Raw genomic sequence first — 57441 nt, 5'->3', positions numbered from 1 at the left:
CTGCCTGCATGCAAGAATTCATCACATCATAAGAAATAGAACACACAAAGATTAGGCACTTTAGATGGAAAAAACACAGTTACAAAACACTGATTATCTCAGGACTAGTTCTCTTAACACAACATTGCAAGGCAATGGCTCATGTAAACAATGATAATTACTTCCTCTTGCCTTTTGAATAGTCAATTGCAATAAAAGCGATACTTTACTGCTCATAAACCAGTACGTGTTTATCTGTTTGCAAGCTATAAAGCATCCAAATGGCAGAAAATAGTCAATATCTAAAAAGGAATGTGTTGTTTCCATTTTTTGTATTAATCATCAATAATGTGGCTTATGGTAGTATTAAATTTAAGAACAGCCATTTCTTACATCCAACCCCTGCTCAAGCAGGGCCACCCAGAGCTGTTTGCCCAGGACCACATCCAGCTACTGCCCAAGATAGATGAAGAATGGCTGCTTTAACCCATATAAACATTGGAGAGAGCCCATAATTTGGCACATTTCACCTCAGTTTGTTCTCTGTTCCCTTCTGTGTCTTCCCTTGTCAAGCTGCTCTCCTCTTGGATGGGGCTGGCTCCAGGTGACGTGTGGCCACTTCCCCTGGGGGAAAGAGGAGAAAGAAACAGGTCAGCGTGATGTGGAGGCGGCAGAGCTGAAGGCTTTGCCTACTGTGTGCATGACTTACAAGGAACAGAAGGCCTTCGATTTTGCCTCTGTAAAGTCGGAGCAGGTTGTGCCCGGTTCCTGCTATCAAGGCTTGTGCAGGAAGGCCTGCAGGCATTTAGGAGGCTCTGAGGCCGGTGATGGGGAGACACTGTCACTCTCGACGTTAATTTTGCAAACCCTGGTGTCAAACAAACGTAGCCACCTGATGCTTCAGGGCTTTACCTTGGCCTTACGCATGCGATGCATGGCCAGGCCCGGTGAGCAGGTCTCTGAAGTGATCCCTGCTGCCCACATGGGACAGCAATGTACTGCTGGCACCAGCTGGTCACCAGCCCCCTGCAATACTGAGAAAATGAATTAAAACTGCTGAAAATGGTTCAGAAGATGCTTTATAAGCCCCACAATGCTTTATAAGCCCCATAAGGGCCCTTCCTTTCCACCAGGTGAGTTATTCGCTGGTGGAAGGACTCCCCTGGAGAAGATGAGGGCGTCAGGCCTCACCCCAGCATCCCTCCATGGAAAACCTAGGGAAACCAGACACAGGGCTCCATAATTTGGTGTCCCTTGTGTTGTCTCCTTTCCCCTTTCCCATACAGTGCCATTTCTGCTGGAGGTATTACACTGGGGGGGTGACTGCAGGTAAAACACCACCTGCGTGGACAAACAGGGGCGATCGGGCAATGAGTGAGAGCCCTGTGGAAACTGCCACCACACCACTTAAAGTCATCAAAAGACTAAGAACATGATAAATTTGAAGCGAACGAGCACTCATGTTGTCCTTGCAGGCTTTGCTGAGCTGGCAGGAGCATAGGGCCCTTTCTGCCCCGTGACAGCTGTGGTGTCTCCACAGCATTCCCAACCCTTGTCCTCCAGGAAGGAGGCAACGTGAAAGTCATTCCCAGGCCTCAGAGGATGGGAGCGCAGTACTAAAGCCCAAACTAAAGCATACTGAAGCCAAGAGATATCTACTGATCAATACAGATGCCGGGCCAGGCCTTTAGCAAATAACTAATTACTTCTCGAGTTGGGAATAGCTGAGTGGGGACTCGTACACACACTCCAGTTAATAATTTATTCACACAAATAATCCTCCATCTTGCAGGCAGTCTTACTGAAAGCAAGGATTACAATGCAATTAAGGACTGCAGGATGAAGTTCTGAGATAAGGTACGGAATAAACAACGTAAGATAGCACAGCCATTAATTACTGTTTAGAAATAGTCAGATAATGAAGTCAGGGCGGCCATGAGTCACGATGTTTCACTGCTTTGCGAGTTTAGGAGCAAAACTGCTCTTGGTGCAAAGCCATGGTTTTAATTTTCAAGATTGGTATTGTCACAAAAGCTGTGGCTGTGGTTGTAACCTGTCTGTGACTGGGCAAAAAAAAGGGTGACAGCCTCATGAAGCCCCAAGGTGTAAGGTTTTTGCAGGAGCTCAGTGTTACTCTGTGGAAGTCATTCTCACTGCTTTCTTCTCCGTCAGTGCCTAATTTGTCTTTCTATTTTTAACATGATTTTTTTTTTTTTTGGTTAAGCTTTCCAAGAAACTGGAAGTTTACGTGACTAGGCTGTATGTTTACATTCATCTGTCTTGTCCCTTCCTGCTTCCCAGCGCACTTGGAATCCACCCACTGGTTTCAGACAATATTGACAGAGGGAAAAGGGCCTTGGGGATCTGCACTGGGAGCCTTGAAGAAGACACTGTGTTAAAGGATTCAGGCAGCATGAACAGACCATGCCTGCCCTACCAGGCCTCATACTTAGGGCTTGAGCAGCCTGTAGGTTTGCACGAGCAGCTGCTCCAAGGGAACCTGCTGGAGGCCCTGTGTTGGACTACGCTGTGCACTGGTGGGTGTTCAGACAGAGGTAACAGTCTAGCCTGTCAGGAGAAGATGTATGGGTTCACTTGGTACACAAAGCGAAGGACACCACGGCATGGGAGGGTGGCAGACCACGGATGGGATCGGCACAGCATGCTGTAGGAAAATCCATCCAGAGTCTGTCTGATGTTGTGTGGAACCAGGGTTCCCAGCATCTCAGGGCAGGGGGTGAAAGATTTACTCACCACCTGCTTTTATTCTGTCGTATTGAAACAGCTATTTCATTACATCATTTGTTGTTGGGTGTTTCCTACTGAGATCTGGAAAGAGCCCTGCACTGTCTCTCCCTCTCAGCCCTCGCAGTGCAGAACAGGATCTCGATGTCCTAGGACACGAGGTGCACAGCCAGGACAGGAGGGACAGCTCACGTGTCACTGCTGAAGGCAAGCCTGCAGCATGAAATTAATCTTTAAAACACACAAGTGGGAAAGAGATGCTGACAGTCAGCCTTTGTTAGCTCCATTGTCTGTAATATTTCATTTTAAAACACTTTTTTAAAAATTGTGCTTTAACTTGGTTAGTAAATATAAAACATCTCTGAGCAGTGCAGACAACTTGTGCAATTGCATGACTTGGAAAAAAAAAAAAAAAAGATATATTTGCTTTGTTTCTGTAATATTTTCCAAAATGCTTGCCTTACTGAAACGAAAAGCATTTTCTGAATACTCATTTTTTGGAAAAAAAAAAAAAAAAAAAAAAAAGTCTGCTGTGTATTTGATACAGTTATTTCACAAAACAAATCATAACCCTTTGTTTAGATTAGAAAATATTAAATGCCTGGAGCATGTTGCAAAACAAAGTAAACAAAAATAAACAGGAAATATGCAGCTGAGTAGCCACAACATGTTAAGGTCAGTTCCCCTTGTTTTGGCTCTCTACTGTATCCTTTCCCATTGTGCATTTTTTCCAGGATTTCTTTTTTTTTTTCTCTCTCTCTTCTTCTGATGCTTTTCCTCCCCTGCTTTAATTGAATCATTCATTCCCTTCTGCCTGTTAGAGAGCCTGAAGAAATAAACTTTTATTTCAGCTGGGCAGCTGGAGGTGATGATCCCTATGCACAAGTCACAAATTGTGTGTAATTTACTGGCTTTTCAATTACTTTAATTCAGCCTGACCCTTCGCTTGGTTCGGGATCGTTTGCAAAAGATCTGTGAGATAAAGGAATTAGAAAGCTAACATAACAATTCATTGAGGCAAGGCAGTTTAAGAATCATCCCGCCCTGTTCACAACCTTTGCAGTAGTTCAGTCCCTGGGTGGAAATGATGGGATTTTGGAAGCACCTTTCAATGCCCATGCCCTAAAAGTGCTACACTCCTCCTTTCAATGTGGGTCTAAGAACCTCGGCAGATTTTGACCACATGCATGCAGTACAAGACCTGGCCCACAAAGAGGAATCCACTGAAAGATCACATTTGCTTTTGTTGTTTGACTCTTGACATTCTTTAATCTAAATAATTCCACTGTAAATAGGTGAACGTTTAGTGTTCACAAAGTCTTTTGAGTGTCATATGATCCCTTAATGCAGTTTATGGTCTCAGTCCTCAAGATACTAAGACACTGGCTTGTTTTAATAATGTTTAAAGCTGGTTTGATGTTTAGTGGGTATAATTACTTGTGGAGCAACACTTAGAAGGGAAAGAACAGAGATAATTATAGCTGCTTCTCATCCTGGAAGAGAGCAAGGAAACAATATGAGGTTGCCATTAACAGTAAAATTGATCTTATGTGTGACCAGGAACTTGCTTTTACTCCTCACGCTAACACACTTACAAATGTGAAGGCTTAAAAATGTGAAAGCTTTTGTACAACAATGCAAACTGGCTGTAAGTCAACATCAGCAGACTTCCAAGGTCCTCTAGAGTAATTCCTGCAGCTTACGTGTTCAACTGACTGAAGGTTGCATCTCAAAACAGTGCCTTGGGACTGAGGCTGTTTCCTCCAGTGGTGCCCAGTGGGAACATGCTTCGTGCATTTTGTAGGGCATCAGCTTGGGTTCAGGATGGCCAAACTCAGCCTGGGACTGCAGCGCAGCTCTTCCTCGCTGGGATCCTTCCCCATGGGCAGTTTTAGCCATTATTCCTCTCAACTCCCCCTGGCAAGGTCAGGTCCTGAGAGGAAGGGCTGAGAGAGCACGGAGGGCTGCTCCTTCAGCAGCTATTTTTCAGTGCCAGGTAGTTTCCCTGGGGCGTGAGCTGAGCTTCATGGCTGCAATCTCACTGCCATCACCAAAGCAGAGCCTTGCGCATTTTAGTTAATCGGTCCTCTGTCTGCACACCTTGGCCTCTTGTGGTCTCACCACTGAGAGCAGCCAGGGAGATTTCCAGCCCTTGTCCGTGATTCTCAGAAAAGGGTGTTCACACCCAACCAACAAGCTCGCTCTTGAGATCTCACTGCCTCACACCAGCTGCAGCCTGGATTTCACAGCTTTTGTTTTACTCTTCCTGGTACTCTTTTGTTTGGCAAGAAAACCAGCCCATATCCCAACAGGTTTAGTACTGTTTAAAGGACTACCTATCCTTTATGTGCCTGGGGTGACCCCCAGTATCTGCTGCTGCTACACAAAGGCTATGCATTGTTGAGCTGTGCAGCATGTCACTTTTATCACCGATCTTACATCTTCATTGTGGTTGCTCTTTAAAAGCTTTCACAAAGATGTGAATGGCGAGCTTGGGAGCAGCTTTACGGGAGCACCCACACTGGGGAGAACTGTCAGACACAGCTGGAGCAACAGCCCACTTGCAAGTCAGTCTGGGTTTGCAAAACAAGGGATGTTGTCATCTTTACAGCTACATACATTCAGATGTATCTGCAGAAGTTGGGAGGTGGGAGTCGCTATTGCTTTCCAGCGAGTGTAGTAAGAGTGAGAATTGCTCCAAAGACTTTCTTGGTTTGTATCTTGTCGGCTTTGAAAGTCTTAATTCTGGACATTTTTAATGCTGTGCTTTTATAGAATGTCCTGCCAATGACTGAAACCTAAACATGTATTTCTGTCATGGATGGAGGGGGAACAAAAGCAGCAGAGGACAGGAAAAGCTAACGTTTGCCCCTGTTGAATTTGGGGTCCCCCCTTTACTTTCTTCATATAAGTACCTTCATTAAAGGCATAATCGAAGAAACATTCAGTCTGGAAGTAGAGCTCCAACAGACAACATGAAGTGGCACATTTCTGCCCCTGTTGTCCCCCTTGCCATTCACAGGGGCACTGGGAGCACCAGTATCCTTCACCCCCGAGGAGCACGGGGCTCCGGCACACCACTGCCCAGCATTATCGCTAGCCCTGACCTGCAGAGTCCAAAGGAAACACTTGCATCACTGCTATTGTTACCTGGCAAAGCATAAAATTCAGTCACACATTTCATGTAAAACGCAAACACGACCTTTGAGAGCGGATTTTGAACCACAACAGAGTCATACGTGCCTGCTGTCACAGGAAACCACTCTCTCCTTGCATTAGGGCAGGTGTTCCTCCCTGTTCTTGAGATAACACCAAAACAAGACAACTAGATAACTCATTATATATGCATTTTTATACACAAAAAGTATCATATTAGTAATCACTTTTGGCCAGTTTAGATGTAGCGCTTTGATGGTGTGATACTTCAGTTCTTCGTTTAAACGCTTCACCATAAAACTTACATGTTTTGAATGAACTATCAAAAAGCTTAGATCAAGAAGCAAATCATACTTAGGCACCTTGAAGACTAGATTACAATGTCTTATTTTCAATCAAAATCTCATTTCTGCAACCTTGTATTAGCATGCGGGTTCTGAGGGGATCATTTTCTGTTGTATAATCTGACTCCAGTTGTAGACAACGTTACATGAAAATGAACATCATTTGCAAATGACTGAATCTTCTGCAGGAGAAAGCGGGATATCTGTAACTATTCTTTTTCATGTCAGGAATTTGATAATCATTAACAGTAATCACCTAAGGGTGCTGTTATTAAATGTGCTCCTGCACATCTACAGCAGCGTTCCTCCACTCCCTCCACACCTCCAAACCTTCTAGGTTTCCCTATTGCAGCCATTTAAAAGAAGTTTTAATTTTATTTTTTTATTATTTTCTTTCTTAATTCTTATCACCCACTTCTCTGATGTGTTTCTATGTCCCCCAGCTGCTAACTTGTCCACAGAGCAAACGATATTACACAGTATTATAGCATATATTAGATAGAAAATGCCACTGTACAACAGACACTTTTCTGTTAATCCTTCCTCATCATTCTCCACGAGACTAGGAGGCTTTTGCCGTGCTGACAGCAGTTCTACTGTCTTTAATTTTTTATGCTTGCTTCATACCTTCCAGTCTCGTAGTATCACTTATCTGCAGTGTCTGTAAGTTGTCCAAATTCCACGCGATAATGATACAGCAATATTCTCAGTGCCAGAGAAAAAGTCAGAAGAGCATTTTCAAGAATAAGTGATTCTCCAAAAGGATAAAAAAAAATAGCATCCTTTCTAACTGGGTACTGCATGCCTAATGCTGTGCATCAATTTGCATAATTTTACAAGCTTTTTTTATTCACAATAACCCATCAGAGCCAGGACAACTGCAGAAAATCAAGTAGAGCATGATAAGGACTGCAACTCATCAAAATACACACAGCTTTCATCAGCTGCAAGCACTGGTGGCAGTGGAATTGCTAATGCAAACTGTGAAGAGAGGAGGGAGCACGTAGAAAGATTGCGAACGTCGAATCATAACTGCTTAGAGTGTGAAATTAAGCTGGATTTGTAGGTTGAATCTTTAATTCTAGCAAATGAAGAAAATATTACATGGGCTACAGAAGTGGACAGAAGACCTCCGAGGCATTTCCCTAGTGCCTTTCAGTATAGGTTTGATAGTCACAGGAACAAAGACAGCAGCTTGCCAGACAGTGGTGGCTAAGTTCTCCAAGTAACTCTTTAATTACTATAGCGGAAAGAGGGAGATGAGCTCTTCATTGCTCACACACGTTAATAGACAGCTTGTGTTTGCACACTTGAAGCAGATTCTGGAGCTATGTCTTTCTGGATCTCCTTGGGACTTTTTGCAAACAGCAACTCAATTCATCTAAGGCTGTATGATATTAAACCGTTTCCTTTGTTTTAATTTTATCACTATGCCAATAAGAAAAGCAGGCTACCAATCTTTTTTTTTTTTTTTTTGGACATATGCTTAAGAAAAGTTCTATAAACTCATCTATGTGCTCTAATTACAGTTCAGTTTTATATTATCATAAGGAACAGCTGAGGCTTGCCTGCTGTGACATGGCAGGCACGTATGACCTTATCTGATCCAACCATATTGCAGCAGCTCCTCAAGAAGGGACAAAAAAAAAAAAAAAAAAAAAAAGTAAGTATGCAGGCAAACTTAATTAATTTTATTTATTTGTTTTTCAGGTTAAGCCTAGACATAGCAATATTGCCCATCCCACCCTCTCCCTACTTGCTCTAATTTACACTGAGCACAAGCTTGTTATTCTTAATTAGTTGGTTTGGTAAGGCTAAGAAGTAGTGCACTGGTATTATTTATAGGAATAAAGTTACTGAAAATTATACATCAGTGAAAGGCTTCAGAACAAGGCAAGATAGGGATCGCACAAGCTGAGGCAAAGAGAGTAGATGACCTCAAACCTACTGATGCAATCCTGGTAACATTAATTGTTCAGAGAGCTGAATCATAAAGTGAAAAAAATGTCTTCCCTTTGAAAAGCCTTATCGATTACAGAATAGTGAACATCATCTTGGATTTTGACAAACTCAAGTCACCATTAGAAAGAAAAGTAGTCCTTGAAAGTCGCCTGACAAATCCTGCTGTTTGGAATCAGCCGATCCTCTTAATGCACCAAAGAAATTCCTATTAGCATTCTTTCCAAATGAATAAGTATAAATTATTGAAGATAACTGAAGAAATAAAAAATGGTTTGGTTGAAAGAATGTAAGCTTCTAACTGAAACCAACCACGTAAGTTTACAAGGAGAGAAAAAAAAATAATTCTCTAAGCATTTAAACTGAGCGGATTGTATTAGTTTCTCATAACTTATCGAATAAAGAGGGAGATGTAGAATCTTTAATAAAATGAATACGTTTTTCTTGAATACATTTGAGGCTAAAATTGCAATTTTTGGCCATATTAAACTATTGTAGGAAATGCAATAATAGTTTTGACTGGATACAGGTGGTTTTTTTTTTGAGTACATACTAGAGCTGAAAGGGACCAAATGTTGCACTTCTAGTTATAACAAACTTTTAATGGTACGAATTTTTAGCATGATGCTGGCACCATATCAAAGGCCTACTTTTGAAAAATGTAACTCACCAAAGCATGCTTGAAAGTATTCAATTCTCTCCCCGCTTCAAAACAAATTACTTGAACTAATAAATCTTAAAAATGGGCAAGAAAAACAAAACAAAACAAAACAAAACAAAAACCTACACCAAGAAGGTAATTACTTTTCTAAATAGTATTTTCTCTATAGTTTCTTTCTTCAGCCCAATGTTGATTACAGCTATAGAAGTGATGGTTCCTAATTTTACTTAATTACAAAGGGTTTGTAACTACACTAGTTCATATTCACATTTAGCAATAACCTCGCTTTCCAACAAACACTTCACCAACCCTCTATCCTCCTCACCCAGATGAATTCCTGCTCTCCCTTTGGCTTTGGCACAAACTGCTTTCAGCCATCATTTCCATTTACTGCTAACCTCCCCCTGCGTTTTCTCATTTAAGCAAGGTACTCCGATTTTGCAATAGTCACATGAAGACCTCCACAACTTGGAAATATTACACACTTTACTGGTAACATCTGATATTAATGTTCATTGTCCCTACAACATCTAGGTGTACGCCACAAATTGGTCAGAAACATGTCTGGATTTGCAGGGAATGAATGAGTGGAAAAGACCCATCTATTTATTTAAAGAGCTGCTAGAAGGGCAGCACGAGCAGCATACCTATTACGGTGCTAGCTCCTACCACAAGACAAAGGATAAGTGGTTTCACGGTATACTCAAACTGCAGCTTCTTTGTCAACTGACACAAGTTGTATAAAGCAGAAGCAAGTTCCCTCACAAACTATTTATGCAAGTTTATTATTGCAGGAGTGACAGGGCTGGCCATACTGTCACAGGTCCATAGCTCTGCTCCGAAACTGATTGTAAGCTCCCTCAAAAAAGCAGAAGAAATTCTTTTCTCATTGCTTTAGTGAGTAAATTCCAATAGAACACTCCTTTTGTCGGAAAATAAGGAGGTCTCAGGTAGGCCATGAGGTGATAGTGCAGAACACAACTCTGCCTTTTAGGGCAGCAAAGCCCCGTGGGTTCATTTTCCTCATGCAGGCATCTCAGCCGCCCTGAACCAGGCACAAGAAACACGCTTAAGCTCTGCCTGCGGTCCCAAAATTCCAGCATGGGCACTCCCGCACCATTTCGCTTTTCCACTGTTGCTGCAGGGGCATGTTTTTAGCTGTGGCATGACAGCCCCTTTGCTTGTACAATGGGGGAAATTTGTCGTGGGTGGAGGACAAAGCAGCGCTTGCAGGACTGTGGGGGCACCATGGGTGGGCAGGGGGACACGAGCACTGCTGCCCCATGTTTCTGTGGTGACGGAGGCTGCAGCCATGCTTAGAGGAGCATCCACAAAGACCAAGGCTCTCCTCAGCAAATGATTGCTGTGTGGTGCTTGTGCTCCAAAACCTGCCATCGTGGCTTGCCTAAGCGATCAAATTCCCATAGCAGCTACAGGGAAATGGGGCTCCCCATCCCTTGCACAGCTTTCATGCCGACAGGCTGGCTACCAGAAAGGGTTGTTAGGCATTGGAACAGGCTGCCCAGGGAAGTGGTGGAGTCACCATCCCTGGAAGTCTTTAAAAGACGTTTAGATGTAGAGCTTAGGGATATGGTTTAGTGGGGACTGTTAGCGTTAGGTCAGAGGTTGGACTTGATGATCTTGAGGTCTCTTCCAACCTAGAAATTCTGTGAAATTCTGTAACCCTGCCTAAAGGGGACCAAGAGGGGCGGGCAGCAAGATGGAAGCCAGCCCGGCCTCGCCTCGCCTCAGCGCCAGAGCCACTTCCCGCCCTCGGTCCCCTCAGGGCAACGGACGGTAGACCTGGCCACCCACAGGTAGACTTGGCCACCGTCGGGTAGACCTGGCCACCCTGACCGACCACGGCCCTCAGATAGGCCACGCCCCCTTCACGTTGACCACGCCCTCCTGGTGTGGCCACGCCCCCTCCGCGCTCCATCGAAGCGCAGCCTCCTATTGGCCGCCGCGAGCGGAGTGGGCGGAGCCGAAGCCCCCGGCGAGTGACGCACCGCCGCGGTGACGTCACAAGGGCCCGCCCCTCATTCCCCGGCCCGCTTCGGCCGGGGGCAGCTGGGAGCCGGTGCCCGCCGCGCCGCGCCCCCCCCCCCTGCCCCCTCCCTTCTCCCCCCCACCCGCTCTGTCAGGCGGCCCCGGGCGGTGGCGGCGGCGCCTCCGGGCGGCGGGAGGAGGGGCAGGGAGCGCGGGCGGCGCCGCACAAAGGCACCGGAGAGCCGGGAGCGGAACCCGGGGCAGGTCAGTCCGCTACGGGACGGGACCGGGAGGGAACCGGCACCGGGAGCGCTTGGGGCGGGCGCTGGCGGTGCCCGGCCGGGGGCGGAGGCGCCGCGCCCTGCGCGCCCCCTGCCCACCGCAACCGCCCCTGCCCTCAGGCCAGGCCACGCCCCCCTCGCGCAAACCACGCCCCCCTCCGCCGAAGCCACGCCCCCTCCGTAGAGCTTTCGAGGAAACCCCGCCGCCCTCCCCTCGCGGGCTCTCATTGGCTGCCTCCGGAGAGGGGCGGGGCGAGGCGGCCCCACGTGACTGCCCCTCCCCGAGGCCCCGCCCCTCCCTCCCCGGCCCGCTTCGGCCGGGGGCGGCTGGAACCGGTCGGTGCCCCCCCCCCCCCTCTCCCCCGCCCGGGCTTGGCGCGAGAGCGGCCGTTGGCGGCCGTTGGCGCTGAGGTGATTTGGGGAGGGGGGAGAGGGGCAGCGCCCTCAGAGCTGGTTCCTAACGCACAGCGTCTGCTCCAGCCTCTGGGTAACTATAGGGAGCAGTAAAATTGTGTTTTTCTATTTTTTTATTTTTATTTTGATATTTAGTGGTTTTTTATTAATATGCAACCGCGTGGTTGAGCTCCTGTCAGTCCCGTGTTTGTGATGAAATGTTTCGCTGAAGAAATAAATCCAGCGGAGGGTGTTTTGGTGTTCTCGCCAAGGCACCCCAACCCTTTTCCTGTCATTTTCAACAACTTTGTGTGAAAAGCTGTGCAGCTGAGGCAACGCAGGCGCTTCTCCGTGCTGCCTGCACAGGAATCGGAGAAATGCTGCAAACCTTCAACTTTTTGTTGCTTAAAGCAAAGCAGATGGTTTTGGTCACCCAGCATGCCAGTGAGGGATCTTTGCGTTCAATTCCCAGGGCTGGCTTGGCCTTGTAAGCAGCTGCCTAAGTAGAGGCTGAAATTAGCGTCTTGAAGATATTTCAGTATTGCTGTAAACAGAAGTGACGCTGTCTGGTTTTGGAAGCAGCGCTCAGGCTTTGCCTCTTTCTCAATGCCAGCAGGGCCACGTTGGTGACATTCCTGCCTTTGGACCAGAGCAGTGTGTCTGAATCTCATGTGCCGGTTTTGTTTTCTGTCCGGTGCTCGTGCTGCAATGCAGCAGGAGCGAGCTGCTGACTTTGTGGCTGTCCTTTCCAGCGCAGTCAGGGTGAGGGGAGGGAGGGGGGGTGGTGGAAGATCCGCCTGGTGGTTTAGCTGGGAATGAGGGAGGCGATGCTGTAATACTGTTTCTAAAAATTCTCCTCCGGTTGCCAGACAGTGTCCTGACAATTCGGAGTGTCCTCTGACGTTGCTCTAAAACCCAGGTGTTGTTAACCAGGTATGTAACTGAGTTACAATAATTTGGTACTTTGGATGTGTCTTATAATGTTGTGACTCCTTCTAAGGAGCAACAACAAGCAACAAAATCTGTTTTTTATACTACTGGTTTAATCAGATTTGAATAGATATCATTTAAATATTAAAAGTACAGACTGAAGTAGTGCAGTCGGGTTGATAGTCTAATACTGTGAGTAAAAATGACAAAAGGGTATCTTAAAACAGTAGTTTTCTTTGGCTAGGCTCCTATTTCTGTGGTGTTGAGGGTAGCACCAGCTCTGACGGGTGCTGGATTTTCTCTTGCCGTGCACAGCACAGCTTGGAGGGAGACAGCACGTCAGTGCAGCTCTTTTCCCTGCAGTGCCTGGTAGCATTCAAACGCAGGCTTCCCACTGGAGAGAGGTTTGGGGCTGCAGTGCCCTGTGTCAGCCCCGCTCCTACCCGCGTATACTCCTAGCTGTCGAACAGCTTGGCTGGGATTGCGGCACCTTTCCCCTGCTTCAGGCTGGAGCTGGACCTCTGCTTGGGGCTGATAAGTCTCACCAGTATGTACTTTTAAGGTGGAGAATGTCTACTTAAAGCAAGAAACGTACAAGCAAAGATCCCGCAGCCTTCCAGATCTTGCTCTTTTGATCTGTGTATGCAAGAGAGGAACGATATTTTGAAATAATTGAGCATGTGTTTACTTTTTGCAGTACTGCGGTAGTCTGCACTGGACTGGTGATGAAATGTGTGCTAACGGTATGAAGGAGCCTGCTTGCGCACAGATGGGCTGGTATTTTCCTACAGATATCCAAGCAAATTCAGTAATACAGTGGTTAAAAATATTTTTACATTAAGGACCAGTTGATTGAAGGTATTAAAGTACATTATGTGATTATCTGGTACTCAGGTACTTAGCTTGCTAATTTTAATTAAGTTTTCTGTCTAAACACCTTTGAAAAATCCCATTAAATATCTATATATAAATTTAGATAGCTGGATATATATTTTTTAAAATAACACATTAGAAAGCTACTTCAGTAAGCTCTGTTTTTATCCTCATGAGGAATAAAAGAATTATGTTCTGTCTTAGCCAGTTATCATAGAATAATTCAGGTTGGAGAAGACCTCTAAGATCATCCAGTCCAGCTTTTAACCTAGTGCTGAAGTCCACCACTAAACCGTGCTACTGAGTTCTCCATCTGCACGTTTCTTGAAGACCTCCAGGGAAGGTGACTCAGCCTGGGTCATCCTTAAATGTGACGTTATTTGGCAGAGTTTCAGGATGATGGCTTCACATCAGACATTTCTGCCAGTAGTTCACTGCTTAGGGTTTGGGGAGGCAAGTGAGGAAGAGGTGTCCCAGAGTGTCTTTCAGCATAAGCCTGCTTCTCTTCGGCTTTCTCAGTGTTGGTTTGCCAAATACAGATTATCCTTAATGGATAAAGTCACTGCAAAGGGCCCAAATCTCTCACAGCCTGGGTCAGCCAGCTTCTAGGAGCTTAAATGAAGCTGGTTTAGTTCACAGTCCAATGGATGTGATGTAGAGAGAACAGAGTTTACAAAGCTGGATGTACTGCAAGAGCAGTATTTTGCTTTTCCTTTAATCTTTTTTTTTTTGAAATTTTATTATTTTTGATATAGAAATCTTCCTTTTGTTCCCCCTCTTCAGAAAGCTAATGAAGAATTTCCTGAGGGTTGGTCTGTTAGTTTGTTTCTCCTTTCTTCCACCTCCACTAGATGTCAATTTGTAGTTTCCTGCTATACATACTCTGTATGTATATTTCCTGCTATATATATACACACCCAGCCAACCACCCTGCAGTCCTTATGGATATCTCACAGCTGATAAAGTCAGTGTTCCATGGAGTTCTGTCTTAATACAGTTGACTAAAATGTTGCCTGCCTACTTCTAAAAGTTGCTTGTTTATACAAAAAAAAATTAAAAAAAAAAAAAAATTAGAGGCCTCTGGGCTTGGAAGTCTGTGATACTCTGTTATTCTGTGAGTCTAAGATGTGCTCAGTGTTTGTAGGCTATGGTATTATATTCCAGGATTGTCCCAGATGACTTGGTGTTTATTATATAAGCCTGAAATGCTGACCCCTGAGCCAGAAGGTTCAAGTTAACTCCAGGCTTGGAATTAATCAAGTCCATGTTCTCGTATATTTTGACTACGGCAAAAAAAAATTATCTTGGTCTTCTCCATCCAGGATAACCTCTGTAATCTTTGCTGCCTCATTTGTAGAGGAAAGGTATGGTATTTTCATACGCTAATAGCTGACTGCGTTATGCCAGAAGGAGAGTGTTAAATGTCGTCTTTTCTTCTGAGTGCCTTTAGGGACACAAGGCTGTCTGTCTGCATCTTCTGGAGGTGCCTTCCTAGAACGAGGAGAGGAGAGACTATTATTTAGGGAGTACATTGCCTCCTGTCACTCTTCTTCTTCAGGTGTCAATGAGGAGGAGAAAATTAGCAAAGGAAAGGCTTACAGGACATATTAGAACTGTTTCTCCTTTCTTCCACGTGCAGGTTACTGTGCTTAAAGTCTTGGTTGCTTTTCTTATGGGTGTCTGAAGGCAAGTAAGTGGCTTTTTGAAACTGCAGTACAGTGCTTCCCCTCCCGAGGAGAGCTCTGCCTTGCAGCAAGGGAACCAAGGCTGCATGTGACCCTGCCCTCTCAGCTGCTGACTTGCCCCTGCCCTGAAGCCTTGCTGCCAGCCTGTGGCGAGGCTGGCTGATGGGCAGGGTTCTGAGTCCAGCTTGAGAAGGCAGCGCAGCACTGCCTCCGGGCTCAGTCAGGGCGCTGCTGCTGTGCAGGCACCGTCTCCTCGGGAAGCCTCCGGAGGCTGTGAAAGGTAAGGGCAGAGAGTGCAAGAGTGGCTGTGGCGTGGAGGGGAAATGAACTTGTTTCCGTTGGGAAAGCAAGGTTCTCTAGAGAGATAAATGTTTGTTTTTTTTCCTCAAAGTGAAGTGCTGGTAGTGTTGTGTGAGTGTTTACTGGGTAAGATTTGTGTATCCCATGGGGAGATGTCAGATTCAAGTGGTCACTGCTTGCTTGCACAAGGGTTTAGTTGCAGTACCAATAAAAGCTGACCCAGCGGGCAAGGAGGACGCAGGCTGAGGGGCAGCTCTCTGCACCACAAACACACGTTTAGTCACACACAACTGCGGCAGATGTGAATTCAGCTGGAAAGCTTTTGAACCCAGAGCCCATTTAAAAACGGTCGTACAACTTGATAAATGTGCTCAACTGAATTTGTTTTATCTTTGCTAATTAGGAAATGTATAACACTTTTCCCCAAAGCTGTTCTAAGAGACTGCATTTCCCCTGGGCAGTCAGTAATGACTGCTGAGCTCTGTTCTCCCCAGCAGTCCGTCTGTACAGGTGTGGGGAGTAGAGGATTTTGTTATTCTGCCTCACCAAAGGTGAGGGAGGTACTGAAAGCCAGAGGGAACATAGTTTAGAACATCGGCTGACACCTACTGGTCAGAGGCTTTTAATGTTTAGTCTAGGGTTTCCTTCTGGGAATTAACCTCTGTCTTCTCAGGAGCAGTCAGGACCAGGACAGTTAAACCTCTGTGCTTTTTAGAAACTAGATAAAGCATTTTTGTGTCACGTTAAAGTACAGAATGGTTTGTAGGTGCATGATGATACACAACAAAGATTTGATTTATGAACAAAAAGATCTCTGCTGAAATAGAGTTACTGAGTGGACAGATGTTATTTCTTCTTTACTGTATACTTGCACAGACTGCTCTGCTAGAGAAGATACTTATTTAAAATGAGGTAGTGCTTTAGACCTGAACACGAATGTCAGTACCATACCTGTACCTGCCGGACTGCTAGAAATCGTGCCTGAGTTTAGTGGTGTGAACTAGAATTTTCCTTCTCCTGTTGTAAATTTTCTGAGCAGAATTTTGAAGACTTTTCAGTGTGAGTTTAGTAATTCCTTACAATTAGCTACTGTTGCAAAGAAAAGTACTGTTCTTTGTCAGTCAGTTTAGAAAAGCCCACCAGTGTAGGCTACCTCCCACAAGTAGGTACACAGAACACTTACAACATGAAGTGAAAAAGGCCTTATAGATTTAATGACAGGGTTTCAGATTTTCTCTAGGAATGGATGGCTAGGTAGTTAATTTGAAGTAGGGTAGTCATGCTGTTTTTCATCGAGGTTAATTTTGTCGTGTTGCATGAGCCTTTAGTAATGGATTTTTTTTTTTCATGGTGAAAATCTGTTTTTGCGTTGGGGAACTGGGTTCAGGCTTCAGCTGCTATCTACCTGCTTTGTAGCCTTTCCCAAGTCACTTCTGCCTCTTTCAGCTCTTCTGCCTTCCCAGTTAAAGGCTGTCCAAGCAAAAACAATCAGCAGACCCAGCCAGGGCTGTGAGCTGTTGGTTGTCATTACAAATACACACCAGTCATTTGTATTTTCTGCTTCAAAGTGAAGTTTTGGTGTCATATTGAACCAGTTTCGAAACTGTACTTCTTATTTTTGGCACTGAAGTGTGCTGCATTTTAACCTTCCCATGTCTATAAATAGCTGCTAAACAAATACTAGAGTGTGTCCCTGCTAACATACAGACTGCCTAATAACAACAACACAACAAAGTTTGTAATGGATGTGAGCCATCTGTGGAATTTGTTTATTAGCTGTATTTATTTCTAGCATCAGTACTTTGTTTTTTTTGTTTTGTTTTGTTTTTGTTGACAGCAGTGTTACTTTTGAAGCTTATATGTGGAATGAGGATATGTGACCAGAAATACCTATATTGCTACCGTTTTCTTTCTCTCTGAAGAGTCATCTCCCTTGACTTGGTATGAGAGAAATAAGGGAGGAGAAAAAGGAACGTAGGGGTGGCAGTAATGAAAAAAGGATTAAAAGTGTAGAAGATCTGCAGGGAAAACTGTGGATGTTCAAGCTTCAGACCACAGCTAACTTTGTGATTACTTGGGATCAGTGAGGATTACAAGTATTTTCCCTATGTTTTCCTACCAGCTGACTTTCTTCAGCTTTTCGTGTTTTCAGGGCTTTTTTTAACTCCTGTTGATCTACACTGTGCCCTTTGAAGGCAAAGGCTTGCAGCAGAGCTAGTGCTGAATTTGTCCTGCTTTTGTCCTGTTCAAAAATAATAGTAATGTAAACATTCTGCTCGCTTGGATGAAAGGGAGGAAAACAAACCAACAGTGCTATAAAGAGATGGATTTGTTGAGAGCATTGTGAAGTTAATCCTGCATATAATTAGTATGACTGACCGTTCTGCAACCTGTATCGAGGGGAATGTACTTGGGAGATTACAGTTAGCCTAGAAATACCCAGACTTTAATAGGACTACTACCTTCATAAAAAAATCTAAAAGCATATTTTATGTTAATGGGGTGGGATCCTGGTGGCTTTTTTTTCTGATGAAATTATTGTGCATTGGAGGAGGGTAAAAAACTGAGGCGGGGTCAGTCCTCTAACAACTGCCCTGGCTACAGAGTTTACTAGCAGTCCCTTCCTGCTATGGCGACTTCAAGATAAGGTTGCTTCGTGTTTCTTCTTGCTGCTGTTCCAGGTGAAAGGCTGGAAGCCTTGGTAGGAGCACAGAGCCTAAGGTGATGATGGGCAGTCCTTTGCCTGTGACAGCAGAGAGCTGTCACCTGTTCTTTCCTTTATTCCTTCCAGGTAGGAGTGCTCATCTGCAAAACTCTTCATGTGTTGTCTTCAGGAGGATGCTGAAGAATAACACAGGGAGACAGAAGTTAGGGGCTGCCAAAGCCCATTTTAAAGGTCTTAACCGTAAAACTCTGGGACCAAAGTTAGTCATAACAGAGGTTGTTTTTTTAAATATTTTTTTTTAAAAAAAAAAAAAAAGAGTCCCAAAACTGATGCATACTGGGTAATGTGGATAGTTGCATATGTTATGTTTTTCAGTTGTCTCTTTCTTGTTCCAGTGTTGCAACAGCGTTTTCTGCAGCTGGATGCTATTTTCTGTGTCTGCTGCTGGTTTTAAAGAGCTTGTTATTTTTGCTGCTCGCTCAAACAGCAATGCCACTAGTTGGCTTGCTTCCATATAAGTGGTTGAGATTCATGTTTCTTTTTCTTTAGGACAGCAAAAGAAGTAGTGTATCATTCCTGAAATATTGTTGTTCTGTTTTTCCCCCCACTATAGGAGACTTCAGCTTTCCTAAGACAAAAGTTCTGCAAATATGACCTCATCTCAAGTCACTTTTGAAGTAAGAGGACCATCAGCACCAGGTAACCAAGTTGAGCTTTTCTTCTTGTATGGTAGAACTACAAGAAAACTGATTAGAAAAATGTTCAAAAGTTGTCTTACCTGTTTTTTTCAGTGGTAAAGGAACACGCCCATTCAATTATCAAAATAAGTCATTGTAAAATACATTAGGAAAAAATTTGACATAGAAATCCACACAGTGTGCTACCTGTTTTTTTGCTCACTGAAATAATTATGACTGCTTTAAAATGAGTCTTCTCTACTGGCTTCTTATTCAATGAGAGGGAGTATTTACATTCTGGACTGTAATAGGCATGCATGGACATGTTTGTTCTGTTTTTTCTTTTCTTTGCGTCCCTGTTGAAAATTCTTTGTAGTAAGATACGATCTCTACTGGGAGTTGGTGACAGAAAGAACATGTGGCCTAATTCACTATTGTTTGGAAATGCATCAGATAGAAATAAGTAATTCCTCAGGTGATAAGAACAGTGTCACTTGGTCATTTTCATGATTCCTTTTCATATAGCTGTTACCCTGCATCCTGCACCATGAGATTCTGACAGTGATAGTGTATTTTTGCCTAATGCTATCACAGATTTTCATTGCTGTAAATGCCTGTTAGAAATAAATTGATCAGCTTAATGTTTCAATAGCAATCTGTCGTATGAAGTTCTGCTAAGCAAATCCTTGTTTAATACGCAGAATAACTATTCACAATTACTTTGTTTTCAGTGAGTTTCCCTGACTTTTGGAAAAGCATCAAGTTTGCTCTTTTATTTACTGTTCAGCTTATAAAGCCCATTAACTTTTGTTGTATTTATATTGCTGAACACTAGTCTGAGTTCAGAAATGTTTTAGTCCTTTGGTGTACAGAAATATTTTTATACTAGTTTTTTAGTTTTCCTCTGTTTTCTGTTTCAGCTATGCTCTTTAGAAATGGGGAATGAATGCTAGACTAACCCAGAGCATTCCTGACTTGAATAGGGGAATTAAAATATTTCATTTTTTATGAGTGTTTGTTATATGTGCATTAACATGTTGTCACTCTTTGCTTTATGTTACCATGAGGAAAAATTATTTCTGCATGGGTGAAGTAATTTCACAATCTTCTGAGATGTGTAAATAGCTCAGATTGTTCTACATGTTGTATTGCCTTGCGTTTATCAACCTCACATCAGGTCTTCCCTTGCATCACCAGCCTGCCTACTTCTGTTACATCCTCTTGATGTTCCGTATTTTGCTGATTTTAACTATTGTAATCTGACAACTGGAAGTCATAACAGCATGTAAGGCATAGAAGAAGTTATTTCAAATGCACACTACCACAACAGTAAGTCGTTATCCACACACAATACTCTGTAGAGACCTCTGCAAGGTCTCTAAGCTACCAGCGGTGGTGTATTATCTGTCTAATTCATAATCTGGGTCTTAAATAGAAACCTTCTTGATTTGAAGACAGTAATTCAGCTGCACATAAATAATACAAAGCAATAAAATTCCATTTATCTCCAGTTATCATGGCAAGGATATTCCCTAACGTGCAAAATATTCATGGATTCTGAAGAAGCCCAACATTGGCTCCATGAGCTGATGAGCGAGGATTAACTAGATGGAGTGGAGAAGAAAAAACATGCTGCTTGGCTGAGGAGTTTGTTGCTTCTGGTTTTGGAGCATGTTTCGGAAGTGGTTCTTTGTTCCTTTTCAGTTACTATTCTTATGGCTTTAAGTAGCATTTCCCCATATCTTTCATCAAACACAAGATTAAGCATAGCATAAAACTTCCATCTTCTTTTGTTAAAACAGGTAGAAATGTTAATTTCTTGAGTCAAGTGATGAGTGAATCCAATCCAATTAATGAAATACTTCAGTCAAAAATGTTTCATCGTAAGCATCTAAAAGACAGTGCAGCAATCATGCAGGTATCCTCCAGTGGTTAAGAACTGAAACATCCTGTGGTCCCTGTTTGAGTAATGACAAAAAGTGGGTTTAGGATTAAAAAAATGCTCCTTTCTCAGCTCTTCAGAGCAGGTTTCTCCATTCAGTAGCTCCCGAGTATACCTCCCTTTTTACCCATGTATCTGTTGAAATTAACTCACAGAAATCTTGACCTTCAGCATCAAATTAATTTAAATGTTATTAGTGTTTTATGTGCTCAAAGAACAGGATTGTGTAAGCTTTGTTTCTGTACCCAGCCTGATGTAATACTGCTAAAAATACAACTTGTTTATCAAAGCTATGTGGCAAAAGTGTGTAAAACCACTTTTGTTATCTAACTGAGGAATACAAATTGTCAGATCATGTGTTAACACCAAGATGTAGTGGTATTACATTGTACTTGTTGCTTTGACCTTCATCTTTAGGAACTCTGAAGGAAGCTAACAACAACAAGATGGTAGCTAACAGAAGCAGCTAAATGTGAAATTATGTACAGATTGGCAAAATTCCTGTTACAGACCAATACCAGCTGGCATAACGGTTGTGGTTTGGGGGGGGAAAGAAGGGATAAAAACATTAGAAAAGCTTTGACATCTGTGTCATGTTAGACTTCTGTGTTGAGAGTTTGGGAACTGAACTTTGACAGACAATATGGACATGGAGCCTTTGGTAAGGAGCAATGTTTTTATAGCATTTTGGAGAAAACTTCAAAATAAAAAATGAATAGAACTCCAGGTCCTATGAGGCTATAAATCATTAGTGTAGCTAACCAGTGCAGTGTTGCAAGTCATGCCCTGTTTGCAGTGGTGTTTCCACTGTTGTGATGGTGCTGTCACTAGCCAAGTTGTCTTTGGATATGTAACTTCCTTTTACTGATGAGATCTGCAACAACAAATAGCATCAGGAAGATGTAGATCCTGCTCCAGTGGCTGGTTACAAAGAATTGCTAGGAGATGCCATTTGGATAGCATTAAGAAGTGACAAGAGGTTGCTTCTGCTCACATCAGTATTGATGTGCTTGGTTTTGTCCAGGGAGGAGGGCGTTGAGATGCAGCCTTATGAAAGGAGGGAAGGAGTGTAGAATCTCTGGGTTTCTAGAGCTGTCAGCAGTTCTGTGAATGGAACAATTATTTAAAACACCACACTCTGAGTCTGTCAGATCACCTTGGTGAGGAGTTGGTGAGGCAGGAGTGAGTCCTCACCTTGGATGCTCAGGTGTTGTGTCTTCATCACTCACATTTCCTGTTGATGTCCGTGGTTCCAGCTACAGGGTGGAAGGGCATCTGCAGCAGAGGAATGATGCTTTGACTCGCTCCCTCTAGCCAGACTACTTCTGGAGTTAACACTGGCAGTGAAGCCTACACGTTGACATAAACTCATGACATGGAGCACTTCATTTTTGTCTCATCCTAGCAGAAGGAAAATTGTCACTGGTTATTGGCTGTGACTTGTGTAGGTCTTCATCAGGGCATAGCACTGTACCAAGAGATGGTTAGGGGGTTGAAGATTAGCTAAGAGAAAAAATAAACAAAAACAAGCCTACTGAGTTTAGAATTGCCTTGGGGAAGACAGTTCTCCTATATGCATTTTTCTTGTGCTTTTCCGCAAACAGCATTTCACAAATCCCAATTCAACCATGTGATGTGAAGTGGGTTTAGGAGTGACTGTGCATCCTGTTCAAATGTTGACTCTTGTGTGTTGTACCTTGCGGAGTGATAAGTCTTCACCATACGGTCACACTATTATGTTTGTTAGGTGGTGGTGGATGGTTTTTTTAGATTGCTCTTCAGGGACTGCCTGGCATTTACACAAAGATGAACTAAATGCTGCCATTTCAAAGGAATATTAAAAGAATTTTCACTCCTGTTTAATATCTTCAGTCAGCAGATGCGTGGTATTTAAGTGGTTTTGCCTTCCTCCTTCACCTTCCCCTGCAAAAAAAAAAAAAACAGTCATGTGCCCCAGTGGGGTGGAAAGGGTAAAACACCTGACTGGCAGTTCTGTGTAGTAACTTGCACAATAAACGTATTCATACTGCGCACACACAAAAAAATCAGCTTTTGTATACTTAGAGCAAGCATGCAAAAGCCTGGATTTTTTTAATGAGTTGGAAGACAAGATTTTTAGTTGGGGGTGAAAAATAGTTTAGGTTTTAAATTATTATTTTTTTTGTTTTGTTTAAAAAGAAGGAATTAATCTATTAATCTTAATTCCTCACATTTGCATGTCTGCAGTGCTCTTTTTTGTAAAAATCTGGTGGTGTCTTTTATTAGGTGAACCTGTATACCTGGAAAGGATGGACTCTCTTCTAGAGGCATAAGTACATCCTCAAAGGTCTTACTTCAGATTTCAGTCTTGAAGTACCAGCTGTGATATTTAGCATAGTAAAAGGTAGTGTCTATGTAACCTACATCTTGCACTTTGTATTTTGAGATTATTGTACCCGCAGCACTTTACTACTGCTTTCCCAGTATGAAAGCAGGAAATCACCATCAGATGTTTGTGTCTTGCTTTTGTCAAGACTGATATTTGTTTCTCCAAGACTTTTCGGCTATCAGTTTGATCCCTGCTGTTTCTGTTCATCAGGCAGCACCACCCCTAACCTTAAAATAACCTTAAGGGATTATATTAACTTCAGCTGAATGTCCTCATGCCTATTGCAGTGTAAGGGTTTCTTTGTTTGAAATGTCACATTTATATGTGCCATTTAGATAATGAAGTTCATTTCAGTATATATTCTTGTTAATACATTTTTTTTTTTGAGAAGTGGCTCTAGCACTGTAGTAGTTCTTCTATTTTGCATGGAAAGACTAAAAGGTTAAGCAGATGATGAATAAGCATAACAGCTTCATACTTCCTCCTCCTGTAATAGATTCTTTTTATTGCTTCTAAAAATATTGTTGAATTACTGTGGAAAGCAAAATACTAATTTTGCCTTTCCAATTGTATTTATTGTTGTTTTAATTGTACGTTGGTTTTATGTTGAAAAGCAAGGATAAATTGCAGTGTTAACTTCAACTCTTGCGTTTCCCAGAGTTAAGTATTTCTGTGATACTGTTTTTTGTTTTTACTGTGTGCATGCATTATGGTAGACAGTATGCAATGCTTTTTGTGTGACAACCATATATTTTCACTTCCAGTTAAAAAATGAAAGCGTAGCAGCTAAGTTCATTTTATTTCTCACAAAAATGAAGCTGAATGTTCTCTTGGGAATGATGCTATCAACCTCCTATTTTGCCTGTGCTTCTAGGTTATTCATGTGAATCTTAGAAAATTACTTTTTTTGACTTATACATTAGTACTTGTGTATGGACTTACACACACACACACGTATGAAAAAAATGTTTTATCTTGACAATAAGAATTTTACAGTAAAAATTTGCCTTCTATTTCCAAGTGTTTTTTTTTTTCCCATGCAACATAACTGTAGGAGGATTTGGAAGCCAACCCTTTTAGGGGTTTGGTTTGTTACTAATGGCTCTCTCAGAGAGATCTTCGATGGAAAACACAACACTTTTAATTTTAGGTGGGGAAAAATACTTTTTTCAACCAAAAAGAGGAAGTTTGGATGGGTGACACTGTGTATGTGTTGAAATTATTTGAAGGTTTGACCATGTAGGCTGCATTTAGTAATTCCATATAGGCTTGAGTAATTATGTCTTTTTTTTTTCCTGTTTGTTCTCTTTTTATTAGGAGAAGTATTTGCAATATGTGGGAGCTGCAGTGCTTTGGGAAATTGGAATCCACAAGCTGCAGTAGTCCTCCAAACTGATGATTGGTAAGTTTTTTTGTTGTGGTGTGGTGTTTTTTTTTTTTTTTTGTTAGTTTGTTTTTCATTAGAAGTAACTGCAGTTCTGCAGCAACAAACTTGTTCTGGCTCATAGTTCCTAATTTATTAGGCTATATGTGCTATTAGTAAAACTCTCCAGAATTTCTTGTGTTGCCCTTGAACGCTTTGAATGCTTAGGAATGCGTCTAAGGTAGTGTTCAATTTGAGTATGTTTTCAAGTTATGAATGATGTTTCTACCATTGTTGTGGAATATTTCAGAAGTATGGTTGTAGACACTTGAAATAAGAGGCTGCTAAGGATCACTTTCACTCCTGTAATGGAGCATACAGGAAGTTATGGGAGATGTTTATAGTGTTTAGTTCTTAACCTGTATAAGTTCTTAGAGTGCCTATAAAGAGATGAGAAGATGATTTTAAAACAAGACTTGTGTTATAAGTCTTAAGTGTTTTGTATCTATATGAAGATGAGTGTATGCAAAAACAGTCCAGACGTGGCAGAGGGATACAGTATTCTTTTAAATTTGAGCCCTACCTATCATTCATCATCTATATGATGCAGGAAATAGGGCTCAAAGGATGTATCTGTAGTTCTGCCAGTGGCTTGCTTATCTTGCATGAATCCCTGGATTTCATCATGTTTTCCCTATCAGTTAAAGGAAGATGAGAGCTCTTAGATCTGTAGATTAGAAAGTGCAGTTTCCGTTCTAAGTATTTATTGTGCTTTTTGCATGCTTGGCTACCCTTGTGTCTTTCCGAACAGCTCAGTCACTACTTCAACATTGGTAGGGAATGGCTGAAGCATTGGCACAGAATGGCTAAACCAATTCAGTTTGATACTAAATCATAATATGAAGTAACCTGTAAAATGTGTTGAGCCTCACCTACTGTTTTGAATACCATGGTGCAAACTCAGTTTTGCCATCAAAGTTTCAAACAATGCCAAAGTATTTAACTGTTATGCGTATATTTCTGTGATAAATTATTGTACTGACTTAAGGAAAAAAAAGGAAAGCAACAAAAAAGTGAGAGAAAACAAATGTACTCAGATAGGAAAATGATAATCCAAACAAATGTGTGTCTATTAATAAATCAGTTGTTTTGTTTGTATTTTTAGATGACAGTAGAGCTGTTAAGCTAAAATAGTATTTAGAACTCTGGACAAAACTTCAGAAAACTTGAGATGAAATTCTTGAAATTGTTCTCTTTCCACAGTGAATTATGGAAAGCTACTGTAGAGCTTGTTAGAGGTGTTCCTGTTAAATATCGGTATTTTAAAGGGTACTTCTTAGAACCTAAGGTATGTACAACTTTTTAAGTTGGCTCATCTTCTGTGATTTGAAATAAAAAGGATTTTCTGAGTTAATCTTCAGGTTTTTAGAAAGAAATCTTAATTGTAACGTATGCTTGTGGAAATGACAATTCACTTCTGGAGATATGTGACCGTATACAGTTAACTTACTTTGGTTAAAATGTCTTTTGTCTTTTACCCTTGTTAGTGCTTTTTTAAAATTCCAAGGATATTGAATTCCAAGGGTATTGAAATGCCTGAGACTATTACAAAGCTTAAGCAGTATGGAGAATTTTTTATTAGGTATAATAGGGCTACAATAACTTACTTAAATGAAGACTTAAGTAAAGACTTGCATCTTTAGCATGGATGCAAGAGGTAGTAGGAGGAAAAACGCTTAATGTGAACAGCTTTATTTAAATTTGCCTAATCTACTACAGTTTCAAAACTGCTGAAGATACTTGGGTAAAATATGAGAAGTATTATCTAGCCTTTGTGCTGCATAATTAATACATGTTAATTTCTTCGAGTGAAGATGAAACGAGGAATGGGACAGCCTGGTGTTTTCTCTAGGTTTGTATACACCTATTTGCATGACCTGACCGAAGAGGCAGAGATGTGCTTTTTTTTGTTTGTTTGTTTTTGCAGGTATTGATGTAAAAGTTGCATGAGAGTTGAATATATTTGGCAGTATACTGGTCTGTAGAAGTCATACTAGGATGGGGGAGGAAGCTCTTTCTTTTTCAGACTAGGGATGAGATTGCACACAGAAAAATAAAAAAGTCAAGACTAATTTGGAAACTAAGCAGCTACTCTTCAGCTGTTTTTCTTGATAACACATAATAGCTGTAAGAAGTAATCCGTTTAAAGTTATCTTTGCTGTCTTGCTTACTCTATTAATATCCTGTAGCTATTTACCTTGGGCTTTAGTTCTTCTTTGAAATAGGGATTATGAAGGCTATAGCTAAACATGCAGAGGAGTTGTGGAATAAGCTGGTCTATATATATATATATATTATTTTAAATTATTGAAGAGCTTGGAAGCTTTTGTCAGTTGAACTCAGCCTTCTTTCACTGAAGTGTTAATGGAGGTGTCATGAAAATTCTCAGTGAAGGATACTAATTGAAATAGAACTTGAAACTGTTCTGCTTTTTATTATGGCAAGTGAAACAGTCTAATCTGAAACTGATACTTGCGTTGTTACTTTGAGGTAAAAGAAGGGAAGGCCAATAATAGTTTTTGGTTTGTTTTCTGGTGGCTTTTTTTTTTTTTTTTTTTTTATTTGAGGCCAAAAGTAGGTCAGATTTTATGGCCTAGTAGATTTGATCGGACTCATCTTTCTCACAAATGCCTATAGGCTTAAAATGTAAGCAATACCACCTTAGGATAACCACACTTAGAACAGATTGCAGAAAAAGTGCTCATGGACAACACAGTTTCTGTTTTAACAGTTGAATAAGTTCACAATATGTATTGGTGAGTGTGTTTCTTTAAGTAGGTGCTCTGTATCGTGCACGCTTTATGTACCGTGTGATGCAGAGTCTGCCAAGGTAAGTATGAATTTTATGGAATAACAGCATAAAGAGCTCCTATATTTTAAAAAAATAAAAATAAAACACCCTATACACCAAGTATGTGAATTGCCAGGGTACATGGTTATCTGCTTAGCAGTCTCTAACCTGTACCTGTTAAGTATGCAGTAGCACAGAACCTTTCTCATAAAATAGATTATTTTGTAGTTGGGGTCTTTGCCCTCAGTGTTTTCCTTTCTGTAATTTTTTTGAAGAACAAAGAAAAAGCAGGGTCTCCTCATTCTAACAGGCATGTAATATATCCTAGAATGCAAATGAGTCTGTGGAGGACTTCAGCATTAACAACCCTGTTAAGGATAAGATCCTTCTAAATTAAATTCTCAATATTTTTATTTCAATAAATGTGTGAATTGCATGTGATTTATCTTCTAAATTGGATAGGCTTGCAATATATGATCCTTCAAACACTGCTAACATTTTGTTAGTGCAATTCTGTATGTCACAGTCTGTAGTTGAATAACTTAACTATGTGTAGACTTAAATACATGTTGAAGTCTGCATATGTCAATTTTACATGACATAATTGATTAAGTAATGTTGAAGATGGGTCTGTTTAAGTTACCATACACTTCCTTTCTGAAATCTCAAGCGTCTTCAAAGATGCAGTTATGATCACATCCGCATGGGTGCATGTTGGCCAAGTGGGGGTGGTGCATGTTTACACTGAGAAATAATCGTTTTCATATCCAAAATGTTACTACAGACTAGATGGGAAAATACATAAATGCACATTTTGGAAACAACAAATAAAGAGTATTTTTCACACATGAAAAAAGTCATCTGATCTGATCTCTGTTACTATTTTGCTTGAAGGGTAGTACAATGTCATGGGAAGTTCGGCTGGTTGGCAGTAAACTATTTTGATGTTAACATGATTGTGGTTACATAAATAGAGCATTATTTTATACTTAACATAGAAATGTATAGAATATTTGTAGGAGTACAAATAAGTGAACGTATACATAAAAAATACTTTACTGAAATATCTGTACAAGGCTTGACTCCTTGAATATTCAAGAGCTTCTAACGTTGTGAACATTTTAATGATTATGTGAGTCATCCTAAGACTTTCAAAAGAAAACTAAATACAGGATTTGATGAAACAAGTCAGTAATTTCAACTGGTTTGCTCCAGGTTTGTTTTTGTCTTAAGCACAGTCCAGTACCAGTTACCTTAATGTGATGGTCTTCCAATCTTTTATTCTAAACATAGGTTCTCTTTGATTGAAAGAGGGAGGAAAAACAACAACCTGCTTACCTGGCTTCAAATTTAAATCTTGTGTATAGCATATGTTTGAGGAGAATGTTTTATGTATTGTTTGTGTGATATGTTCGAAAACGTTCGTAAGGTCAATACCTTATTCTGTTTAGCTGCGTTCTATATTTGTTTTTCCAACAGTAAGCAAGCATGAAAGTTCAGGGTTATTTCTTTCAAGGAAATGTGAAATAGCTGTGTGTGTGTAGTGGGATTTTAAAAATTGTATTGGTGAACGTTTCACATTTGTGAGAATATTGCTTGACTGTAGATACTGTAAATAAGACTTGCATTTTTTCCTGAAATACAAACATATCAAATCCATCTAGTGCTTGGAATATAATAATCAGGGTGAAATTTAGGTCTAGGCCCAGTAATTTCTCTAGTAGCAAAGTGCCTTAGAAAACCTGTTGCCAGGCTGATAACTGGTGGTTAACCTGTTGATAACAGAGGAGCACTGCTGCTGTGAGTGCACTGAGGTAGCAGGCTGTATTCAGCTGCTGCTTGAAGTACCTTAGAGGTGCTGTTGCCTTGTGAATTGAGTGACGCTGACTCTATGGCTATTGTTGTTTCATTGGTCTTTTGCTTAATTACTGTATTTTATGTGGTACTGAAATCTGGAGGTGTTTTGGTCAGAAATCTACCACAGGCAGTGAAGTCTAATTCATTTAGCTCTGACCTGTTCTTGAGGTACATCAATATCCACTCCTGAAATAGAGTTTCAACAAGTTAGCTGTAAAGTGCAATTGGTTAAATGTCGTTGTGGTCTTTGTTTATTTTGTTTTGTTTTGATTTTTAAGCTCACCTTGTTTTTCCTAATGTCTACTCTGTTGTGTTGCCTTGGATCAGGAATCTTGGCACTGGCCTCCTAAACTGTCATTTAAATATCCAAAGAAGTGCCTTAATTTTTCAATTGTACTGAGCACCCAAGCACTTCATCAGACTGCTTTGAACTTCTGGAAGCCACCTCATGTTATGTAGGCCTTTTACCCTGCATTTCAAAACGTCTCATGACTTACCGGGGGGTCCCCAGCCTCTGACAGTGTGCGAAGACTTTTTTTAGAAGATTCCTTTAAGTCTTTTCATAGCTTTTTTAAATTGCATCAAATGGTCAGTCAAAGATCAAGGAATATAATTTTATGGACCTGATTTAAAATAAATTCTCTGTGTTGGTAGAGAGGAGTTGATGACATACAGTGCCACTCTGTATAATCTCTGTGTACTGCCCACAGGGATGCTTGATGTGACACTTGGGTACTTGTCCTCTAAAGGCTGTCCTAGCAGAGGCTGGCTTTTTAGGGAACATTACCATGTAATAAATGTTGATGACACATCATCATTTGCTACAGGCTGGTCTGGACAGGACTAATGTTGGTATATATTGCTGAAATTGCATCAGTATTCTAACATCACTGGAACAATGACTAATGTGTAATGAAAACAGCTGCAGTTATTTAAATTCATATAGGCACAAAATCCAGGGATTGTGAGAGAGCTCTCAGTCACATCTGCTCACACTTGCTAATCCATTGCGCTTCTTTTCCAGGTAGTTTTGCTTATCTCCTTGTTTTTAGGATGGAAATTGAGGGGTTCTGGGATTAAATGCATAATCAGCCCACTGTATCTCTTCCAGGGGGTGAAATTTTAACTGTATCCAGTGTGTTGTGCTTATTGTTGGAATAACGTTACTCAAATTTTGATTCTTAATTTTTTTAACGTAGAAGTGAAATGTGGAGTTACAGTAGTGTATTTATCCTTTCAGAAATAAGCTGTTATTGTATTTTAATATGATATGTTGATTGTTTCTACAAGTAGAAGCTTTTGTTTGCCTTTTTATAGGAAACAGCCTAATGCACGTTAGGACAGATTTTCATTCCCAGCTTTGCAAACTGCAAGTTCTGCATGTGTTTATGGGACCTGCTGTTGGAGAACTTGCAGGCTTATGTGCTGTTAGGAAATGGTAGCCCCTCTGCTAGCAAACACAGATTTCAGCTTTGAAAATGGGAATTTTATACACAAGCATGAATCTGCTGTAAAAAATGGGAGGGGGAAACTTCTTGTGAGCTTTCCTACATGTCCATAAGAACAAGTATTGTGGCAACAGCAGAGGAAAGGATTAAAACTACCCTGTAACAGGAATCAATGAAAACAGTAATACCATCTTATGTATATTTATCTGTATTGTATCTTTAAAGCAGAACTTTAAACATTTGTGTTTTCTCCTGACATGACTGTTAAGTATGGACACTTCTGAAATCACTAGAAAAATCAGTCTGTACTCTGAATCTTAGCTAAAAGCCAACCTTTCCTCCTGAGCACTTCTCAAACCTTTGGCACTTGTTCTTACAAAACCAAACCATAGTAGGTTAAATGTGTTTGATGGTCAAGAAATACCATCATTTGATAAAGAATTTACTTAGTGGGCTGTAAGACAACAAAGTATTCAGATTCCCGGATCTGCTGACTTGGAATCATGTCTGGGTGTGTGTGTTGGTCTGAAATGTGTTTAAACAAGAACCTGAAGTACTGGGACAAGTTGCCGTTGAAGTCAGTATGATTCCGGTAGGCAGTAGGAGCTAGTCTTTCTGGAAATGAGCCACTTAGGCCCAAAGCACCAAAAAGACAAATTCTCCAGCTATTTGACGGCATTTTTAATGACTCCACACCATGTTAGGGAAACCTGACAACTTCCTAAGGTGACTGAGCTGGGATTCAGGCATATTTTTTCTGTTGTAAAGCACTGGCTGTCTGAAAGTTTTAACCTGGAAAGCATTTTCAAGTGGTACTGTTTTGAAAAAAGAGATTGAGCTACTGTTCTGTTCATCTGTTTAAGTCTAGACTACATTTGTCAACAAAACTAATTTTTGATGGAAGAATCTAATTTATCCTGCTTCAAACAGAACAGTCTGCAGGGAGCTTCACTGCTGGCTGATTGCGTTGTGCCAGTGTATTTTTCCTTCTGAGGCAGTAAAATTCCATTTCTGCTTTAATTGGATAGTAGCTAACTTGTTCTTCTATATATACCACAAGTAGAATAACCGTGTTAGATAGACTTGGAATTATTTGAGCAAATTGTGAGGGAGAAACCACCCCAGCAGCTCCTAACTGCATGAGTAGATGCTGGGTGCTGTAGAGAATTGCAGAGATGTGGCTTAAGTGAATTCTTTTTATAAATTGCTGCAGGAGTAGAAAATGCACATAATGAGTTCAGAGATGCTTTTTTGTATTCGAAGGAGACTATGCTAGTTCAGCGGAGTAGCTATAAGCAGCAAAGATTTAGTCGTTCCATTTAATGTCTCCATCCTGTTGGACTTTTTCTCAAGTTTTGTCATATGTAGTGTGACACATCAGGTAGTAAGTCGTAAGGGGGTAAGAACCAAGCCTGACCTGTTTGCTTTCTTTCTTGCTTTCTTTCTTTCTCTTTCATTCTCTTTCTCTGTCCTGTTTTTTGTTTCTTTCTTAAATTTATAAGTTTAGTTCACAACCATCCCAAACAGATTCATGGGTAGAAAATCAGATATAACAAAAGAAATTATTGCAGACATTTAACTTTTAAATTACAGACTATCGATGGTCCCTGCGAAGTCATAGTTCACACGTGGGAGACTCATCTACAACCACGATCAATTACCCCTTTAGGTATGGGCATCAACTGCATCTGTTTGAGGCATATGCATAAGATTGCTAATATGCTGCACATTGGTTTAGAGGGATTGATAATGAAAGCTTTAAAATACTTAAATGTATTACTGTGTTGGAGGTTTAAACATTTTTTTTTTGCACAACATGGACCTTACTCTCAAAAAAAAAAAAAAGGGTGTATATATATATATATATCTGTAAGTGGCTTAAAAATTGAGTGGGTGTAAAATTTTTTGCTGCCATCCTTAAGATCATGTGGGTTGTTTTCATGAACTTGTAAAGTAATAGTTTTTTGTAATTTAATTCTTTGAGACTAAGGATCCATATTTTCATTTCCAGAGAATGTGGGGTGGGGGAGGGTATGAATTCACTACTGTTTTTGTTTAAATACCATTCCACCAGTAAATTTTTAAAGCAAAACTTTTTAATTAGGCTTATTTAAATGAATGGCTTCATGTAAATAGAGACATGAATGAGCTAATTTACCCGGCAATTTAGCAGAAATTTATTTTGCTGGAAGAAAGGGTGGCATGCAGACTTGTGTACAAGTTTCTAATGCTTTTCTGAGATGGGAAAATATGGGTTTCTTTGCTTTTTTTTTTTTTTATTAAGAGTGTTTGAAATAACCTTTGAATGTAGCTTGTAATTTAGATATGCTGCTATAGGATGGCATGTTTTAAGCACTTATCTCTTCTAGGATATGAAAAATGTTATTTTCTCCACACTTAAAAGTATACATCTGTTAAGTATCTTCTGAGTCATTGAAAGAACACCTCTTTTAGAAAGAAGCTTGTATTAAAGAAGCTGTAAATAGTGAATAGTGCCATGATCACTGTTTTGGGGGGTTTAATTTCATTTAAATTAGTGCAGTTAAGTGTTGGTGTCCCTGTAACAAAGTGATGTTTTTGTATTTGTAAGGAACTAATTAGGGAAGCAGCCTACCCTCTGTTAGGGTTAAGACTTTATCTCTCAATTCAGATAACTTCGTTCATGCAGTTAGGATTTTTTTTTTTTTTGAGTACCACTCAGTGCTTTTTGTCTCCTTAGTAACTGATTAATGTCAAAAATAGCCTCTGCAGAATTCTGTGGTTAAAGATGCATTTTTTTTATTTTTATTTTTTAACGGACCATGAAGTTTAAGTTAACTTTTATCACAGAAGCTAACTTTACCCAGGATCTGTTTGTACGAAATAGGGGCTTTCTTCATAAGCAGTCTTTTAAGAAAATGCAGCAAAACCAGGATGTTAGCACTTGGTCATTATGATCCTGAATTGTTGCCTAATGGTTTTTAAAAATGGAGGGCAGGACTATGATTCTTCCTAGAAAAGGATAGGGTTCATGGCTGTAATGACAAAATTTTCTTAACGTTTGTTTTGAGTAACTTGTAGTTTGTGCAGATTGCTGCAATTCTGTTAACGTTGATGAATTGCTTAGCGCATAAAGATTTTAGTTACTAAAACTTTGGAGAGGGTAAGGATGAAAGGAATTGTGGAGCATTTTGAGTATTTCATCCTAGGATAGGGTTTCTCTCACATGGACAGAATAAGCAGGCTGGACAGAATCGAAAGACTTGCTTGATTTAGAAGCTTTAAATGTGCAGGAGAACAGCTTTCTTGTAAGTTTGCAAGAAACTTGAATGTCTTGGTCACTAACAAGCATTTTAGATTCTAGTAGGACAGAGATGTTATGAGCAAACTGCAAAACTACGCAGCCTTCTTGCTTTTTCTCAGTTCAGATTACTTCAGGTAACGCAGGCATCTTAGGGCATTTTGTGTGTTGATAGGTTTTTCCTGTAGAAAAAGCACAGTCGGAAAAAACTTTATAGTAGGTTGCAATCAACATGCTTGTTTGTTTCACTTTTTCCTACTTTTTATTAGACACACGTTTTGGTAATGAAGTGGAAAAGTAGAATTAATTTAACTTGGCAATGATTCCTTTTAGTATGCATACTAATAAGAATCTTTCATTCTTTTTTTCCCCTCCTTTCAATTCTAGAAAATGAAATGACCATTGACGATGGATACTTTGGAATCCATAGTAAGTGAGATAAATTCATCTTTACTGTATACATGTTAACAAGATGAAGCATTGTAGTTGAAAAATAGTGTGAAATACTTAGTTTGTTTTAAACATGAGTTTTCTGCTTGTGATTGCTTCCTCGGCTTGCACAGTTGGTTTTATATCTAGCGTTTGTGAACACGCTCAGGCTGTAACTCCTAAGCTTAAAGATTATCAGTGTATTGGTGTTAAAGATCAGAATTTGTAAACTTTAAATTATAAGCATGTACTTTTGGAAATGCAGATTAGGCTGTTAGCTTTCTCTTTCAAACTAGCCTTAGAAAGAACTCTTCCTGACTAGAAGAATGTCACTTAGACAAAACGTACAAAAATGTGCTTCATCAGATGAGCACATAACTGACAAAACCTGATGTTCTTGTGCATGGATGTGTCTTGCTTTTGTCTGTTAGAACCCACCTCTCCCTTAATGTTCAACCCCTTGGCACCTGAGTTAACTCTTTATCATGTCTCATACATCTTGTCTTCAAGTTTTTCAGTTTTTTGAGGATATATTTTGCTAGCAATTACTTGAAACTGCAGAGTCTACTTTGGCACATGATCTGGCAGCTTATGCTTTCTTTGTAGGCTTTCTTCTGATGGTGAAGTTGAGGGTTTTCCTCCCTGCTTTTTCCCAATTGTATATATTACTATATTTTGTCCTGCATGCTTAAACAGCTTTATTGCCCTTGCTTATGAGCTAATTTGACATCTGTATCTCAATTGAAACAGTCTGAAGTTGCTTATGAGTCTGCAGAGTTAGTCAGTATTTATCCGTGTATTGAGAGATCCCTGGATATGGGATGGTTTTGTGTACCTGTAGAGATTTACTTAGCTGTTAATACCATAAATAAAAATGAATACTGGAATACTTAGTATTCTTCTTCAGACAGTGACCACATGAAGTTGGGAAGGATCGGTGTTCCTATTTGTTTACCTTAAAAGCCAGTGAGCAACTGCAGTATCTGTTGCTTGTTCTGGCTAGCTCAGAAAAAAAGAGGTGAAAGGATGCTCTCAACATTTGCCTTGGAAATACTATTGAATAAAGCTGTAGATAAAGGAGGATTGGCTAGAAGGTGGTGTCGGAGGAACAATAGTTACATTAAGCTGTTTAGATCTTCTTTTAGAAAGTGAAACAAGTTATTAAGTTGTCTTTCTAATTCTTGTTGCTTATTCTTTGACAGATGGTATTGAAACTGTGGATGCTGGGTGGCTGACCTGTCAAACAGAAATCAGGTTGCGTCTGCATTATTCTGAGAAACCCCCTGTAGTGATAACAAAGAAGAAATTTAAAACATCAAGGTTTAGGTAAGAGCCTGCTCATCTTTGGTAATCTTTAGTAGCAATTTACCTCATGTTAATTGTCAGTACCTTTGGTTCCTTTTTTCTTAACGAATTTAGCCTTTAGCATTATGGTTACTGATAGGGCTGTGCTGTTAGACCAATTTCCAGGTATTTAAGTGATTTGTAAAAATTCAGTGATTGATATTCGATTAGTGGTATATCAGTTTCCTCATTTTTTTATTGAAATAGTATCAAAGGTCTTCTGTTTCAGCAAAGGAATTCAAATAGTTAAAACTATTCTGGTCTCACTGCTGAGTTAATACTTTTCAACTTTTGACATTCTGCAAGTTGACTTCCAAGCTATCAAAAATGTATGAAGTGATTGTGATGGCAGAAGTTGAACAGGCATCCTTCACAAATATTTACTCCATCTTTGCTTTTATGTTTGTTTCCTGCTTCTTGGCTAGAACTGTAGCATTCTTAGGTAGTGGTCTGATATACTTCAGGGAGTTTTCTTTATTCTGTTGTCATAACTTCTCCAAAGGACTAGCTTGGATGTGAAAGCTGGGGAAGGAGAGTTGTACTGTTGTTGTGTTCGTTTTTGTTCTTTGTTTATTGACCCAGGTGTTTGTTCTCCTGTGTCTGAATTTCTGCGATCTGGAGCTTGTCCTCACTCTCTCTTCCAACCTCCCCACCTTTTCCCCTTCTTGTGTGGATTTTTTTTTTTTTTTGGAACTCTCTGGTTGCTAAGCTTTATCCCAGCATATAGAGTTTTACTGCATGGTGAAGGCTTTGTGTCTTTTGTAGGTAGTGTTGGCACTCATACTCTATTACTATAGTTCTCCCATTTACCCACATTCCAATATTAGAAGTAATCAGTACTAGAGGTAATTGAGCACTTAAACATGACTGTAACAGGATTTAGACAGCAATGGTTCCAAAATCCTACTCTTGTTAGGGCTTGCTGCATGCACAGCTCTCTGTACTTGGTGGTGTCAAGAAGACTTCTTGTGTTGTATGGGTTTCTGCTCAAGCTGCTTTCTAATTCCCCAGTGTTTCTGAAGACACGCCTGTAAGTTAACCATTTGTTTTGTATTTCTGATCGGGTAGAGTAAAGTTGACTCTAGAAGGCCTGGAGAAAGATGAGGATGATGACGAGGGCCAAGAAAAAACATCCCCTACTGTTCCTCAAAAAATGGCAAACACTGTGGAGTTCTCCTTAATAACCAACAATGAATATAAATGCCGACACTCTCAACCAGACTGTGGTTACGCTTTGCAGCCAGATCGATGGATAGAATATACTATACAAACCATGGAGCCTGATAACTTGGAATTAATCTTTGATTTTTTCGAGGTATGTTGCTTTACCACTTCGAAGCAACTCCAGTCTGCCTTCTGGAGTTGAAGGAGTTGATTACTTTGAGGATTCCACTGATGGCATCAGCCTGCAAAGTGATCAGCTTGATCTTTGGGATGTTACTTGTGTAAATGGTTTAAGAGTCTGTTTGCTGATGCACCATTGTACAGATTTTTGTTTTTGAGTTGTCTCAGTATGATACAAAGTCTTGTGTTTTCTCCTTCTTGATAATAGTTAATTCAAATTGGTCTCAAATCTTAGTGTGTGGTACAGTATATAGTTAGGTTAGCTTGATTTTTATCCTTTAACAGGGGTGAGTTCTGCTTATCCTCTCTGAATTTTAACAGTGCATATAGGGGCTGGTTAAAATACAACTATTTCATCTTGATTTTAAGTTACAAAAAAAAATCTATGTAGTAATTAGTACAAATTAAAACTGTGCAGATTCTCGCTACTTCATTTGCTACTTTGCACTCAAAGCATTTCAAGAAAAGTTAAATATTGATAGCTTTTAACAAAACTAACTTTGGTCTTTTCATACTGTTTATGGAGAAGAAAGTTTTAAGCATTCTCTTTGGTCAAAAAAATGCCTTTAAATCACTTAGAGTCACAATTGTCAAGTTGCTACACAGTTCCTGAAATTAACAATGACCAAGTGCCTGTTTTTTTGCTAGTAGCTGTCTTCCTTCTCTGCAAATGAGTACAGACCTCTTTTAAACTTACATATTATTTAAGTTGAACTTTGTTTGAAGTGTGACTTGAGTATTTTAGAAGAGAGTATATTCCATATATGGCATTTTTGGTCTGACAAGGTTACCATATCTAAGAGTTTTATCAAAGATTGATGTACGTGGTTTTCTAGTTTTCAAACAACGATTTCATATTCCTATTTGTAACTTGCAACATAGTTGCATGAAAAATTTTGGTCTGAAACTTGTGTTTTCTGTAACACATGGGAGATTTCATTATATCAGTGACTGTGTATGTTTTGCTGAGGACCAAGGCTTCCAGGAGAAAGCAGAGTTGGTTAGTATTCTCACCCACATATAACAGTAGGTGTTTTGGTTCTTTCTGTGTTTTTAGGAAGATTTAAGTGAGAAAGTACTGCAAGATGATGAGCTCCCAGGTCATGTAGGTTCTGCCTGCCTCCTGTCATCCACAATTGCAGAATTTGGAAAGAGTGCTGGAATTCTTACACTTGCTATCATGGGCAGAAATCCAAGGAAGACAATTGGAAAAGTTCGAGGTACAGTTGATGCAATCAGACATAGATAACTTCACTGGAAGTCATCCATTATCTTTTGACATGTGAAGCATTTGGTATCTTTTCTTGTAGTGGACTACATCATTATTAAGCCAATCCAGGGATACACTTGTGATATGAAGGCCTCATATGCAAAATACTGGAAACCAAGAACAACTCTAGATGTTGGACACAGGGGAGCAGGAAATTCTACAACAACAGCTAAGTAAGTTCATTTGTGTTTTAATCTGTTGGTTTGGTTTAATGGTTTTTGTTTTTTTTTCATGAATACCAACTGAGGAAGCAGCTGGTTTCAAATTAAAAGCTATAACCCATAACTGTTTTAACTCTTCAATATTAAACGTGAGTGTTCCACAGAACAAAGACTTCCAATTTGTGTTTCTGTTGCTTCAATGAACTTCATAGTGCCGTTAATAAAACTTTTTCCTTTGCTATTATTTCAGACTTGCTAAAGTTCAAGAGAACACGATCGCTTCTTTGAGGAATGCTGCAAGTCATGTACGTACACACATTTACATGAACACAGTACTTGTATGGTTAAAACTAGTGTGGCTTGTATGCTTAGTTTTCAAGATTCAGTACAATATATATTAAATGTGTTGATTAATAAAAAAGAAAAAAAGCATTAAATTATGAAGCTGTGGAAGTTCCCTGAGAAACAGGAAAGGAAGAAACAGCTTAGTTTAAACTTTCATTCTTAAGTTTCCTCAAAAACCCCTTATATTATATATTATATATATTATATATATTATATATATTATATATATATATATATATATATATATATATATATATATAATATATAACATATTCTGGTGTTATTTTAACTTCAGCCATGCAGAGACTGAATAATTTTGAACAGATGATTGAAGTCTGGCTCTTCTAGAGCCAGCATACTCTAGGGCAGCAAAGGTCTCACTCAGGGACTGCAGAGTACCTTAAACTGGTTTGCAAAAAAGGGACTTGAGTTCTAAGAATAAGTTCTTAGAATAAAACCGTCCTTTGTTCCAGTGGTTGTTAAAATGAACATTTTTGACTTCTTGGATCTTAAAAGTCTTGAAGGATATTGAATTTGGAGATACACTCCTCTGATGCTTAAATTCTGTGACCTATATCGTTGATTTTATCCCTTCCAAAATTTGTTATTGAAGTGATCTGTGATAAGATCAACCTTGATGAAGAGGCAGTGAGGCAGAGTAGCTGGAGTCAGTCCTATATTTTCACTGAAACACAGTCTTAATATGACTGTGGTTACAGTCATATTAAGATGCTGCTATGAGATCACGTGCTGCTTAACTTGTAGGTTTCGGAGACTTCCCTGGTACTGTAACAGTACCAGAAGAATCCACTAGTGTGGAATCTTACCAGACATCCTTTGTAGTTATTAATGCTCTGCTGCTGCCATCCCTTTATATTTATTGACTTCTTATTCTTGAAACTGTAATGCCCGTAGAGTCTCATTTTGTAGGTGGAGTAGAATTTGAATACAGTGTCTGGACCATGCAATGACTGGAGAGCAAATGAAAACTACAGTTATGAAATGATCTGTTTAAATAGTATTTTTTAATTTCCCAGTAGATACAGCGGGTTTCTAGACGCTTTTAAAAAGTCTGCAGAGAGTATGTTGAGGCAGAAATTTACTGTAAAATAATAACATCACCAGAAAAAAATACTTCTAATTATTTGTGGAATGAGAAGACTGACAGCATTCTCCTCAAGAAACTGGCTGCTCTTGGCTTGGACTGGCGCACGCTTCGTTGGGTTAGAAACTGGCTGGATAGCCGGGCCCAAAGAGTTGTGGTGAATGGAGCCAAGTCCAGTTGGAGGCCAGTCACTAGTGGCGTCCCCCAGGGCTCGGTGCTGGGGCCGGTCCTCTTTAACATCTTCATCAATGATCTGGATGACGGCATTGAGTGCACCCGCAGTAAGTTTGCAGATGACACCAAGCTAGGTGCGTGTGTCGATCTGCTCGAGGGTAGGAAGGCTCTGCAGGAGGATCTGGATAGGCTGCACCGATGGGCTGAGGTCAACTGTATGAAGTTCAACAAGGCCAAGTGCCGGGTCCTGCACCTGGGGCGCAATAACCCCAAGCAGAACTACAGGCTGGGAGAGGAATGGTTGGAGAGCTGCCAGGCAGAGAAGGACCTGGGAGTGATGGTGGACAGTCGGCTGAATATGAGCCAGCAGTGTGCTCTGGTGGCCAAGAAGGCCAACGGCATCCTGGCTTGTATCAGAAACACTGTGACCAGCAGGGCTAGGGAGGTGATCGTCCCCCTGTACTCGGCTCTGGTGAGGCCGCACCTCGAGTACTGTGTTCAGTTTTGGGCCCCTCGCTACAAGAAGGACATCGAGGTGCTTGAGCGGGTCCAAAGAAGGGCGACGAAGCTGGTGAGGGGCCTGGAGAGCAAGTCCTATGAGGAGCGGCTGAAGGAGCTGGGCTTGTTCAGCCTAGAGAAGAGGAGGCTCAGGGGTGACCTTATTGCTCTGTATAAGTACATTAAAGGAGGCTGTAGCGAGGTGGGGGTTGGCCTGTTCTCCCATGTGCCTGGTGACAGGACGAGGGGGAATGGGCTAAAGTTACGCCAGGGGAGTTTTAGGTTAGATGTTAGGAAGAATTTCTTTACTGAAAGGGTTGTGAGGCATTGGAACGGGCTGCCCAGGGAGGTGGTGGAGTCACCATCCCTGGAAGTCTTCAAAAGACGTTTAGATGTAGAGCTTAGGGATATGGTTTAGTGGGGACTGTTAGTGTTAGGTCAGAGGTTGGACTCGATGATCTTGAGGTCTCTTCCAACCTAGAAAATTCTGTGAAAATTCTGTGATTCTGTGGAAGCCACTGCTACAAAAATATTTCTGCTAAGAAAGGAATGATTTGGAGACAGTCAAAATAAGTCAAAAACTGTTTCTGTGTGTTTCTTGTTCTTTCTGGGCCTTCAAATCCATAAAGATTATACTTAGAGATCTTGTTTAATCTTTCATCCTTTTTAAGCTTAACAGAAAATAACATGCATCTGAAAATAATAGAAGAACACTGGATGTAGAAATTTCTACTCTTGCAGTTGTTATAATGCTGCTGCAATGTCCTTTTGGATTTTGTTTTTGTTTTCCCTATTTTTAATCAGTTTTTGAGTAAGATGTGACTAGTAACAACCAGTATTGCATACAACTTCTGGTAGATGTCCAGGACCTGTGCATATTTGGAAACCTGTCTTCTGAGTTTTCTGCAGTTCTCGAGCCCTTGTGCATCAACTGTTAATGGATTTTTGTTTTGTTCGGTTGTCAATGTGTTTTTTTGTTTTCTGTAGGGAGCAGCATATGTGGAGTTCGATGTACACCTTTCTAAAGATCATGTGCCTATTGTCTACCATGATCTCACGTGTTGTATGGCAATGAAAAAGGTAAGGATGATGATCATATCTGTATTTCTTATCTGTATTTTTATCTTGGTGTGACCAATCCAGAAACTAATTTTTTTACTCATAGAAATAAGGTCTCATAGAAATAATGCTGGGAAATCAAGGAAAGGAAATACGTAGTGTTACTGTATGCATAAAGTACGGCTGGGAAGTTCAGTTCCTCCTTTTGATGTTGTAGCAACAGTGTTTCAGATGCATGATCTGTATCTCTTTAAATGTAAAATGCAGTTACTTGGCTTTTGTTTATTAATGGTTTGAAAGAAAAATGCACACAACTTCACTGAATTCAGTAGCACCTCTTGCAACCCCTTTAGATTCTCAGAGTAAGATCTTCTGGTTCTTTTTTTTGTTTGTTTGTGGGTTGGTTTTGGTTTGTGGGTTCTTGTTTTTGGTTTGTTCTGATTTGATTGGTTTTGTTGCTTTTGAGGGAGAGTTGATGTGATTTTCAACATGACTTCTCACCCCTGGTCGTACTTAACCGTTTAGGACAAGTATAGTGCTATGTATTCTTAAATGCACATTAGCTTAAACCAGAGTCTACCTTGTATCCCACTAGTGGCCAGTGGATGGAAAGCAGAAAATTGGAAGAAAAATGAATCTTCTCCTTGATTTAGAAATATTCTGAAAAAAATGGATTAAGCACAAATGGCTAGGTTTCCATTATTTTTTTTTCATTATTTCTTGAATCCCTTTTCCTTCGGCATTTGATCTTTCCTTTACCTGTGAGGTAAACAGTGTACTTCGTGCCTTCTGGGGACAGTAAGTGGGGCTGAAGAACTGCTTTGGTTTGCTTAGTGGGACAGAAGGAAAGGAGTTAGAACAGATGTGCTAGGAGCAGGAAAACAGGACTTGAAAGTGTCTTGTTCCTCTTCTAGCTCAAGTTATCAGTTGTTGCAGTAGTTACTTTTTTCAATCAAAACATTTTTTCTGCTATTTTTGTAAGCATCGAGAGTAGGATAACATAAGCAGAGAACAGTACTGTTATTCCTGCATATGGATAATTGTTCCTTAAATGGTGCTCTGACCAGACATGCACAATACATTTTAAATAACCAAGTTTTATGAAGCATCAAAATTGAATGTTTTTATGGTGACATAACACTTCTTAACAATGAGAGAAACATAGGCCTAAGAGCTGGTGACTTAAACGCGGAGTTATTCTTCCTTTTGGTCTGTTGTATATTTTCCCTTGATCTCAGAATAATTGTTCTCAACCACAGTGGAGAGGCAAGTTTGAGCTTGAGCAGTTCTGGAAAGGGAAGTACTTACACAGCAAATCAGTGTTGTCTTGTTGAGTATGAATTTCTTCATAGTGAAAGAAAGGAAGTGAAAACCATGTTTATAGATATGTATTTTTTTTGGCAATATATTCTTGGAGGGGGGAGGGTTGTCTCAGTTTTACCAGGGCACTTGTCTCTGTATAAGCTTCAGAGACATTGTGTAAATAATTATGAATTGAATTGAATTTTAATTGCTTTTCATATTAACATATTAAAAACGTATATGAATTTTAGTACTTTGCAGTGATGCTTCATTGTGTATTATTTCTCTTCAAAGAAACTGGATACAGAACCTTTGGAATTGTTTGAGATTGCAGTCAAAGAGCTCACATTTGATCAACTGCAGTTATTGAAGGTATTGTTACTTTTTCTGGTTTGATACACCGGGTGTGGGATTTGTAGCTTTGATTTTTGGAGTAACTGCACATCGTGTGGGAGAACACAAGCTTTAAAAGTAGTACAAGTAGAACAGGTAGTTAATTTCAAGCATAGTACTCTTGTACCATCATTACAGCTTGAATAAATATCACTACTAAGGTTTTTTAGAAATAGCATCCAAACAACTTGCATAGATCCACCTCATTATGCTACCATTCATGTTTAAAAAAAAAAAAAAGTGTTGGTAGGGTTAATTTAAAGCCAATGCCGTGGAAGAAAGATACCATTCACCAAGTCTGTATAGTTCTTATATTTCCCTGTTAACAAGAGAGATCCAGATTATGTTGGCTTCCTCCTTGGAGCTGCATGTAGGGGTTTAGAAGGGTCTGTGGTTCAACAGTCTGGATTGGACAAACTGGCCGGAACTAATTGAATTCAATTTATTTGGGTATCGCTGTGTCTTCCAAATAGAAATTGTCTGCCTACATAAAACGGGATCAGGGATAAGACTGGTCCACTGAAGACCAAGCTGAGAAGATACTTGTGCTCAGTCAAGGAAGCAGCTGGTCTAACCAAGAATGATGTTTCTTCCAGTTACTTCCACTGTGTCTGTAAATGAACCTCTAAACTTAAAATAAATAGATGATGATAATTAAAGTTTAAAAAGAAAATCAGAAGGAAATTGTGTTGTACTTGTAATAAGATCTCTGTGGGTGGAACACTTGTTAATTTTATTATTTTGATGCTTTTTAGCTGGCTCATGTGACTGCCCTGAAAGTTAAAGATCACAATGGTGCGTACTTGTTGGCAAGAGTCTTGGGATTAATTTATTACGATGTAATGATACATAGTCAACAATTGCAGTAACTTATTCTAATTGTATTTGGCTTTTTCCTGAAAGTGTGTAAATGCTTAATTGGTTACTTTAGTTTTAAGCTGTCTGTAGAGCTTTTTGCTGGGAAGTAGACACCTGAATGGGAGTTACTCCCTTGGAAGAGAGGGGACAGAAGGGTTCAAGTTGCTTGCATGGCTAAATATATATTGATGAGTATTCAAAGTGTAATTGCCCGTAGTGTTTCTTTTTTATGCTTCTCTGCCGTTTTAGCACCTCTGCAGAATTGCAGACAAGAACTTCGTTAACTGTTACACGGCATCTTATTTGTGCTATAAGTCTCAGACTGTAATACATCTCCTTCATGGGGACGTCAAAATGATGCAAAGCATCTCTCATGTCCTACTTGTCTGAGAAAAGAAAAAAATAATAAACCTTGACAGGCATGGCTGCTTCTACTGACTGTGATTCAGTGACTGAGAGAGTGAGGTATGGGAGAAGCTGCTTCTGACAAATATCGTCAAAAAATGTTCCTGCTGGTAGAACAGGAATTGTCAACACCATTGTTGGGAGTATGTCAGTGTTAGAGAGAAATCTTAAACAATCAAAAGATAAACCTGGTTCAGTTTTTCATTCTTAAAGATGTTGTGGTTCTGAGCCAGTTAATTCTTGCTGGATTAGGAGTGTTACTATCTATTTTAATCCAATATTTTGTATTTATTTTCAGCATCTTTTAAAGAAGAAGAAAACTCTGCTTATGAGACCCAGCCGTTTCCTTCTCTTCAGAGAGTAAGCAGTGAACGTAGAGCAAGAGATGATGATTATAGAACATGCAAACATGCAGTTTACTTTGTGCTACTCGTGTAGTGATGGACATTAATTTTTTTTAATTATTATTTTAAACATCCAGTATCAGTGTTGGAACTGAAAATCTAGGGTTTTGTGTTGTTTTTTGCACGCTGGAGCCTCACCAGCACATAAAATCAGTAGTTTCCATACCTTCAAAGGCTCTTAATTCAGAAGCCCAAGTTGTGTAGCTCAGGATATGCTCAACTGAGCAGCTGGCTGACCATCTGGGCATTGCATTTCAATGCATTGACAGTTGTTTGCTGAATTTAAGGTTTGTGTGGGGGAAAGGCTTTTGGGAGTTGATTGTGTAGTCTTGGCCGTGTAGCAGAGCCAGACATAAAGAAAACAAAAGTGAATATCTAAAATGTTTCCCTTTGTGACTATTTGCAAACTATTGGCTTTGTAGTGGTTTGTTTTTCCCAGAAACTATTGTCCAAATAGCTTGATACCATTTGCAACATCTTTTCTGGAACTGCTATTGTTTCCCCTTCTTGTTCTCTTCCTAATGTCTAGACTGCTCATTTAGCATGTCTTTTAGGGACTTTTTTTTATACAATAATACTGCTTTCTATTTGGACTATAAAGATTATTAGTACCCAGTTAATACTTATGTGAGAATTAATATAAATTATTTATATAATAAATAAATCTGTAATGGACTGAACTATTGAGGTTCAATTCGTACACGTTTTGGCTCTCCAAAGTTCACTTTCTTCCTGTGAGAAAGGGAATATTACTCTTCTCTGTACCTTCGTATTCATAGGATTAAAGAATCATCCAGCATTTTTTTTATTTCATTAGCTGTTACTTCTGCATTTTGACTTAGTCACCTTATAATTAAAAATTTTCTTTACAAGCATTTCACTTTTTTGTTCTTATCATAATAATAAGCTCATGGATTTCATACATAGGACTATTGTTACTGAAGGTACTTCTTGTATTAAACAAAAGCTTTCTAGAGAAGTATATAACACTTATTTTTTTCAGGAGTGTAAGTGGGGCATTTATCTCAAGTGTTAAAGGTGAATTGACTTACATTTGTACTTGATCAAATCTTGAAAATTTATCAAAACTTTTACGTGGTTCTTAGCTTTAAACTGAAGAAGAAAAAAGTAAATGTATTAAGGTTTTTTGGTGTTGTGTTTTTTGGTTTGTTCGGTTTTAGTTGACTGTTAGACCCCATTGGGGTTACATTCCAGTGCATTCTTCCAGTAATTACCCTAATAGTACTTAGTTGATCCCCTTAGCAGTGGAGTATCTTCATAATGAAATCTTTGCAGGTCCTGGAGTCAGTTTCTGAAGACGTTGGCTTCAACATAGAAATAAAATGGATCTGCCAACAAAGGGTAAGTGAATGTACAGGAGATTTACTTTGATACTTTGCTGTGTTCATGGCTAAGGCTTGCAATTTGATATGACAGTTTCTTAGGAGCTATAAACAAAGAAGCATTTTTATTTTAGTGTGCCCCTTTTATTTTATGGCCCATTATCTTTAAAACAGAGTATATCGCCACCGCTTTTGCAACTGAACAAGCATGCTCTCAAAGCAATGGGATGTATTTGCAGGACTTAGCTCACAGTACAGCTCTGCTTTTTTTCTGCATTTTTTAATGTTCTTTCATGGATTTCCTTTGTATTTTCAAAATTAAAGAAGACTTCATAGCAGCTTTCCCCTTAGGTGCGAAGACTGAATTTTTCAGTCAGTCGTGCTGTTAGAATTCAGCTGTTCTTCTAAGACAGTCCTGCAGAGCTGTAGCTGGCATTCAGGAGACTGAAGGAGTGACTTCTGTATTCAGACTTGTAAACTCAGGTCTTGTTTTGCTGAAGTTGAAAGAGATTGTAGCTTGTTAAAATAATTTTAGTAAGCATCAATTAAAGTGGCTGAAACTTGTCTTTTCTTTTTAATAGGATGGACAGTGGGATGGCAACTTGTCAACTTACTTTGATATGAACCTCTTTCTAGATATTATTCTAAAAACAATTCTGATGAATGCTGGAAGAAGAAGAATTGTTTTTTCTTCTTTTAATGCAGATATTTGTACAATGTAAGTTAAGGAGCAACCATATGTTTTCTTTTTTATTTGATTAAATTTACTTTCAAGATAAGTATACCCAACTATTCACTAACAAGAAGTTCCAGTTAGGCCTAAAATTTGGGCACAAAAATAGATGGGAATTGAAACAAGGAATTAGACCCCTTTGATATCTGAGCTGTGACAAAAATCAAATAGGAAAATGAAGTCAAAGTAGATATTTTTGTCAAGTGCCTTTCTGCATGCTTCAGTCTTAACACAGCAAAAAAAACAAGTCAGTATTTCTTATGGTATCACAAAGTCTGTTTCAGATACACTTAAGGGATACAGAAGCCTAATTTACAAATAAAAAACTGTTAGATTTTTTTCTATGTATTTGCCTTTTTTAGAGAACAGGAAATTAAATAGCTTTGAATTACGGTGGCTCTTTTTGGTAAGAAGAATTCCTCTTGTGGAATGTCGAATACATTGCAGCACAGAAAAAGCATAGGAAATAACTGGGAAGCAAACAGTTGGGCTATATGTGAATTAACAAGATGCTGTAGTATGTTGTAACAAGAAGTGATTGAGCACTATGAATGAAAAGCTTAGTGGAAACATCATTTGATGAGAGACTGATGAAATACCATGGAAGGATAAATAGGATAAAACCAAATCAAGGTACTGATAAAAGAATTACAAAACAAGCGTGAAAGCATGTAACGCATTAATCCTAGAACTGTGTTTCCATCTACTGTCATTTAATGCCCCTAAGTGGTATTATCCATCTTGAAAATTACATTAATAAGGTTAAGTATCGTTCATTAAACACAATGGATTCTTATCATGTATTTTCGTTTTGCTCTATTAAGAAAACTACAGATTTGGATAGCTTTCAAGGAGTTTATGTAAACATTTTTTGGGTGTGGATTAGAGTTGAACATGAACTCAAGCTTCCCTTTAACTGTGTTTTAATCTCTGACAATGCCAAACTGTTGGAGCAAGTTTGTCACAATAGTTTGCTATGAAAATGCAATATGATTTTGTTGCACCACTCAAATGCACATGCAGCAAAATTCTCAAACAATAAGATTGAATTTCCATGCTTTTAAACTTCCTACTTGCAAACGTTTTTTATAACAGGGTCCGACACAAGCAAAACAAGTATCCTGTGTTATTTCTCACCCAAGGAGAATCGAAGATCTATCCGGAACTTATGGATCTCAGATCTCGTACAACTCCAATTGCCATTACTTTTGCACAGTTTGAAAACTTGCTGGTAAGCTGACAAGCTCTGGTACTTCTCTGTAATAAAATTAAATTGAATTATTACTAATTATTGTAAATCCATAATTTTTTACCCAAAATTGCAAACAAACTCATAAATGCATTAACGTTAGTAACTACCAAAAAAATAAGGTCTGTGTTTTAAATTTCTATTTAGTATGTTGCTTAGAAAATACAGGGCTAAACTCTTTAATTGTACTAAGCTGTCATATGAAGTTATTATAAGGAGCTACAAGTGTCAATAAAAAAGCTAATATGAGAACTTTTCAGGTTTTTAATTGAAGTGTTTTATATTTCAGGGAGTTAATGTGCATTCTGAAGACCTGCTGAGGAATCCATCGTTCATTAAAAGAGCCAAATCTAAAGGCTTAGTTATTTTCTCGTGGGGAGATGATGCAAATGACCCAGATAACAGGAAGAAGTTGAGAGAATATGGTGTTCATGGGCTAATATATGACAGGTATGTGCTTGAAAAAGAAAAAGTAGAATATTTAAGTTCAAGAAATGGTTGTATCCTGAATCCTGTGAAGCTCCACGTTCCTTTATGATTGACTGGGTGCAGAGTATCTTCCTTCTCTACTACAAACACAACAAGCCCATAAAACCAGTTGCAGAAAGAGATACACTAATTCCTATTCTTCTAGCTGTGTATATGAATCAGAATAACTTCTGCTTCTAATGAGGCTAATGGAAATAAAATTTAACTCTAAAGAACTAGTGCATGGCCTACACATTTAGTACGCTATTAATATTTCTGACAGTAATTTTTCAAATGTGTATTACAGGGTGGTGAGGACAGTGTTATTTTAACTGTCTGACTGCAATTTTCACTTTTCTACATTTATTGATGGAAGTAGTTAGCACAACTTTTAAACAAATGAATTATGCTTAGTTTTCCCCAGCCTTGTGATCAGTTCTGTTTCAGAGTTCATAGAATCAGAGAATGGCGGAGAATTGGGTTGGAAGGGCCCTTAAAGATCATCTACTTAAACCCCCCTGCCATAGGCAGGGATGCCACCCACTGGATCAGGTTGGCCAAGGCCCCATCCAGCCTGACCTTGAACACCTCCAGGGATGGGGCATCCACAGCTCCTCTGGGCAACCTGCTCCAGTGCATCGCCACCCTCTGAGTGAAGAATTTCCTCCTAACCTTTAATCTAAATTTCTCCTCTTAGTTTAAAACCATTCCTCCTTTTCCTGTCATTATGTGACTGAGCAGAGAGTTGCTCTCCATCTTTTTTTATAATTACCCTTCAAGTACTGAAAAGCTGCAATGAGCATTTGTGTATAGTTTTACGATTTTTTTTGTATTAAAATACCTTCAGAGTGACTCTCATGGCAAATTGCTGCCAAAAATAATCACTTCAGAGGTTAAGGTATCTCTGCAGTTCAGGTGGACATCAGAATACTACGTGAAGTCTTTGAACAATGGATTTACTTCAAGTCCTTTCAAAAATCAGAAGTTTCAGAAAGATATGAAATTAATCGCAGGAGATAGTTGCACAAAAATGTGTTTAGTTCACTATTACAAGAAGAATCTTGAACTTGGAAAGCTGAAATTAGTCAGAACCTTTAATTACAAAGAATATCTAATTAGGAAAGCACTAACTGTAGTGAAGATGTCAAACTGTGTAAGACTAAAACCTTCAAACTTCATGCTTTAGTGACGGCATTGCTTTGCATATGGTGCACCAAAAAAAGGCGAGGAAGATCAGGTAATTGTCAAGGGCTCTGTTCTCTACAAAGTGAAAAATGAAAGTCAGGTTGATATGCCTAGAGGCAAAAAGTCAAATACACTTAATTTTATAGTTCCGGACACCTAGACTCCTGCAAAAAGTTACCTAATTCCCTTTGATCCATTCTTGACTCCTGAGTCATTCCAGACTGGGTGGAGATTATCTGGCTTTCCAGTGGTATTCCTCCTTGTCCTGCGGTAGGTCTGCCTCTTCTCGTGGATGGTAAAAAGGAGTAACGAGACTTTTGCACTGGGGAGCAGCTTCAGATTTAAGTCACTGAAACATCAAGTCATCTTCTGTGCTGCAGCAGTGCTGCTTGTTAGACCTCTCAAAATTTAGACCCCGTTAGTGGATGGACAAATCTCTGGACTGGTGTGCACAAGATTTGGTTCTTAGTGTAGGGGTATTACCAAACGTGGTTCTGTGCCATGCATGGCTTGAAGTGATAAATCATTGGTCTGTGGACAGGTGAGGTGTTCTAATCAATTATCACTGCTTAAAGGGTTCTTCTTGAAATGTCTGTGCTTCTGATGACTACTAATCCAGTCTTTTCAGAGTTGTTAATTAATTACGGTGTAATAGATAAGCACTAGCATGGTAAGACAGTAAAATGTGTGATAGCCTTATTTCTGTCTTGGTACTGCTTCCTGTGCTTGGATATGTAATTACTCAATGCTACTGAAATAATGCTGCATTTATGCCAGGGCTGCAAGCCTGCAAAGTGTCATTCATCATGTCTTCTCTTTTGTACTGTTTAGTGGGTTTAAGTTGCAGCATGATAGCAGAACATGTTTTACCTCACAATTTGATGACTAACCAATTCATTGGAATTGGTTATATGCTGAGTTTCCTGGTGAAGTTAAACAAAAAAATAAATCTTTCACCTTCCTGTACTGTACAGACCATCTAGATTTTTAACTACTTGTGACTTCTCTGATCCACTTCTCCCCATATTTCTTCCACCTTGTTTACATCTTCCCACTATGAGAAGAACACAAAAATAATATCAATTACAAAGCTGTTCTTAAAAAAAAAAAAAAAGCAAACAAAAAAACAACAAATACGGTAGTTCAACAGTGCATTTTTTTTTTCTTTTCACTCAGTGTGACTGAGTAGCAAATGATCACTTTTTTCAGCATAACTATTGCAGGCTGGTTAACTCTATAGTTTCTAAACACTGCTAACTTTTTCTGTAGGCAAGAACAAATATTGGAATGCTCCTTTATGATCCTTAATAATTTTCTAAAGTTAATGATGGAATTAAGTTCAAGCTTAACACAGAACCCTTAGAAGGAACATGACACTTCTGAAACTTGCAGCACATGGATGCTGTCCTGTGCCTGGTGTTTTGTGTTGCTGTTCACTAGAGCTTTACTTAAATCATCTTTGTAGATGTTAATTGTGACAATGTTAGGAAGTGAACACATGGATTAAAACCTTTAGGTGAGCTTTAGGTTGTTTGGATATGGCCCCGGGTTCTTGCTATGGGTAGCATCTGGTAATTGTGTCAAGTATTATGAACTGTCTGGGTAGAGATGATTTCTATAAGCTATTTTTCTAAACTTAGTTATCCATGTAACGATGAGCAAAATGAATGTAGCCACTCGCGAAGATGGGAGAAAAGCTCTGTGCTGAATACCAAAAGTTGCTGATACCAAGTGTCGGGTGAAAAAAATACAGGTAGGGAGGGTCTGACTGTGTTTTGCATGGAGGAAAAGCTGCAAGGCTGAATCCGAGAAGCTTAACAATGCCACTGCTGTTAAAAGAACCAGCTCACTGGTGCAGGGGGAAGAATTTTTTTTTTTTTTTTTTTACCATCCTTTCTCCACTTGGGCTGCAAATTATGAGACATAGCCAAAGTCAGTAAGTGAAATGTATGGTCTAGTGCAGTTTCCAGGACAATATTCTGCTCTTTTCCTATGCTCAGTGAGCATTTATCTCAACACTTAAAATATCAAAACTACTTGTGTAAAAGACAACCTATAGAAAAGGTGACACCTCTGCCTCAATATCCAGGCTCCTGTTTGGGCCCTAATCTAGAAAAGTACATTAAAGGCACATCTGTGCATCTTCTGTTAACATGGAAAGTTAAATCTCATGGTAAAAACTCTTTATTAGTCTGGTGTTCAGATTTATTGAAAGAAGAAACTTGAACCTAGTATAGACAAATTCCCTGGATTGGCAAAAAAAAAAAAAAAGTTTTAAAACAGGATTTTGAAGGGGAATTAGCTGGCATTTTTCTCTTGGATAAACTTTGTAAATGGTCCAGAAAACACTTCTCTGTTTGAATTTACTTAAGACTGTTCTTACTGAGTTAAGCTCCTATAAAGAGTTGGTTAGAGATTAAACACCAATGTGGAGAGGGAGAGGGTGCTAACTTGGCTTGGCATTATCATCTTTTTTTTTTTAATTCTTTCTACATGATCTGAGTTCTGCTTGTTGAATAATACATACAGCTGCATGAAAATTATTAAGCCAGTAATCCTGAAACACTTCTGCCAAAAGCTTTTCCATGAGTATTTTCAGTGTGTTTGTCTCCACTCTAAATACTGCTTTTCCTTATGGCTTCACGTTGAGTTTGCAGGTTCCAGACAAAAGCTTTGTGCTGTATCAGTAATTTTCCAAAACTAATGCAAATTTTGTTGGCAATAAATGCAAAAGCATTGCAAAATCTTCTCAAATCTGTGACTGATTAAATCTGTGTCATTGGGTACAGTTTTTGTGCATGAAAACAGTATTTCCGCGTGACTGACTGTATTTTTGATTTTGAAATAATTGGTAAGAGAGATCGTGAAGCATTTCTCTTTCTGCCAGCTGAAGGTGTAGAATAAGGGACCCAAAAAAAAGTGGGAACATGAAGTTCTGGGGTGTAGGAGTAGTTGTGCTTCAAATGGTCTTCTCTGCCTTCAGCATAAAGAAGCACTACGCATGTTGTAGCAGATGTCCCAGCGAACAGTCTGAATGCAGCTTGGAAGGCTGGCTTCTGCAATCTTCATTGAAAAGAAATGAATATAAGGCAAGAATTACAGAATTTCTGCTTGCCTTAGCAAAGAACTAATAGAATGCCTGCTAGAAGCTGCCTAGCAACATGCCTAGCCATGTTTCCAGAGGCAAGGGGCCTGGAAACATGCCTTTGTTTTTCCATCGTCTATCTGATGGGAACGGCTTAAAACCAGGAGTTCATAAAGGGTGTTGCTATATTAACAACAGAAACAAACAAACAAAAATCCTTTCTCCTAGCTTCAGTGCTATGTCTTGAAAGCATAAAAGAATTGATGAGCTAGGTTCACTAAAGAAAGCAAAGGTCTTACCTGCATCGTGGGAAGAAGGTTGTATTGCGGATAGTTTTTATCAGGCAATTTGGGTTTTTATCATAATCCTGTATCAGGCTGTAGGTGCTGTGCAAGTAATTGAACTATGTGCCTTTGGTTCATGTACCTTAAAACTGGACAGCTTGCTATCTCTGGTCTTACAGATGTTGATCAAGTCCCTTACAGTAAGTCCTGTGGAATTTTTTCCAAGCTCATTTACTGTATCACTCCTTGAGCAGCACGTTACTCTTGTCTTGGGCTTCCCAACAGTTCAGAATGTGTCTTGCTGAGTTTAAAGGCACCTGGCATTCTGTTTTGGTCATGCCACTGTGTTTGGACATAGGTTGAAATTACTGAGTGAAAGAAAAAGATTGATTCAATAGAAATACGCTACTTGCTTGAAGGAATCTTAGATGAGAGGCAGTGTGAATATTCATAAGATGGTGAGGCAGAAGCCTTAGTAATTCCTTCCAGGAGTTTCCTTGGAAGGAGATAAACCTGGAGACCTGCAATATCTGAAAACAAAGGGAACTGGACTGAAGAAATTTGCCAGTGTTCATGTTTTGGGTATTGATAACATACTGATATTAGAAGTAATGATGATGATTAGAATGTATCCTTTTTATTTTGGCTGCAATAAGTTTGTACCAAAGTAGACCAAGGTTTTTCTTCCTTTCTTCCACCATGAAGTGCCATTTGCTCCAAGTAAAGAGGATGTGCTGTTTACATGGTGTAACTAGTTGAATTTGCATTAGGTATGAATAAAATTAGGTTTTGTTTTTTATTCTTCACCTAACATTGTAATAGTAATTTTAAGCAACCATAAATCAACCATTGTGCAGAAGACATATCGTTTTATATTGCAAGATTAGAGACAAAACGTAAGGTGCTAACCTCAAACATCTTGTTTTTGTAGACTTGCTGGTATGTGACTTCATTAGGAGAAAAAAAAAAGATGAGTAGCTTCATTTAGTTGTATTGTGAACTGTCAGGCTATACTGATAAGTCTGTCTCTTCTTTTCTCATTTATTCAGGATATATGACTCGAATCCCGAACAACCAAATATATTCCAAGTAGAACAACTGGAGCGTCTAAAGAAGGAATTACCAGAGTTGAAAAGCTGCGTGTGTCCCACAGTTAGCCACTTCAAATCCATATCTCCATGTAAATGTCATCATAGTTGCCTGGAAGAGAAAACTGTAGATAACTTGCAGAGTGTTCAAATGCAAAAGGACTGATTCTAGGCAGAATGCTGTTTTTTATCTGTTTAACTTCGACCATTGGAACAGTGCTCTCCATGCCTTGACTGTTTGTTTCTTTAAGTACCCCAAACAGCAATAACCGTGTTCCTCCTTCCTGACAATACTTGCTAAAGTTTCAATGTTAAAATATTCAGCCAGTTATAGTTGTTGCAGTTTACATACGCAGTTTTAAGTTTCCCATAATCAAGTCTCAAATTTTGAAGCAGTAAGTTTAGTATTAACACTAAGTGTGTTTTTTAAAAATAAGCACTCTAAGGAGTGGAAGCTAAACTAAATTGTAGAGAAATTACAATGACCTGATGGTGAAAATGCTTTAAAAAAAAAAAAGTTTTGATTTCGATTTTATTTCAATAGTACAGCTCATCAGCTTGTACGTGACAACAGGAAATTAAGAGTGATGGTAAGGTACATAAAGTTAGATCTAGCCCAAGTAAATCGGTACCTCTATCTATATATGTATTTGCACTGATAGATCCACCTGTATAAAGCTTTGTGCCATTTAAAAAAAAAAAAAACACTCTACACCTTTAAGTAAATTGCAGTGCATATTAACTCATTTTCCCCCCTTCATGGACATTTAGGCTGCTGCCATTGTTTTCTGATTTGCCAACTGAGTGGTACAGTGTCTGTGTTTAGTAGTGAGGGGTGAACCACAACTATGAGCATTTTTCATTAGTCTCACACAAGCCTGCTAAACTTCAGGAATGTTGCTCATAATTTTAATATTAACAATTACAGAAACACCTGTCAGTGGTTGAGAATCTTTTTTGCACAGTAACCTTAATAAACAAAATATGTACCATGCACAAACTCTAGAAAATGCATGCTTTAGTTTTTAAGCATGAAATTTAGGTGTTTGCTGAGGTCCTTGCATCTTTACGGTGCTAGTTATGTGTGAAGGGTGCAAGGACTAACTAAACTACTTAACCTTCTTTGCCTAAAACCACAAGCCTGTTATTCACAAACATTTGGAAAAAAAAAAAGGCTATACCATTCATGGTTTGTCTTTCTTACATAACATAAGCCACTAGCTTTTGTATTTTGCAAGATTTGATTTTTTTTTTTTTTTTTCAGAGCAGGAATTACAACTGTACTGAATTCAGATAATCTGTATGCTGTTGGCTGATCCCTATCCTTTGTAATTTATTATGAAGTTATAGTTTAGAATCCTTAATAGATAGATGCATGTCCTTTTTCCTCCTGAAGTTGCAGGTCATGCCAACACAACAGCTGTAACTTTCTACTGAAGTGTTAATGTATAATAAGAATGAAAAATATTTATTTTTTTTCTCTTGTAAATTGACAATGAAAACAATAGTGTGTACTATATTCTTTATATACAGTCATTGCTACATAGAACTGATTGTACAAAGAGTAAAGCCATTACAGATACATGCTTGAGCCTGCACCACTGAGCAGTTTGGAACAAACAGCTTGTTTCAATTTGCCTTGTACATTTTAGTATTTAAGGTTTGTCCTGCACAAACAGCACAGTCATGATTAGCTATCTGGAAGCTGTCTTTTATTAAAAAAAAAAAAAAAAAAAAAGCTTCAAAGTGTGTGAACTGTGTTTTTGGGAAGGAGGGAGGGAAGGAGCTCTGAACCTGATTCTTGACATCAACAACGATCGCCTGCAGCTGTTACCGGATAGAGCAACTCCAGATTCCCCACTTGTCAATGTGTGGGATTAATTCTTAGTTGTTTATAATTTGTGTACCCTGGGAACCTCTTTTGAAGGGTTTTGAGGGCTTTCACAACGAAGTGGCTGTGGCAGCTGCTTTTTTCCTGCATAGTAGCAGGTCGCTAAGGTAAGTGTATGCCTGGAAAGGCCGCTGGTAGTGTTCCACTGGGCCAGAGTGTAAATCAGCCTGATTTCTGTTGTTTTATGCTTATACATTCTCCAAAAGCTTAAACCTTTTTCACTCTCCTGCAGTTCACAGACATCAAAACAAAAACGGGTAAAAGACAGTGGCTTTGTTGGGAACACCTCTGTTTTTCAGGGTGTTTGAGTGCAGACAACCACCTTCAGACAAAAACATACTCAGCACCCACTATTCCAATAACTGAACTTCCTCTCTGCTTCCATAAGTGCTGGCCTTGACCCCTTGAGTCACATTCACCCAGGCCATTGCTGGGATGGTGCTGCAGTGTGTTCTGATGGTGTTTGCTGTTCCTCTGGTGGCCAAGAGCACAGCTATGGAGAAATGAAATAAAATAAAGGAAACTCCCTCCCTTCAGACGGAGGGAAGGGAATGAAGCAGCAAGCGTTTTTTAGTCTGGATTTTCTGCTGGAATGTGTTAACCTCTGGCTGGTTAGGATCTTGCTGTATTTTGATTGCTTGCTGGAGCATAGCTGCTTGTTCCAGCAAAGGGACTGCTACATTTTTAAAAAGAAAATTTCTTTTTAAATTAATCCTAAACTCTCTAAACTGGTAGATGAGAGAATTTCACTCCTACCTTTGGAGTTTCCTGTATCTTGGCCTCAAAGGCTGGACTACACGAGTTCTGATAGCTGTGTTAGGTTGTACTCTGGTTCTGTTCCCCTTAAATAAAAGAGAAGGGGGAATGATGGCAAAATAGCCCAATATGACAAGAGTAGTTGGGAGAGAAGTTCCCTGCATGTGAGTGCTTGGACAACAAAATACTTAATTGTTGTGACAAACTTCTGGTAAGGTTGAGACAAGGACAGGTCTGGGGAAGACCTTACATGTTGGATGTATGGGAGGAGTGAAGCTCACCCACCTTTACAGCCAACTTCCCTGTTGGCCAGGAAGACAGGATTTGTCCTTCTAAATCTCTGCTACAGTAGCAGAGAGCTGGTTTGTCCCTGGGAGGGTGGCCTCCCCAGCAGCTAATGATGCGGTTGTGTTACCTGCTGCTGACCGATGTATTGGTGCTCCCCCTGTGTGCAGATCCCCTGTATTTGCCTTTCCATTGACTGTTCTTTGTATTTCAAACTACTGTCCCCCAAATGAACTA

At 39.5% G+C, this 57441-nt stretch overlaps 1 protein-coding gene across 7 annotated transcripts; it reads left to right on the top strand.

Moving 5' to 3' along the window:
• The first annotated feature begins 10903 nt into the window (after positions 1-10903).
• On the top strand, positions 10904-54979 carry GPCPD1 (glycerophosphocholine phosphodiesterase 1). Of its 7 annotated transcripts, XM_068675540.1 has the most exons (21): positions 10908-11097; positions 12377-12440; positions 18574-18659; positions 24265-24349; positions 25574-25658; positions 32060-32135; positions 34134-34175; positions 35378-35501; positions 36588-36834; positions 37921-38083; positions 38174-38306; positions 38545-38599; positions 41404-41496; positions 43072-43149; positions 43926-43965; positions 44732-44793; positions 46134-46199; positions 46762-46898; positions 48009-48144; positions 48452-48612; positions 54234-54979. In XM_068675540.1, the coding sequence occupies exons 3-21, from the start codon at positions 18611-18613 to the stop codon at positions 54436-54438; spliced, it is 2037 nt and encodes a 678-aa protein (XP_068531641.1). In that variant the 5' UTR covers positions 10908-11097; positions 12377-12440; positions 18574-18610; the 3' UTR covers positions 54439-54979. The 7 variants fall into 7 exon arrangements, with proteins under 7 accessions (XP_068531645.1, XP_068531641.1, XP_068531640.1 ...); XM_068675544.1 differs by lacking the exons at positions 12377-12440; positions 54234-54979 and adding an exon at positions 51456-54193 and having other exon boundaries at positions 10904-11097; XM_068675539.1 differs by lacking the exon at positions 12377-12440.
• The last annotated feature ends 2462 nt before the right edge of the window (positions 54980-57441 follow it).

This window comes from Anas acuta, chromosome 3, assembly GCF_963932015.1.
Source record: "Anas acuta chromosome 3, bAnaAcu1.1, whole genome shotgun sequence".
Lineage (NCBI taxonomy): Eukaryota > Metazoa > Chordata > Aves > Anseriformes > Anatidae > Anas > Anas acuta.
This window is presented reverse-complemented; position numbering and strand designations above follow the sequence as displayed.

Bases quoted from the DNA above. Each gene is read 5' to 3' on its own strand.
- GPCPD1 (XM_068675539.1), top strand. From the start codon at position 18,611: ATGACCTCATCTCAAGTCACTTTTGAAGTAAGAGGACCATCAGCACCA. The intron at 36,835-37,920 runs GTATGTTGCTTT...CTGTGTTTTTAG, and splicing joins TAATCTTTGATTTTTTCGAG to GAAGATTTAAGTGAGAAAGT. The intron at 38,084-38,173 runs GTACAGTTGATG...CTTTTCTTGTAG, and splicing joins GACAATTGGAAAAGTTCGAG to TGGACTACATCATTATTAAG.